At 36.4% G+C, this 60,948-nt stretch overlaps 1 protein-coding gene across 1 annotated transcript; it reads left to right on the top strand.

Annotated features, from left to right (window-relative positions):
• The first annotated feature begins 4,604 nt into the window (after positions 1-4,604).
• On the top strand, positions 4,605-56,912 carry myo7a (myosin VIIA). Its single transcript, XM_023350718.1, has 49 exons — positions 4,605-4,630; positions 13,688-13,801; positions 16,258-16,410; positions 19,066-19,250; positions 20,059-20,180; positions 20,936-21,078; positions 21,175-21,288; positions 22,284-22,352; positions 22,450-22,534; positions 22,703-22,779; positions 23,735-23,854; positions 24,804-24,946; positions 25,100-25,310; positions 26,027-26,162; positions 26,954-27,060; positions 28,422-28,559; positions 29,367-29,525; positions 31,786-31,878; positions 34,308-34,402; positions 34,683-34,767; positions 36,028-36,246; positions 37,143-37,250; positions 37,432-37,641; positions 38,223-38,429; positions 39,862-40,038; positions 40,546-40,635; positions 40,724-40,851; positions 42,680-42,806; positions 42,887-43,006; positions 43,089-43,262; positions 43,623-43,850; positions 44,896-45,063; positions 45,168-45,285; positions 46,182-46,308; positions 46,391-46,560; positions 47,196-47,383; positions 47,533-47,657; positions 48,371-48,528; positions 49,585-49,738; positions 50,674-50,829; positions 51,822-51,927; positions 52,007-52,120; positions 52,299-52,386; positions 53,131-53,237; positions 53,339-53,524; positions 54,107-54,223; positions 54,414-54,497; positions 54,608-54,727; positions 55,961-56,912. The coding sequence occupies exons 1-49, from the start codon at positions 4,613-4,615 to the stop codon at positions 56,051-56,053; spliced, it is 6,534 nt and encodes a 2,177-aa protein (XP_023206486.1). The 5' UTR covers positions 4,605-4,612; the 3' UTR covers positions 56,054-56,912.
• Positions 56,913-60,948: the final 4,036 nt, after the last annotated feature.

Below are 60,948 nucleotides of genomic sequence, written 5' to 3'. Positions count from 1 at the left end.
ACGTTTGAATTCAAGGAATGTTACAAAAACAATCTCTAAATAAAGGTCATCACTAAGGTTTTTACATTTAGGAAATAGAAATAATTTGCGTAATTCCAACCTAAAACAAGAGAAGCTTGTTCGGATTTATCTTCAGACAATGAGAAAAAAATGTGTGCGTCTTTCATTCGTTGTGTGTAAATATCTGCTTTTAGTTATAGATATACTGTATGCGCTAACATCAGTCTCATTGTGCACAGAGATTGTTGGCTCCGTGTCAGAGTACCGAATTCAAGGAAACTCACTACTCAGAATTTCCTTGAATTCAGGAAATTCAAGGATGTCAGATGGTTCAGACATTAGTTTTTGTTTTTTTCCTCGATTGGCTGAGTGCGCAGGTCTGACTTCAATAGTTTTTTTTAGGTGCAGTATTGAGAAATCAGGTCACATTTGCTACCAAATTGATTACATGCTAGACGGCTGATTACCAAGAGCAACTCCTTTAAAAAATACTAGTCACTAAGTCACTTAAACTGGCTTTAATAAACGTTATTAAATTTATTATTATTATTATTATTTTTCTCCCCTCCAGGGTTTTTTTGTGGGCTCTAGTGTCCCTTATATGAAAGTAGGCTGACAGGAAAGGGGGAAGGACAGGGGGGAAGACATGCGGCAAATGTCGCCGGGTCCGGGAATCGAATCGACGGCCGCGTCGAAGACTCAAGGCCTCCAAACGTGGGTTGCGCTATCCCCTACGCCACCATAACACGCCATAAATTAATAATTTTTGATTACTTAGCATAATGTTGACATAAGATATTGATTTGTTTCTTAGTTTTTAATTTTTTTTAACACATTATAGGGCAGCAATGATAATGGAGGGTCTTCTGAATGTATTTATTTCCCTTTTCCCCAATACGGCTTTTTGCCAGTACTTTCATTAGGGAGCCCTGAAGTCCCTACAACTGACAGCATTTGGATCAATGTTTCAAAGCCTCATTATAGGTTTTACTCAGTTAGTTTGCGTCGCTCAGCAGGAGGCTGGAGATGTTTTCCTCTGGATTATTATTAAGTAGGGAACCAGGCAGCAGCCGAGGTCAAAACGCCCAATAAAAGGCTTTTTATCAAGCTTAGTTTTAAGGGTTTGTAACAGAGGCGTCCACTTATTTGGAAAGTTTGAGGGACACAAAAATCTGAGTTTTTTTTTAAAACTAAGAATGCAAAAGTACATTTATTGCAACTTTTTTATGTTTCACCTAAAAAACAAAAACTAAAACATAATATTCTATTATTATAGTAAATAATAATAGAATAGTTAAGATTCTGTCTTGGGAAGGCAGAGATCACCATCTACAGTAAGACTTTGAATTAATGAGCTACAACCACATTTAATTTCCCATTGGGATCAATAAAGTATTTTTGAATTTGAATTTTAATGAAATGAACAAGTTCAGCCTAGCATAGTGTAGCTTAGCTTAGCTTAGCTTAGTTTAGTTTGGATCCATACATTGCTTCATTAAATCACTAAAACATTTTTTAGAAATTAAATAAAAACAAAACAAGCCAAAAACAATTGTATCATAGGATTGGGACCCTTCTGGGCCACCGTAGAAATGCTTTATTAAAAGAAAGGCAAACAGTTTCTGTAATTTGGATTAATGGTTTGGACCACAGCATGCTGGGTTGGGAGAACCATCCAAAAATTGGGTTGATTTGACCAATATTTAAAGATAAATTTACCAAAAATTGGCTTCAGATTTGTTATCCAAAAACATATAATTAATAATCTTTATAAGTAGAAACAAGTATAGCTTTATTCATTATAGGAGTAGCTGGTCTTATTTGTTAAACAATGGAATAACCCAATATTTTGGAATGATCAAAATTCAACAGAACGGATTTTGTACTTTTCATGTTTTATTCGTTATAGTCCAGATATGTCTGAGTTATATTTGATCTTGCTAACTCAATATATTATGAAAATAATCCATAATTTTTAAGTGTGTGATAAATTAAAGTAAAAGTAAAAAAGGGTGGTTACTGAATAAATAAAAACATACTTTGTGTTGTACTTAAAATGTATATACTGTATATATTAACCAGCTTTTTAATCCAGGTTTTTACAATTTTCCATGACAAACACCCAGAATAATCAGTCATGTCAATATAATTTGGAACTATGATAACATTTCAGGGTAATTACTTCAAGTTTCTGACAGTTTTGGCCTCACAACACAACCAAGAACAGTTTGAGAATAACTTTAGCTAAAAACGTAGCAACCAGGGCAGGAAATTCAAACACACATCAACCAAATTCACAGCTGGGCCAAAGTTTGACTCAGTCAGTTCACCTGAGTCTTAATACTTTATTATAAATTATTTTTTTTGAAGGTTTTGGTAGATTAATATTAATTGTATTGTAACATGTTAAATAATATTAAATAATTAGTTTGTGTTTTGAAGGAAGAGTGCAAAAAGCTAGCCAAAATAAATCAGTGTAAGAACTGAATTTGAAGCTATTACATTGCTTTTATGTAAATGTTTAGCACCCGGAAGTTAATGCATAAACTGAGACAAGACAAAAAATTAAAAAACTTCTGGAAATATTACATTTATTGGTTTGCATTTGAACTTTTCTAGTAACTGTTTATAATCTTCACATATCTTTCTGCTGCTGTGTTTTAATTTTAGAGTCTAACATCTGATATGTGTTGACAAACAGGGCATGACTGCACCCAACCTTTGTCCCAGACCTCTGCAGGGGTAATTAGCCGCTGAAATATTGATGGGAGGGTGTAAGTGGAACACAGAGGGGCATTTTGTTTAGATATGTGTGTGCTGGGCATGTGTCTCTAAGAATGAGATTTTACAATGTTTAGCTTTATAATAAAAAAACAACGCTCAGACGTCACAACACTTTTAAATGTAATAATTTTGCATGAAAACAACCACTAGTATTCTTTCTATGCTGCTTATTCAAGAAAAAAAACTGCAAAAGGCTGGAAAAAAAGACTAATTACAACATATGAAAAATTAGTTGGTTCAACTTTACGACACAGTTTCAATTACAAAGCTTTGGCAGAGTAATTTTGACCAGAAAATATTGCAAGGTTAATAAACTAAACAATTAAAACTCTTTACATTCAGTTAAATGTAATACTAAATGCTTTATGGGGTTAAAATATTAAACTATAGGAAAATAAAATGATTATTATTGTTAGATATAACAAAATTACATAAAATGTCCATCTGAGCAATAAAGTGATATAAAATGTTCAGGTGAAATACTACAAAATATGCAGTACATAACTATACAACTCTGTTACATTTAATTTACAATAAAGTCTAAATAATTGCTGAAATATTATTAACGGTACTTTAAAACAAATTGAAAATGCAAATTATACAATGAAAAATAAAAAGTAAGATTTGATAAATGGACATATATTAAATAAAATAACTTAAAATACGGATAAAAATAAGGCAGACGTGCAGGACTTTAAGTGAAAACCAGGCTAAGAGGATTGATTTCTGAATCACCATGCATGGTGGAGGAGGAGTGGTGCTCTGGGCTCGTTTTGCAGCCACCAGACCTGGGCTGGTGGTCATTATCATAAAGTCCATAAACTAGAGCAGAATCAGTCTGAAATTGGGTCGTACCAAAAGCAGAATGATCCAAATCCTTTCATGATTCATTCTTTGGTTTTTTATCTTCCAAAATAAAACAACAACAAAAATTAATAATCTGACTTTTCTTTTGTTTGAAACTAAATTAGGGAAATCATAATTACTGAAATAAGAAAAGTCTACCTTTTGTTATTTATTTAACGTTTAATAGATGCTTTATATTGCGTTAGAGGCCATTTTGGACCTTCCGGCGGAACCGGAAGTGTTGACATAGGCTTCTGGCGCATTATGTTTTCATTTAGCTTGTAGCGTTTTAAAACGACCCGCGTCTTGAATGCTTGTCTTAGTGATCTTATCTTGAACAAAATTGCTAATATACTTGAAAATGTTTGCGCTTTAAGGCAGCCATCATTGCAAACTCTTCTTCTTCGGTGACTTTCGTCATTTCCGGTATCGCGACAAAAACGAACAAACAAAAAAAAAACCCCGTTTATTTAACTTAGTTTTTAAATGAAGTCAGACGGATAGTTATTTCTGAGATTTTATTGTTATTTATGGATCCATGCTGTGTCATTTTAATGTTTCTTAAGCTCTCGGCATATAATTTTCCTTACGCCGTGAAAAGCAGCGACGCTCTTCGGAGCATCAGGGCTGAAATGTGATGCGGATGGATGTGTTGAAGTTTTGTCAGCTGTAACTGAAGCTGCTTTGCCTTCAAAAACAGCCGCTAAAACACAAAGGCTGACGAGGCTGAGACGTCACAGCTGCCACGCGTCGAAAAGTCAAACGTTCAAACCTCATGGATCATGAACAGAGGATGAATAATTTACACCAGCTACGGCTAATTCCTGCACACAAACACATGCATGATGTAAAAAAATCAGGCCAAGCTTTATTATTTTTTAAATCAATGTGTGGAAAACAGTAAATATATATAAACATATTTTCTGTTATTCTCCTCTTAAGGGTCGTCTGATGTCCAGTCCAAAGGACAGAAACCAGAACCATGGTTATTTTACAGCAGGTAAACACACCCCAACAACACCTGAATAAACCTGCAGAAACTTAAAACTGCAGAAACTTAAACGTTTACATCAAATCTATTATATTGCGAGAGTTGGAAGTATCCTTGTTGTCACATTATAATAAATACTTTTATTGCATTTTGTAGGAATTTTATGTGATAGAAAAATATAATGTTATATTTTAATTTTTTAAATAATTAAAAATCTGGAAAGTGTCTCTTGCTTTTATTTTTAACTCCTTTGTTTGAAAGCATTAAACTGCCAGAGACAGGAAGTGAATTCAGGCTCAGCATCTCGTTATAACGAGATACAAACTTCTGAAAATGACAAACTTTTTCCTTATAACAAAAAGAGTTTTATATCTTGTTAAAACAAGAAAGTTTCTCATTAGCTTGTCATTTTACCAACTCAAGTTTTATATCTGATTATGAAACGTTCATGTTATAGCAAAATATAAAAGCTGTTGAAATGAGAATCTTTCTTGTTATAACAGACGAGTAACAGATCTTTGTAGGTTTCCAAGTAGGTTTGAATTCAGATGGACTTTTCATAATTTAATTTTTGTGGAAATCCATAAATCATGCTCCTTTTGAGGGGGATGAATGCTTGCTTGTGTGCGTGTAAAGTCCTGTGCTGTCGGCGTCTCTGTGCTGCCTTGTTGAACTTGTCCGCTTTTCTGGTCCACTAATGAGGGCTGACAGCATTTCCCCCTGCAGCGGGGGAGCCCAGGGGGTGGCCTAATAAAACAAACAAAGTGACACAGTTAGCTCAGTTTGTTTCTTTACACACAAATTGATCCAAACTGCACAGCTGCAATGCAACTGTAGGAGGAAATGTGTGTTTTATAAAGTTTTATTTTTATCACTCTGACGGTGCTGAAGGTCTTGGATGCTGAAATATTTTCGGGAAAAACTTGGATATTTAAACTTGGGACCAACTTTTAAGTGAAAAGTAATCATCATGACTTTCCACTTCTGATGGTGGAAACAGTGAGGTGAGAATGAATCAGATTGGATCTGACTGGCCTCTGGAGGGCTGGGATCCAAACGTACGCCGCCTCAGCTACAGATACAACACGCTCATCCAGGTAAGGTCCACTCTTGATTTGGGATCTTTAAAAATCAGGCTCCACCTGCAAATATCTTTACGTTTAGCTGCTAAGTAAGATGTGGTCGCTCTCATAATGAACGATATTATTGACTTTTTTCTCGCGTTACATCATGTTATAAAGTTTTTCCCTCATCAAAAATACACCTGGAGTGTTGCTTTAATTCTTTCATGCTTGTTTGAGAAATCCTTTAGTCTCCATGGCAACCAATCAGCTGGACAAAATGCCTCGGTGGATCTTAGCCCCGCCTTCAAGACGCAGCTCCTCCTCCATTCAGCTCCTTCAGACTAGCCAGCAGCAATTAGCAACCACCTGGTGGAACTGTACATCAGCTGAACTCATTATACAAGTGACTTTTCAGTGAAATGCTGGTAAAAACGCGGTTAAAGGGTTTATATATAGAAGTCATGTTGTGAGGACTTCCTTTATTTATAAAGAAATTGCAAACTAAAATTTCTTATAAGTCATACTCAATATTTATTGATTTAAAAAAAAAACCTGCGGTTAACAGAGCTAACCTACGGAGCCCCTAAGGGGACATGGAGAAAAAAAAAAAGGAAAGAAATCCCGACTTATTATCTCGAGATCCCGACTTATTATCTCGAGATCCCGACATCAGTACATAACGACCTAATCACAGTGATGGAGGACACCCACCCATGTGGGTGTCCTCCATCACTGTGGGGGTAGATATATAGATTTTTATTTCGAGCTTGGGCTTGAGTATAAACACATTAAATCAGTGCTTGACAGCAGACATGGATTTAGTATTAGTGAGAGACATCTGAAGAGAGTTTTCAGAGCGCGGGGACTCATTCGGCGCAAGTCCTTTTCCGACTTGGCAGTTTTGGTAGAATTCATTAATAACCAGCTACAGTCCTCTGGACAGCTTCACGGTTACCGATGGATGTACGCTAAATTGCATGTGCATGATATCCTCCTCTGGGACATCTCTGGACCGCAGAAAATGATATAAGTCGTCCTCCATAATCAATGTAGACACACTCCCCCACGTTTACCGCATAAAAACATGCCTTTCCCCCCAAAAAACGTAACTCGCGATTTTTCAGAAATGTCGCGGGATCTCGAGATAATAAGTCGGGATCTCGAGATAATAAGTCGGGATCTCGAGATAATAAGTCGGGATCTCGAGATAATAAGTCGGGATTTCTTTCCTTTTTTTTTCTCTCCATGTCCCCTTAGGGGCTCCGTACTAACCTGATTGATTGTGCTATAAAATGACAGTATGTGGCTGGAAAACACATAATACTGCAATGACAGATTTTTATCATATTTTCTATTTGGCTAGCCGTCACACTACTCAAGAATCAGTATTAATTGTTCTTAAATACATCATTAATAACAAAGCAGCTGGTCATACCTTATTGAGAGCTTTATAAATAAAGAAAATACAGCTCTTAATGCTAGAATACAATCTTATATAAATTCATTGCTCTTAGCAAAAAAGGCAAATATTTATTTGGGATAACCAAAATGGGAGTATGTTTATTTCTCTGAAAGGACAGGCATGAATGCATAAGAGAAAAGAGTATAATAGCATTTAGGATAATAAATATATCCAATATTTACATTTTAATGTATACTTGTGTTTTTTAAATTTATTTTACTTGAATAACAAGTTTTTTTTATTAGATAATTACCACCAGAGGGCAGACTAGCCTGCAGAAAGCGTCTTCCTTGAGGCTTTATAGACTTGCTGCTGAACTACACAAGACTTTCTTTAGGCATTTGACACTTAGATAAAATTACAGGTGTTAACTTACAATATGACACCTCTATGCACTGTTAAATATGCTGATATTATCGAATTTAGACATGTTAACTTGCAAAATCCTTTAAAATTAGCATCAAGAAGCACAATTGGAAGAGGGATTAGGAAGCTGAACTGGTGAACAAATTTTACCATTTATCTCTCAAAAGGCAGAGATTGTTCTCAAAAAGATAGCTAAAAGCTAACTGTATGGTGTAAACAAGCTGCTCTGTTCCCTGTTGAGGTAAAAATAAAACACATTATTATTGCTTATTCACTGAAGCAGAAACAAAAGCCTCCCGTCTGTGTTTTCATCACTGAGTTCATTTCGGGAGAATAATCAGAGCAGTTATCTTGTCACTATAGCTCAGCCTGTGAACTTTGGTTTTATGTGATCCATCTAAATGCAAATAAGGTTTATACCCTCATCTGCATTTGCTATTTTGCTCATTAATGGTCTCACTGTACTTGTAGAGGAAGATGCATCACTTCATGGTGACACAATTGAAAAATTCAGTTGATAAAACGCTGGATGTATTCCTACTGAGGTGAAAATGACCATAAAAGCAAGCTAATGTAAGAGCAGGCTTTTCAGTGTGAGCAGATATGAGAAATTGAAAATTACCATGGTTATCAACCTACTTCAGTGACGTGCGGTGAGGTTCATAGCTGGTGAGGCACTGACGTCATCAGAATCAGATTTGCAAATAGATGCATAGATTGACAGCAGTTTACAGGTTATGTTTCACTTCTGCATCCTTACACATACAAACTGTAGCTCACAAAATCTATCGCTGCACTTGACTTGCTTCCCGAATCGTTTAGCCTAGCTCGCTGTCACTTACTCGGCAGTTGAGGAGTGAACAAGACGAACGTCTGGGATCTTGAGCGCCCCCTGCCATGAGGCAAGAGAACTGCCTGCCTCACCTCGAACCTGTTCTCTGCCGTTTATAATCGCTCATTACACGAAACACGTTACACAAACACAGTTGGTGACAAAAAGCACTGTACATTATATACATAAGCTAAATTATTGGAAATAAGTTCACATATTAAATTTGTTTAAACCATTTTATTGACGCCGTACAGCAACATGCTCTCTCCGCTTAGCAGCCAGCGCAGAGCCAGGGGTTGCGCAATCCAAGGTGAGGCAGAGCTCGCTGCTGCCTCACCGGCATCGCTTCCAAGCATTTGAATGGGAAAATAAGAAAATTCAGCGATTTTGAACAAATAAAAATCGAAATTGGTGAAGCTACATGAAAAATAAATATTTTTTAGTACAAACCACCGGATGAATATAACAATTTAAATTACTTTATGATTATATATTTTCTTTCTTTCCATGATGGCAGGTGAGGCACTGCCTCACCTGCCTCCCCTGACCGCACGTCACTGACCTACTTCTGTTTTTAGGAGGGAAAGAAATAATGTGGTTGGAGACTAGAAGTTTTAATCTTTCTCCATCGTCCAGATAGTTTATAATCATATCTAAAAAAAAAAAAAAAAAGTAAAAAAGTCTGCCACATTTACATTGTTTTCAACAACAAAAAAGAAAACCTATTTTAAAAATAAATTTGCATGTGGACCTTCGTTGCACTTTTGAAGCTAAATTAGGCTAATTTGTTGTTTTACTTTTCATTTAAAATACCATAAAATATATTTTTATAGACAAAACAATATATATGTCATTCAAAATGCTTTAAATATAGTTTAATGTTTTGATGTATTTTCATATTTTGCATACAGTTAGCTAAAAGCTAAATGAAGTTATGTACCGTCACAACGTCTGCGCATGCGCGTGATGAAAGGTAGCTTTACAGCTTCGTGAGCTAACGGACTCGCCAACGGTCCCAACAGCCGGACCGCTCGAGGAGAAAATGACACGTCAGTGAGTTTACCTTTATTTAATACGTGACGTATCATTTTTTTCTATTACAAATTGTCGTTGACTTTACAAAAGGTAACAACTGAAAAGTAACTGAAGCTTCTTTTGCTGCTAAAGTCATGACGTTCATGGACGGTTCGTTTCACGTTTTTTCTTAAACGCGCCCATTAGTTATGCTTAAATATTTATTGTTTTCAATGTGTTACTTTAATATGTGGTTTTGCGTTTTAATTAGTTTATTTGTAAGGTGTAGATTAACTGAAAGATCATGAAATGTTGCTAACTTGGAGTGTTAGCTGTTTGGCCACGTTCAGGCCTCTGCTAATGCACATTTGTGTGGGGTGCACCATCAAAGTCACCTAACATTTTAAAAATTACTTAATGTATTTATTTTAAGCCTAAAGTTTGAAAATCTAACAAAATATTTTGAATTTGTTTGGTGTGTTTTTATATTTTGTGTGTTAAATGTGCGTGGAGGCGCAGAGCTGCAGTTTAGCCTCTTGTCCACTAGAGGCTGCTGTAGCAGTTGTTATAAATCTACAAAGCTTTGTCTTTACGCCAAAGAAACTGAAATTTGGAGAACAATTTCAGATATTTACAAGAAAGAAAAAAAAACTTGCATAATCTGGGATGGATACTTTCGAATTTTTGATGATTTAAATCATAAAGTTATAGTATTAAAACTCATAGCCCTGAACATTACAAAGTCAGAAATTTGTAAAAGAAAAACTTATCAGAAAAATCTCAGAAGTTTACTAAGATTATATAGTCAGACATTGTGACAAAAAATGGCAGAAATCTTTTAATACTGAGTTGTAAAAGGTCCCTAATCTACCACTAACATGGTAATTTTACCACCTCAATATTAGAGGACTTCTGTGACTTTTAGTCACAAATATCTGAGTTTATTTTGTCAGAAAATAGAACAGATTTCACATTGTATATTTACGCTTTTAATAATGCCAATTTTTTATTTGCTTCTTGCAAATCAGGATTATATCTTTTTGACTATTTGATGTCTGTCGTTCTACAGAGACATTTATAAAACAGTGTAAACAGTGTCGTATTTATCAGACATGTTTGTGCTCTTATGAATTTTAATGGTTTATAAGAGTCTGTTTATGTTACCTTTAGCTTTAAAATGATGACAGCACACAGGTCTCTTAACCTAAGCTCTGGATTTCACAGTAATGTTTGCTCCTGCAGGGTCACCACATTGGTGCCTACTTTGCTACTTTAAAAATGTCCAGATCTGTAAGTATGAACAAAGGTATTTTTAGTCATTTTTGGTGACTAAAAACAAACAAATGCCTTATTTTTATTACATGAGTTCATGTAATAAAGGTAGGTTATTTGTTGTCATTCAGTTTAAAAACTGTTAGATGTCTAAAAGCTTTCAGTTGACACCTGAACCATTCCTACGTTCAGAGAAAGATAGTAGAAGTATAAAAGTATCGGTTGTGATGATAAATATTCAGACCTGTTAAATATGTGAATCATAAAAGAAAGTCGGACATAAACAGAAATATAAAGCAGCTCTCAGAGACGCCTGACAGCTCCTGAATGTTGAATAATTTAACATGTGGCTTCTGATAGTTTACCATTAGCCTTGCTACCAGGAGCTAACTCTGTCTCATGCTCTGTGTGTGTGTGTGTGTGTGTGTGTGTGTGTGTGTGTGTGTGTGTGTGTGTGTGTGTGTTTGCATGTATTATGGTGTAACAGGTGCATGCTGGTGTAATGTTCAGGCAGCTCAGTTTGCCAGACAGAGTTTTTACTTAATTAAAGCGACATGGATGCAACACAAACTCCAACACTTATACTCCAGCTCCACACCCCGACACAATAACACACTTATCCAGAGTCACAGCTCACATCAGAAACATCTTAATTTATCCCTTCAATCTGTTTCAGGCCGAAATCCCTCCTGTTGTTAAGAGATAAGTTACTTCCTCCAGCAGAAGACGAAGTTATACAAACATTAAATATTGGTGTTGATGTCCAGTTTTTAGAGAATTCAGCTGCAGAGTAATCAAACACCGGAGGAGGAAGTGACATCTTGTTGCCATGGGCAACAGGGGACTCGGTGTGGAGGCGAGGTCAGCAAAGAGTTGGTATGTTGAACGGGAGGAAGGATGTGAGCAGCATGACTAAACAAACTTAACTTCTAAAAACTTTTCTTACTTTAACCAGAATCTTTCTAAAAGAAACAAGAAGATCCAAAGATTTTTGTGACCTATTTACATTTTAAAACATCTACTGGAACAATTTTTAAAAATGTTTTGTTACTTAAATTGTCTTTATCGTTTTTAACGTGCGGCTTGGATCTTTTATTGCGTAAACATGTGATGATGAGCTGATGCGCCACAAATAATTTTATATTTTAGATGTTGTGAGGAAGAGTCAGAGTGAATTCAGCTTCTGTCTGGAGGAGAAGACAGTTTATTCTGGAAATTATTTTTTTTTTTTTGCACGTGAAGATGTACAAGCGTCGGGATTATGTGGAGCTTTATGAGAAGGATCAGGCAAAATGGGTGCTGCTGCGAAATGTCAACACTGTGACAAAACCCAGTACTCTGCTGCCGGTACGCTTCAAGCCTGTGTGTGTGTGTGTGTGTGTGTGTGTGTATGTGTGTGTGTGTTTAGGACATTAAGATAATTTCTCATCTTTTCAGGAATAGTACTACCTGTTTGGACCAAAGCCTGATCCTGAATAAATGTGTTAAGAAACGCCGAGTCCTTTGAGTTTAAGCTTTTGTATTTTATATGTTGAATTTGTTTCTCACAATCTGATTGTATTAATTTATTTTTCATCAAACTAGATGCTTTTGTTTTTATGTGTGTCGGGATATTTTCATGTGTAAACATGAGGTCAAAAAAGACGCTGATCTCGTGTTGCACAGCTGCTTGATTAAAATACTTACATCTGGTTTTCTTTCCCTTAACCATAATTATATATCTGGGAACTTTGTTTTAAGTTTTCAGCATCTCCTCATCTACTGGTTCTGTTATTTATAAACCTGATCAAGTTCCTAACAGTTTGGAGTTTGAGACTCTGCTTTAGGAGGAGAAACAGGAGGAGAAACAAAGTAAAGAGTTGACTTGTTGAGCTGTGGGAATGTTGCCCTTACAGTTTGCTTTGTATTCTTCCTGCACCAAAATGCAGATTTAGGAAGTTTATTAAGAACCAGTAACACACAGCAAGTAATAAATTATTTCAGGGAATGTTTTTGGAAAAAGAAAACAGAGTTTGATTGTAGACAAGGATTGTACTGAAAACTTTTGCTCCACATCCAGAGCTCATTATACTGAATCATCAATGGGTCTTTATTTTCCTTTAATAACATGATGGGTTCCCAAAACGTCTAGCTCCTACACGGCAAAAACACAAAATCTTACCAGATATCATTGGTTTAGTTTCTAGTGCAAATATTTAAGACAAAACTAACTTGAAAGTAACTATTCAGGAAGATTTGAGATTGTTTAAAGTCAATAATTCTTTATTTATAAAAAAAATAACTTGTTCCACTGGCAGTTTTTTTCATTCATGATATTTTTTCCACGTTATAAGTTAAATAATCTGCTAGTGGTACTAATAATATATATATATTTTAATCAATGTTAATAAATTATTGATTTAAAACAAGCTCATATATTTTGCTGAATAGTTACTTAGTTTTGTCTTATTTCAAGTGTACAACGTTTTTGTACAATAAAAAGAACCAAAATTACATGGTACTTTTGTGTGTTTTTTTTAACTGGTTGTCTGCAACTTTGCAGAGCAAACAGACATTTTTACCTCCGTTCAGAGCCGCACATGTTACACGCCTTTCGAAAATAACAACATCTTTTTTTTAATGAATTTGTTGTAATTTTTAAAAAGACACCATTTTTTTTCTATTCTAAGGTTGTACAATATAATGAAAACCAACAGAAAGACGTTTGCAAAAAGAAGATGGATACATTGTCTTCCATAGATTGTTGATATTTGTGGAAAATTATGCAAAACAACAAATCCAAACCCTGCATGTTGTTGGTGTTATACCCATATTTAAAAACATCAGTTGTTCTTTTTTATGATCTAGTCAGAGTCATAAGGAGCCAGACTCCTGACCCTTCTAATGAAATTATATTTGTTTATGCTGCTAATTGGTATTAGAACGTAGTGATGAAATACTGCATACCTTTAATGAAGTAAATAATTTTTTATTTTAAGAAACTTTTAGTTGGAGTCGACATACTGACTCTGGGTAGTTTGAAATAACTTTGACATTTTGTTTTGCTCCCTGTGCAGGGCGACTATGTCTGGTTGGACCTGAAGACCGGTCGAGAGTTTGAAGTTCCCATCGGCGCCGTGGTCAAACTGTGCGACTCTGGACAAATCCAGGTGTTGGATGATGAAGGAAACGTGAGTCTGGAAACGTGTGAAACTCACTGCAGCCAGAGACGAACTTTAACGTGTTGTTCAAGTTGTTCTCATTACTTTGAGACAGAACATTTTTACTTATGCAGTCGTAGTGAAGAGAAACATCACTCTTTCAACTTTGTATTTATTTACTACGAAAAGATGAAGACAGAACTCAAATTCAAAAACATTCTTGTGTGCTTTCTCAAAATAACATTTTATCTATTTTCCACCGAAGGCCTGTTTGTTTTTCCAACATATGTTTATGGATAATTGGTATTAGTTTTAACAATACAGAAAAACATCACAACGGTACACTATTTGGTGAGGAATAAATTGTAATAATCCAAATAATTAGCCATTCACAAATGTTTAACACTAGGATGATACAGTTTCCGAGTCCTTCCCATATCGGCTCAGCAGGGCCAATAGGCCGGAGTCCACCCTGACGACTCTGATGGCTCAAATTAGCATCCCTTCTTCAATTGTAAATGTGGTCGTTGACCGTCAGGCCAGAAGGTAGGAATGTGAATAGTCCATGTTGGGGGTGGGTATCTATGATACCTGCAGGAGATCAGGTCTCCTGTAGGTAGTGCTCTTCAGTTTAGTTTTGAAGCATACATGAAGTGTTTTTGGAGAGATGTGACCTTTTGCAGCTGATCCATGATGTTGTGCTGCATTATCCAGGTCATTTTGCCAAATGTACATAGAGTTTGCAAAACATAGAATCTGTTTCAAAAAATATGCAAAGGTTTTTCTAAAAGAAATTAGTAATGTTTCTCTTTGAAATAAAGCTAAGAGGGTATAACATGACAGTTTAGAAATAAACTAACCAAATTAATTGTGTTGATCCACCTCAAAAAAATCATGCAAAAAGTGTAAGCAAAAGAAATCTGGGAGACTTTGCACATGCAAATTTGCATGCAGCCTTTTGTGCTGTGGAGGATAAATAGGTGACTGCTTCACCTATTTAGTTCACAAGAACTAATGGCATTTATTTCAGTCATAATCTTGCGGGGGGTGACCAAGGTTCCATCACTATGTGACAGCTGGTCAGCAAACCTGGCAAACATGATTGACATGGCAGCACTGAATGCACATGTGCTTTATCAGGCATGCATTGGGGTGCAGGAGAGACGGGTGGACTTCCTGGTTGAGCTTGCAAAAGAGTTCGGTAACTCTCATGTGAGTGAGAAGAAGGCACACAAGGAGAAACTGCTTCGGCAACAACCTTCCACACCCAGCTCAGGCAAAAGGGCGAAGTGTCAGGTCAACCATCGATGCAGGATGCGTGTCCTGAGGCCGAAACATCATCAGTGACCCCTCACACCCCCACCATGGACTGTTCTCCCTGCTGCCCTCTGGAAAGAGGTTCTGCAGCATCCGGTGCAGGCCCACCTGGTTCCGAAACAGCTTTTTCCTACTTGCCATCAGACTTTTATTTTACTCACAACATTGGAACTTCAAACATTATCCTGAGCCGTATGCAACGAAATTTCGTTCTTTATACACCCTGTGCATTGAAAATGACAACAAAGTCAGTCTAAGTCGAAGTCGAAGTCTAAGTCTATTGTGCAACTGTGAGATGCGTTGAGGCCATTACCAGGGTACTGATAAGGTAATGGCCCTATTTACTGAACAAAAGCACCTGCTAGATAAAATCCTTCAGGCCAGTTGGACTATCGAAGCCGATATAGGTATACGTCAAAGTGGACTAACTCTAGCCATTCTAGTGTAAAATAGTCACAAAAAATTCACAAAAAGTATTGATGTAATACCTCTTGTATTATAGCAATTCACTATTTCAAAAACCTGCAGATTTTACCTCTAGAAGTTTTTGACCTTTTTTAATTTCTTATTTTTCAGGTTTTAATAAATTTGTCTGGCTAATTTCACTCATTTTCCCAACAGATCTGTTACAAATAAATGGTCAAAAACAAATGACGTAAAACTGAGGACATTCTCTGGTTATTATATGATTGTAAATTAAGTAGTGCTGCTGTAATTTTAATAGTTTTGATTTTGAACCCAAGCATTGTGGTCTTATGAATTAGTTGTATTTGTGCTCAAATTAATTTTATGGATCTTAAACAATTCCACATTTGGTTTTATTTCTGTTTTTTAACTAAAAGTGGCTTATTTTATAAAAGTAGATTTAGTGTGTACACTTTAAAAAGATAAAACCTGATAAAAAAATACTTAATTTTCTTGACACTAAATTAAGTGAAAAATGGAAAATTTTCTAGTGTCTTTTATTTCCTTTCTAAATTTTTACGTGATCCATATTATTATCATGTTTTTTTATTTTATTTATTTTTTTTTGGACGTTTTTTTCTCAGCACAATGCCAAGCTGGAAAGACATCAGCAATGACCAGAGAAAAGGAGCTAAGAGTCCCATGCCCCAGCTTGTTAAAATTATTAGTTTTGACCTGTAACTCAAATATTCCTTCACCTTCAGGAACACTGGATCTCGCCGCAGAACGCCACCAACATCAAGCCGATGCACCCCACCTCCATCCACGGAGTGGAGGACATGATCCGGCTGGGAGACCTGAACGAGGCCGGGATTCTCCGCAACTTGCTCATCAGATACAGAGAGAAGCTCATATATGTGAGTGCCACTGAGCGGTTCCGGCCTAGGGCGCGCAAAATATTCTAAATCCAACAGGTCAGTTAGTGAGCAGAAGGATATTTGTTTATTAGGAAACAATACAGGAAGTAGTTCAAGTTTCTTTCATTTTTAGAGGAACAAACATCTTTGTTGACAACAAAAAATGAGTTTTAACAAACTCATCTTTAGTTTCTGCTGTCTGAACTGTCATGTCGTATGTTATTTAACTTTTACGGTATTAACGCGAGACATCGTCCTGTCATGATAAATTTTCCCAGAAGTTATTGCGATAAACGATAGTTTTGCTGTTTTGAGGCTATTTTAAACTCATATAATGATAATAGCATAATAATGCAAGAACACATTATATAAATACATACCAATACATTTTAATGAAAATTTAACCCTGGAACTGGAAGACATTTTAAATATCCCAAATAGATAAACAAAACATCAGGAAAACAAATAAAACAAATGATAAAAAAGTGCTAGTTAAGACCAAAACGCCAAACTGTCATCCAGTTTTTGAGAGAAAAGGGGAAAATCATAAATCTTGCGAATGGAAAAATAATACACTGTGGGAAACCCTGCATATGAACATTAACCTTCTTACCTTGTAAAAAGTGTTTGCTGCAAATCCAGGATTACACCGACAGTTATTATGATTGGCTGCCATCCATCACTGCCGCATCTTTCCTCATTAAAAGTTACACAATAAAATACGGTTGTTTTGCATCCTTCTCTGTTTGTGCAGCCAACTGTGCAGCATCCTATGACCATTTTTAAAGTGAAATCAACTAAAGAGAAGCAATGTTAAGTTACAGGCGTCTGTGTTTAGACTAGCTTTAAACTGGTTGTTTTGATGTCCATCATGGCAGAGAAGGAGAACGTTCTGGAGAATGTGACGTCACTGCAAAGGATCGAAAAGTGTCTTTTAAACAGCTAAAACCAAAATGTCAAACATTTTTCTATCTCTAAACAAGATACATTTGGGATTGTATAAATCACAGTGCTGCCTGTTTTGCAAAAAGTGTGACGTATATTTTTTGGTACCAAATTGTATAATTCACTCGCGTTTTTAATTTTGCAACTAACTCATAAAACAAACCTCATGCTTCTGTTGCTCTCTGCTCTTTTCTCACACTGATTTCTCTGTTTTACCTGATTTCTTCCTTTCTCTGAAGACAAACTGTGGTGGGAGGGTAAGTCAGGCATGGCTAACAGAAGCACATTCTGCACAAAAACTACAACAATTAATGCACCACATGCATGGCAGTAGAACAGCCACATGCAGTAAACGTGCTGTATGTAACCTGCATGTATGTTGCATGTATGTTTGTGTCTCATAAGCGTGAAAGCAGAGACGTTTTGTGCGACTTTCCTTACACGTTAATCATTGATGGTGTCGCGTTCGAGCAGGATGAGTAAAAATACTCTGCCGGGCAGACTTCGTTTTTTCAGTTAGGTCTACCAGTAACCAAGCTCAGCACGGCAACCTGGATGCTCGTTGATTTGTCTTTCAATATGGCCGCTCGTTCTCATGTGGCGAACATCGATACGCTCTCATTGTCAGCCTTCAACATCTGAGACCAGCGTGAGCTCATCTTCCTTCAGCAGCAAGGAGCAAAGGCTGCTCTGCACAACATCCACTGGATTTTATGATAAAATACTGTAATTATATGATAACATGTTCTGGATTTGTAAAGATCAAAGCAATACAATTTATTTTATTTTTACTGTTTTCCAAGGAAGCAAATTTTACAAAACGTATATTCACAATATCATCCTGTCAATTTCAATACTTAAGAAGAAATGAAAAGTAGACCTTTGCATCAACTCTGTGTAATAGGCCTATTGAAGGTAGAAAAAAAGGGATAGTAAATTTAGACCCAAAAATTCTGACCTTTTGAGATTAGCTGGGAAATTTTCTAGAAAAAACAGAGATTTCTGAGCTCCAAAAATTTTAAATTTCTGAGAAAAAAGAAAATTTTGAGATTAATATAAGAAATTCTCTGACGATTAACGTCAAACATTTGCGAGAAAAATCTCCGAAATTTTGGAGAGAAATTCTTTACAAAAAAATGTGGAAATTTCTGAGCTTTGAAAGTCAATTTTTTATTTTTTAAGTTCTGAATTTTCCAATTTTTTTCCTAGAAAATTTCTGAAAATCTCAGTTTCAGATTTTTTTCTCGCAAATTTGTGACTTTTGAACTCAGAAAATGTCTGGGGTGTTTTTCTTGAAAACTTCTGAAATTAATTTCAAAATTCCTTGGTTTTTTTTTTTTTTGTTATTGAAAGGTTATTTTTTTATATATACACCAAATGTTATTTCCATCCAGTTGGTTTGTCCTGTGATACTATTTTCTTGTAATGCTGTTTTTAATTTATATTATTAAAATGGCCTTTAGATATTTGTTTCTTTTTTAAACTTAATGATATTTATTACCAAAATACAGACGTTAGCTCTCTAAATGAAAGTTCCACTTGAGCAATACATTTTTTCTTTCTTTCTTTTTTTGTGGCATCAACGTAAATTTCTTCAGGTAATCACGATCTGTTTGCAGCCATTTTCATAAACTTCTCTCTATAAACACCTTAAATTGCCCCTAAATGCTGATGTAAATAAGTGGAGTGTTTTCTGGTACCTGTGCTCAGACGTACACCGGCTCCATCCTGGTGGCCGTCAACCCGTACCAGCTGCTGCCCATCTACACCGCTGATCAGATCCGCCTCTACACCAACAAGAAGATCGGGGAAATGCCGCCTCACATCTTTGCCATCGCCGACAATTGTTACTTCAACATGCAGAGGAACAACCGAGACCAGTGCTGCATAATCAGGTAGTGGAGTTTGGGTCAAAGGTCATATAACCGCAAAGATGAGGGAAAAAGAAGCTGATTTTCACCCCAGTTCCACCATGTTTATGTCAATTTCACTGCTTTGTTTCTTTCAACTTATTTTCTCTTTGCTAATTTAATACATTAAATGTTGCATCAGGAAGCCTCAACATTTTAAATGTTGTAATTTGAAACAAAACACAGTAGTGTAGTTTTTTGTAACTATATATATGTATTTATATTTGTTTTCAAGGAATCAGTTTCCTGTAATCTTATAAAGTGGATTTAATACACTAAATCAGATTATTACTGAAAAGTCAATTTATTTCAGAAACTTTATCACAGAGTGAAATGCATTACACAAATTAATTATACACACATGTGTAACACATTTTGTGAAAAAGGACGTTCAGTGTCTTCTTCATAAGTCTTTCTGTCATTTCCTTCAGTAATTCTTGGTGTAGCGCCCCCACAGGCGAGGAGGGGAACATATTTTTCAAAGGGTTTGGATCGTTTGACACAGTGCAGCGTGAAACTCTGAATGACTTCCTGAATGTCTTCAAAGTAAATAAAAATGTCAAGAAAACGTTTATGAATATGAGTAAGAAAATACACTTATAAGTACAAAATTCAAATAAGATCATATATAAAGTAAATTCACCAAATAAATCACCGCTGGCTACAGACAGAAGATTTATAGCTGATGTAGGAAATATGATCAAATTCACTGCATGCACTAATGTAAAGAAAAATGTTCAGAAGTTTATGTTTTATAATATAAATCCTGTTTTGAACTCTGATCACTTTACAGCGGAGAGTCTGGAGCAGGAAAAACGGAAAGCACCAAACTGATCCTGCAGTTCCTGGCGGCCATCAGCGGTCAGCACTCCTGGATAGAGCAGCAGGTCCTGGAAGCTAACCCCATACTTGAAGGCAGGTTTATAATTCACATATCTACTGCAGCGCAGGACATTGTGGGCCAATGCAGCCAAAACAAATGTCTAACTGTAGCGCTAACGGGAGAAACAGCTCGTTGTCTTTTACCAAAGACGAAAGAGAAATCTTACAACCACTAAAATCTGATGCGATTCCATTTTTGTTTACATTTTGTGAAGGACTCGTCTTCTTCAGCGGTTTTTGTGTTGTTTCCTTCAGTGGTTTTTGGTGCAGCGCCCCCATTGTCGAGGAGGGGAACAGATTTTTCAAAGGATTTGGTTTGTTTGACTCAGGGCAGTGAGAAAGAGAACCGTATCAACTGAAAATGTTCAAATGTTGCAACTTTGTTCTCAAATGTAACACTGCATCAACTGAGTTTTGGCTCCTTTTCATGTCCTTCAAAGCAGATATTAAATGCCTGCATCTCTGCGACTTTCTGTGATTTTTTTCTCTAATCCAGAGCCACATTGCATGAGGAAATAACTACTTTGATTCACACCATCTGTCATCAGCATCATTATTCTCAGCATAATGACAGCTGTAGTAGTTTATCTTTACAAACACGTACAGACAAACTAATCGAGTAATCAAGAAAGTTTGGGGCTGTAAAGTTGCCACCCTGAACTGTGATAAAGGCAAAAATAAAAGTAGAAATTGCTTAAAAGTGTGTTGGAAAAGCACAACAGTCGACTCACTGATTCCACTAACAGATATCCATGCTTCTGGGTGACTCTGCGTTTCTCCTGCTTCAGCTTTTGGCAACGCTAAAACAATCCGTAACGACAACTCGTCTCGTTTTGGGAAATACATCGACATCCACTTCAACAAGAGGGGAGCCATAGAGGGAGCCAAGATAGAGCAGTACCTGCTGGAGAAATCCAGAGTGTGTCGACAGGTAAATGACGAGTCAAACTCTCGAGCTGCATTTGTCCAGCGTCAAGCTTTGAAGAGTAAACTGACATTTAGCCTGATCTTTATTTCTGTGCTGCAGGCTTATGATGAGAGGAACTATCACATCTTCTACTGCATGCTGAAGGGAATGACTGCAGACGAGAAGAAGAAACTGGGGCTCGGCAAAGCCACCGACTACACCTACCTGACCATAGTGAGCATTTAACTCATAATTTTATTTGCTTTAATGTATAACAGGAATTTTAATCTATTCATGTTATATGTTCTTCTAACTTCTTTGTACAAGCATTTTTATTGTCCCTGGAATGAAGGTGCTATATAAATAAAGTTGCCTTGCTTCACGTTGTCAAGTTCCAGCTCCAATCTCATTTAGGATTATTAGAATTAATTGTGATGAATCAATTATTAGAATAATTGTCAACTAATTTAGTAATCAATTAATTGTTAACTGAATTATACACACTCTAAAATAGGCAATTTACTTAAAAAACAACACAGTCAGCGTGGTAACTAAGTCAAAACTGTAAAATATAAATGTACATATTTTGCATTTAAGATAAAAAACCTTCTGTGTTTGTGAACATGATTTACCCAGAACTCCTCTAGTTGTAGTTTTAGCTTCACTTTTTAAAAATTTAGTAAAAAAACAACAACAATTATTTAGTAACTTTGACTGTCCAGTTATTAATCGGTTCATTGAAAACATTGTCAACAGATCAGTCCTACAATCTATTTTGCTAGCTGCAGATTCATCCCTTGTCCCAAATTTTATGTGATGATCCTGAACAAGAAGATTTTCTTATTAGGTCAACACACCTGCTTTATGCTAATCAGTGTGTAAAGATGTTATCCAACTAAATTAACTATATGACAACTCAAGTTGCTTACGAACCAAAACTTTAAAAATAATAATCACACAGTAAGTTACATGACAAATTATGGAAGTTAAACATTTGGCTTGAACTCCTGAAGAGGCAGAAAACATTCAGTTGATTTCTTCATTGTTTTTTCTCTACTGGTTCCAAACAAAGCCAGGGAACTATCTATATCTGGTCTTTTTTCATTTCAGGAAGGATAAAAGAAAGAATTTTTGCAATGAAGACAAAATCGTACTTTACAAATTCTGTAGAGAAAACTTTGTTTTTAACTGCAGTTTTTCTCTTTTAAGTCGTTATTGTTCCTCTGCAGGGAAAGTGTACGGTTTGTGACGGCCGAGACGATTTGAAAGAATACTCCAATATTCAGTCTGCAATGAAGGTACTCCTGTAAAGACTGAATAATTTTAATTATTTTGTAAAAATGCGCTCTCACTGACTTAAATGATTATAGCAAATATTTCTGTTTTTTATCTTAGGTGTTGATGTTCACAGAAAAGGAGAACTGGGAGATTTCAAAGCTTCTAGCTGCAATATTACACATGGGAAACCTACGATATGAAGGTAAAAATGACTCTTTGCAGTACATCTTATTATATAATGATAATCATTATTGCTTTTTTTATTTAAAGGCTATTTTTACAATTATTTTCTTTTTATTTCTTTTATATTTTGCCATTTGTATGCCTTTTCATTGGCTTTTATGCCTACTTACCCTGTTAAACTCGACAGCTCGTACTTACGACAACTTGGACGCCTGCGAGGTCGTCCGCTGCCCTCACCTCACCACTGCTGCCACTCTGCTGGAGGTACAAATAAAACTGTCTCACTTTTCTAAAGTAAAACTGAATTATTGTTTGTATTTTTGTCATGATGGACAAGTTAGTCTCGTTGGAAAAATATTTAAAATCTGATATCTGATACTTTGGTGGTGTTGGACTTGTGATTAATTGTTGGTTAATGGTTCATGAGATTAAAATAAGTTTCAATTGATCGATAACATCAACTAAGACCTTCTTTTAAGTATTGTAGTTTGAGCGCCATCCAGCAGGGAGCGCTGCTGGTCATCCTTAAACAGAGCCAGTTGATACAGAAACAAAGATGGCGGAAGGATGTTAGTACAGGAAAGAGAATCGGCTTAAACAAAGTCCATTGAAGAATGCAAAATAGACTTTATGCAGTTTTTGAAATATAAACACTAGACAATCTCCTTAAGTTTCACCTTTAATAGCGCTTCATTCAGCAGAGCTACATGACGGAGCAACGTCAACTTTATCAACCAAAAATTATTGATATTCTCTGAAGGCTAGGATGTTTGTGGAGATTAAGAGTTTCACATATTTTATTATTTTCATATTTTATTTTTCTATTTGTGAAACTAGGAGGTTCCCACTTTGTTATAATTCATAAATATGTCTAAGTTTATTAATGTGAGAAAACCACAATTTTCTGTTTATTCAGTCAACATTTAAAACAGCTGACACTATATAGTAAAAAAAAATTAATTCAACATTTTGTAAAAAATGTATCCCTTTATGTTACAGGCAGACGGTCGGCTCTCTTGATACAGACAACTCAAGTTTTTAAGAAAATGGCCACTTATTAACTAATTGTTAGTCGATTGATAAGATTAACCAACTTTAAATTAACGCATTAATTAATAACTTCCATCCCTAGTTGGATATTGTATCATTTCTCAACAACACAGATTTGATTGATTTATTTTTAATTTTTTCACTATTTGTTTTGTATGTGTGTGTTTAGGTGGACTGCAAAGACCTGATGAACTGCCTGACCAGCAGGACGCTGATCACCAGGGGAGAGACGGTGTCCACCCCGCTCAGCATGGAGCAAGCGCTCGATGTCCGAGACGCTTTCGTCAAGGTAAAACACTCAGCCAACTTATAAATGACCAGGGTTTTTTATTATTTTATAAAATAAGAACTTGTATCTTACATCCTTCTGTAGCTTTTCTGTTAATTAGTTGAATGAACAGGATGAATCCATGTTTTGTGAATTACACAAGAATGGATTTTCACTCAATTTCACTCAATTTAACAAATCCAATAATAAACTTGCAAATACACTGTTTTAGAACAATTAACGCAGATCATAACTGCAAGATATAAGAAATGTTTCTAGTTATCAAAATTTCCTTATTGCATCTATGCCTAATCAATAAATCAATTAATCGCATGTTAAATTAAAAGAAGCTCAATAATTTCCACTGGCATGACTTATCGTTTTTTTCTTTCTACCAAAAACTGGATGATAAAAGTCTCCATTCTGGTGTTTTGGTTTGAAGGACAATTTTGATTACAGAGACTTCATAATTCATTTTATTTTTGTTTCTGCTGTTTAGTATATTAATTTTGAATATTTAAAATGTCTTCTAGGTCTAGTATTAAATGTTCATTAAAATTTAAAGTTTATGGGCGTGCCGTGGTGGCGGAGAGGTTAGCACGACCCACATTCAGGCAAGACGTGGCCTCGACGCGGCTGTCGTGGGTTCGACTCCCGGACCCGACGATGTTTACCGCATGTCTTCCCCCCCCCCATTCCTCCTTTCCTGTCAGCCTACTTTGAAAAAAAAGCGACACTAGAGCCCACAAAAAGACCGCTTGCAGGGCGATAAAAATTTTATTAAGTTTATTTATTTTTGAGAATGTACTTTTGCATTCTTTTGCCATTACCATTATATTAGTTGAAAATGGTTTCAAAACAACAATATTATCATTTATCACAATAATTCTGGGACAATTTATTAGTTATCGTCACAGGCCAGTTGCATTTCCAGTTAGCTTAGTGGTGCTTGTGTTTTTTGTGCTTTCAGGGCATTTATGGACGCTTGTTTGTTTGGATTGTGGAGAAGATAAATGCAGCCATTTACAAACCAACATCCTCACAGCCGAAAGCGCTCAGACGCTCAATTGGACTGCTGGATATCTTCGGCTTTGAGAACTTTACCATTAACAGGTAAAAACCCAGAGACTTTCATATAGGAAGCGCTCGGTGCAGCCCACAGGTTGTTTTATCTTTAACTTTTAAGATGGAGTGAAAATAAAAAAAATTATCCTCCCTAAAGAGTCAAAAAATTCTCTGTTTTGCTCATCATCGTCCTTCCTGCAGCTTCGAGCAGCTGTGCATCAACTTCGCCAACGAGAACCTGCAGCAGTTCTTCGTCCGTCACGTCTTCAAGCTGGAGCAGGAGGAGTACAACCTGGAAAACATCAACTGGCAGCACATCGAGTTCACCGACAACCAGGACGCTCTGGACATGATCGCCATCAAACCGATGAACATCATCTCCCTCATTGACGAGGAGAGCAAGTTTCCTAAGGCAAACAGCTCAGTTTAACGTCTCACTAGCTGCGTTCCCATCACAAATGTGGGCAAAACTTGATCAATATTCTGCTAACAGAAAAACATACTCTTGTTTTTTCTGTGTTTCCATGAAATAAGTTTGTCCATGCAGTCAAGTCATTAGAAAACACTTGCTGCGCCATCTTCATCAACCTTACTACTTCCTGTCTTCTTTGCGGTTTGTGCCATTAGCAACGGTGCGACAAAAGTGTTTCCATTGCAGTTTTGCTAAATAAATAAAAAACCACCTCTCCTCAGCACCAAAACTGTTTACTGAAAAACAAGAGTTGTTTTTGATATTGGCATTTTTTCATTAAGCAAATTTATTTTTCAAAATGTCAAATTGCGCAATCATATGGTCTATGGAAACGCAGCTGCTGATGGTGAATTAGGTTGATTTGATGAGTTCCCAGTAGCAGATCCTGTTTCAACAGGACCAAAAAAAGAGTTTATTGCATGTTACTCTAATTAACATAAACCCAGATAAGTTTTTAACATTTTGTGTTATTTTCAGCTCTGTTAATGTCACCAGTTTATAAATTATCTTTTTAATTGTCATGTTCTCTGTAGGAACAGGCAGCAGATTTTAGAGACGTGATAAAAAATTCTTCAGACTTCTCATAGATCATACAGTCAGATTATAAATCCAGCCATCAGCTCACCTTCCCTCCTGCCTCTCTGTTTGTCCCACAGGGGACAGACGCCACGATGCTGAACAAGCTCAACTTTCAGCACAAACTCAACACAAACTACATCCCACCGAAGAACAACTACGAGACTCAGTTTGGTATTCAGCACTTTGCCGGAGTGGTTTACTATGAAACAAGAGGTGAGAGTTACTTCACACTGCAGAGATGAGACACTGAACTTTTTTTTTTTTACTCTGTGTTTGGATCTCAGTTTTGTATTTTTTGATGTCTTCACCTTTCATCTTTCAGGTAATTTTACTTTCTTATCTATCACAGCTTTTTTTCTTGTCTACTTTATTCCCCCCCAACACACTTTTTGTTGCCTTTCTTCCTTTTTGGTGTCCCTATGTCTTGCATATCTGTCTCTGCTGAGTTTTTATTGCCTGTATCAAGCATTTGGCTCTGCTTCTTCTCTAATTTATTCTTGTATATGTGTTTTTTGCAATATAAAAGCAGAGAGAACTGTGTTCAAGAATGGGCTGGTAAAATAAGAATGATACGGAACAAAATTTACTGATATATTTAAAATTATGTTTTTGTTTTTAAGAGAATACAAAAGTAAAAACCTAAAATGGAAAGAAAGACCGCTCTGTATAAATGGTGGCATGTGTGACTGAAACAGTAGGAAAAAACAAACTTTAAACCTTCAGAAAGCCTTGAAAACTACAGATCAAAATCACTTGCAGGTGTTGATCTGTCTGGTAGCTTGGTAGCAAAATACTGAACAAGCAAAGACGCATGCTCAGTATAAACACAGCAAAACATGTTTAACACGTCCCCGTCGGTTCTGTCAGCTGTCTGGAATCCTGTTGGCTGAGGAACTGCAGAGCGGTTCCTAACTGCAGCGCTCATGTTGAGATCGGTCCAAGGAATCTGCGGATGTTCTCACATGTCTGAGTGTTTAAACTACATGTTTGTGTCATTCCTGCAGGTTTCCTGGAGAAAAACAGAGACACTCTGTATGGAGACATCATCCAGCTGGTTCATTCCTCCAAAAACAAGTTCATCAAGCAAATCTTCCAGGCAGATGTTGCTATGGTAACTGACACATCATTAACCTCTCTAGAAGTTATAGAAATTTATGAAATCATCCTTGGTTTTCCAAAATGTGTGTTTATTAAATAACCTCATTTGACAGAGCTAATTGTTCTCTATTGGTTAAAACCTTCAAAACTCTTCATGTAGTTAATTTATGGCAACAAAAAAACAGATAAAAGTTCATTTTCTGTTTCCATATTATTGTGGTTTCTTTCTTCTTCTGCATGCCAGAGTTTGCTCTCATGTTTCAGAATCGTGTTTCTCAGTAACTTTGCTGTTTTTTCTGTCTTTAATCTTTCTGTACGGTGGGGTCTTTGTGTGCAAACGTGCCTGTGTGCTGCTTGTTGCCAGTTTCTGTGTGGTTATCCTCCTGGTGCCACAGCGCTCACTAAGGTAACCATCTTTGAAAGGAACGCAACCAGTCACCAAACTGAAAATGTAATTTCTTTACCTCTTGACCTATCACATCTCTTCTATTTCTGTTTTATTACCTCTTATCATAATGTTCTTCCTGAATTTTTTTTTTTTACATAATTACGCTCATTCATTATTTCTTTATTTCTCCAAAGCAAAATTTGCATCTTTAAATGACTATCTATTTTTATACTAATTCTTTTTCAATATCAAACTCATAAATACAAACTAAATACATAGTTTACTGACCTCTACTGGCCACAAAAGGCAACTACAAACATTTTTATCCTTGATTATAACAGGCAGGTAACACAGGTTTTTATTTATTATTGATTATTAGCATTTACTTACAGCCAATTGTTATTTTATGACTTTATAATGGTCATAAAATATTTATGCTATAAATAAATAAAATTCAACAAACGGATATTTTTTCTACTGTTAATCTTTATTTGAAGTATTTCAATTTCCATTTTCTCAGAATAAACCCTTAGCTAAAGATGCTAAGCTAATAGTATTAAGATAATAATGTATTCCATTTGCTGTATAACACAATAAACCATTACTTCAATATATTTCCTCTCTAATTTATTATCATTGCTGTATGTAGCCGGGGCATCTTGTCCCTGAAGTATGGTGCTGTAACCAAGGTCACATGCATTTTTAATTTTTTTGCATCTAATTTTTCTACAGAAATGTTGCAGATCAACAGTGTTTTATTTTAAATCAGCATGAAGCTGCAGTATCCGCTAGCAAAATAATTATATTTAAAGACAAAAGAATTGGTTTGTGTCACAGCTCAGGAAATTTCAACTTGGCTGACCCTGACAGTTTTTCTGCTGTCCTGTGTGTGTGTGTGTGTGTGTGTGTGTGTGTGTGTGTGTGTGTGTGTGTGTGTGTGTGTGTGTGTGTGTGTGTGTGTGACACTGTGTGTTTGTTGTGTTTAGGGGGCAGAAACCAGGAAGCGCTCTCCCACCCTCAGCAGTCAGTTTAAAAGATCTCTGGAGCTGCTGATGAGGACTCTGAGCGTCTGCCAGCCTTTCTTCGTTCGCTGCATCAAACCCAATGAGTACAAGAAACCTATGGTGTGTATCTGCTCTTTTTCCGTTTATTAAGCTGCTTACGTACCATTAGCAAGAAATTAACTGTAAACGGTAAAGTCATCACTTTGCTAATATGGGGAGGTGTGTTTATATTTTAAGCGTAATCTGTAGGATGGTACGGTTTAGGTTAAGAAGGTGACCAACTTTTTTACTAATGTACATTTCAACTTCAGCATGTGTATGTTCTTTTATTGTTTTGACAATGTACTGTTAGAAAAATACTCAAATAAAAACAATTTTATCAAAATAATCAAAGATTTTAAGGTTTTCTGTGATTGTTTGTAGAGGAAAATGAGGCATAACTTTACATAAAGTTCCTGTAAATTCTATATGTTTTAATAATAGTAAAAAAAAGACAACCTTTACATTTGGGCTGCACCGATTGTAGTTTTCTTTAAACAAAATATTACTTGCGGGTACTGATTTTTGTTTTTATTTTTATTTTTTTCTGTAAAATGTTGCTATGTTGTAACAGTGGGTTATTTTTGTTAAGCATCCTTTACAGTCATCCTGTGGTGGGCAACGGTTGATTTTCTGACCCTTACGGCAGATACAATCAGTTTCACTTCTGCATCTGTCGGCTAATCGCTTTTCCCCAAAATTATAGGAATTAGAGCCGATTTCTTGGTGGACTCCTGCTTTCATAAACTTTTCACTTACAACTTACCTTTAAGACTTGCTTCGATTGATTGGACAAAATGAAAATACGATCTAGCACCTTCCTTTCTGAAAGTCGTCATTGTTGCCTGAACATGCAGCTAACGTGTTAGCGTTGGGTGTGTTTTCCAGCTGTTTGACCGGGAGCTGTGTGTGCGTCAGCTGAGGTACTCTGGTATGATGGAGACGATTCGTATTCGGCGCGCTGGATATCCCATCCGCTACACCTTTGTGGAGTTTGTAGACCGCTACCGGGTGCTGATGCCTGGAGTTAAACCAGCATATAAACAGGTAGGGCTGACATCTGTGACTGTCTGAAATAAAGCTGTACGTTTAAGCTTTTCACACACAGATTTTCTATTTGTCTTCTTCTTTCTTTAATAAATGAAGTGTGAAAATACATCTGGACAACAAATCAATAACAATATATCACAATAGACACGTGATCAATATCAAAAGACAGAGAATATTCAATATCTAACATATTCACTGAACTCTGATCCAGAATCGCACAGCATTCTGGGAGATGTAGGCAGAGAAAAGGCTTTAAGCTCTCAGCCTCTCACAGCTAACTAAGCTAGGTTGGTGGAATCAACTAACTCTCTCATTCTTTGGTTACCTGGCAACTAACTCAATCTTTGGTTACCTAGCAACAACCTGTTGAGTAACTTCCACAGCAGCAGTTTCAGGTTTCGCCTCCTAACTGCTTCACAATAAAAACCAACATTGTGGAATGAAAACTATGGATCAAACAGGAAAAGTCAGGCCACCAGTTTGGCAGTATTTCAGATATTTAAAACAAAACAAAAAAATCAATTATTATAGATATTAACTGATACGAAATGCTTATATCGTGATAATTTTTTCAGCCTTATCGTCAGGCTCCATGTGGAATCTGTATTTCTATGCACGAGGAAGAGCTCAGCGATACGGCTTAAAAATAAAATCTCCAATTTTTTAAACCAGATTAGATTGTTATTTTAACAAATTTGATTGTTACTGATGCATGTTATTTTATTTATTATTTATATTCAGTCATGTTGAATCTCTTACATCACTCTTAGGTATATATATATGTATACAGTATATATATATTTATATATAATTTTATTTTCTCCCCTCCAGGGGGTCTTTTGTGGGCTCTAGTGTCCCTTATATGACAGTAGGCTGACAGGAAAGGGGATTAGACATGTGGCAAATATCATCGGGTCCGGGAATCGAACCCGTGACGGCCGTGTCGAGGACTCTAGGCCTCCAAATGTGGGTCGCACTAACCACTACGCCCCATGTATATATATTTTATAAATTTGATCTCTTATGGTACTATTTGTATTATTAATATTTAACTGGATTAATATTTATTAGCTTGTGAACTAATAATAGATTTCCCCTCCGGATCAATAAAGTTAAGTATATTGTATTCTGTTGTATTTCCAATTCTTAATCAACTTTTTCTCTTAAATTTTTTTTAAAATGTAAGAAAATATTTTTAAAAACAAGTTTTTTCTTTCAATCTTTTCTGAGTTGACCTGAATTAAATGACAAATGAATAAACAGAAGCTGTTAAACAAGATGATAGTTCTTTGGGTTAATATCTCTGGAAACCCAAATGAATATATTTTTTCACGACGATCTCTTTCACATAAGTGTGAGAGGCTTTATTTAATTTTCCTTTGGGAATAATAAATTATTTTAAAATTTGAATTTGACTTGCCTGTTTATAGCCTCTGTTTTAGAAATAAAAGTAGTTTTTTGATAAGAGTGTAACAAACTACAGAAAAATAAACCTTTGCTTTCATGTTGCGTTAGAGACGAACTTTGTTCTCCTTGTTCTAACTGTCCTAACAGGAGACATGTTAGTGTTCTCCAGCTGCAACAGATCCACACCAGGTTTTGGAAGTTAGGCGTGGGCCATCGAGTGTTTCCTGGTGTCGGGATCCGATCCGTGTTTATCCAATGGGTTTTTCCCACAGATTCCTTTCCTGCGACTCCCTTTGTGTCCCTGTTTCTCCAAACTCCCTCTCAGGCTCTGTTTAGTCAGATGCCTCCATTTGAGCTCTGATTCTGGGATGTTTGTGTCAGTTTTGTCCTGATACCTGTGATGATTGTGATATTTTGAGTTCTGAATCAGTTTTTTTTTAAAGTGACATAATATCCTGAACAGGTTAGATCTACGGTCTATACAAAACATGTTCATTATATTTTTTGCACAAAATCATTCTTGGATAATAAGATTTTTATCTGATCAGTTCTGCCTATTTTTAGGGCATCTTGCCACTTTAAATGCAAATAAGTTTCAGACGCACAATTATACAACCATACCTCTTTGAAAAGCAGAAGTGGAGCCTCCTGCATAACCAACAAGAATGCAGCAAGTGATTTCTTGCTGCATTCTTGTCTGAAAATTTGTCTTTTGACAAGTTTGGTCATAAAACCAGCTGACCAAACTTGCTTGAGCTCATCTTGGGTTATGCTTTTGTTGAGTTCCTTCTCAGCAGAAATAGGAAGGGAGCATTTTAGAAACTAATTCCCTGTTGCTCTCCCTGGGCAGGAGGACCTGAGAGGAACCTGCCAGCGGATCGCTGAAGCCGTTCTCGGCAAAGACGACGACTGGCAGATGGGAAAAACCAAGATCTTCCTCAAGGTAACTTTCCATTAAAGGAGAAACCTGCCGCAGGATCATGTTACAGCGGTCCAATGAAATGCAGAACCATTTATGTTCGGGTTTAGGATCCTTGAAAATGCCTTATTAATGTGTGATGTTTTAGAAATTGCAAATTTTTGTGATAAACTGGAATCTTAACGTTTGATTAAAAGCCTCAATTTGGAAAATTATATGAAATCAGATATTTTCATACACCTAATAAGAAGACAAACTTCTTTCTCGCTGAATGAAGTTAAATCAAATTAAACCTTTCTTGTTTTAGGTTAGTTGGAATTACCAAAATTATTTCTGTTTCCTAAATGCCAGAAAAACTTCTGAGAACATTTTTTTAGAGATTTTGTTTCCCTTTATACATGATTCGTTTGGATTGCTTTAATATGAAGAATATTTAGTATTCCTAATGGCTCAATGGCTTATTGATCAGTGTAATTGTAACATATTTTATACATTAAAATTGGGGCTTTTTCTTGTTAATTTAATGTTTTGTTTTCAGACCAGTCAGGTGTGCAAGGTGTGTGTGAGACATTACGAAACATAAAATTTTGCTGTTTTTATTTACCTTGTCAGGATAATATCAAAGGACATTATTAACAACAATAATGAACTATATAATTGTGAATTGAAGCTGTCTTTTTTAGTTTATTTGTATTGTTTTTTTATGCTGGAAAAGTTTGAAAACTTAACTTTAAAATAATTGAAAAGTGCTTGAATTTCACTGTGCCTGTCCCAGTTCAATTCCAATTCCAGCTCTAATTATCATAATATAAATGTATAACATTAAAACAGATAATTATTGACACTAAATAAACCCTTTTTATAGTGGTTTTAATGCACCTAACTGGAAATGAACCAGTTCATCCCAGTGGTAAAGCTCTGCTGTGATTGTTTCCAGTTTCACATCCAGTGACAGGAAGAACAGCTTGTTTTGATTCCTGTTCTTTGTGTTTTTTTAATTTTCAATCAGTTTTCAAGAGGTCACTGGTGAGGCCCGTCAGTTAATAGGCTAAATGAAAATATCAGCTGGTGCTGATTCAGGCGGGAACAATAGGTTGCTCTCCTCTGTGCTCTCTGCAAAGGTTTCCACCATGTTTGTTTTCTGTTTTATTTCATGGTGAAGAAGGATTTAAATCCAGTGTATTAGATGATTCTTTCTCAAATATTTTTATTATTTTCTCTTGAGGGTATCAAACTATTGTTTTGTGCTCATGCTGCAAGTCAGTAAAACTTTATTTATGCATGTTTTGAGGCATAGAGTGTTGTCACACCTGGTAGTCCGGTAGATTCGGTTTAACTTTTAAACAACATTGCAACGTTTGTTTTCTTTCACACTGCACCGAGTCAAATGAACCAAACCTTTGAAAAACCTGTTCTCCTCTCACCTGTGGGGGCGCTGCAACAAAAGCCACCTAATAAACAAGAAAACCTCTGAAGAAGACATGAGTGAACTTCCTTCTTCAAGAAATGTAAACAAAAAAAGGATTGATGTCAGATTTTAGTGGTTGTACGATTTCTCTTGTTTCTTTAATAAAAGACCAATTTATCATGCTGGTGTTGGACTAGCGCGTTTGTTTTGATTCTATTTACCCAGAATGCCCTGCGCTGTAGTCAGGCAATCCAAGTTTGCATTTTTGGCCCATATCAGAGTTTGTTTGTGCATTCACACCTCACCAATGTATCAGATGTTTTAGGCGACCTAGAGTTCGATTAAAGAAAATATTAGATTTTTATAGATGTGTTTTATCACCTTCAGTTATGTTTTCTAAACTACTTCTTGTTTCCTTTGAAGTTTAATTTCTGTCATGGCAAAATGTGCTGCTCATTTAGTCAAAAATGAGCAGCACTAATTAAGAACATTTGCTTCAGACTTCAAATTATTTTATTTGGATAAAAGTAGTAATTTTCGCAGTAATAGTTCTGTTACTGCAGACTTAATTCATTGTTAAGCTACCAAACAATGACTTTTATGGGGAGAAAAAACAACACACTCCTTTTTGATGTGTGTGTTTTAGGTCTACATGACCCCAGTGTGCTGATAAACATGTGGAAAGTTGGGGATTTTAGTTTGAGAGTTAAATGACATACTCAAGTGTCAGACGTTGGTGTTCAGCAGGACAGGAAGTTCAACAGGAAGGAAAAAGTGCAGGGAAGTAACACCACTTCCTCCTCAGGACTGGCTCAGGTCACTGGAGGAAACAGCTTCAGTGTGTTAAACCTCTTTTGTCTGTTTAGTCAGTTAAAATCTGCAACATCAAAGCTTTGTATTAAAGATGTTTCCTGGCATTTTTATGTTGTGATGTGCTGAATTTGTGCAAACTTTGCTTTTTTTTCTGCAGCAAGTTCACACATGGTGTCAGAAGTGAGAAACAGAGGTGAAAACATTAGTTTGTATTTTTTTAATGTTGGTTTAGGATCATCATGACATGCTGCTGGAGATCGAGAGAGATAAAGCCATCACAGACAAGGTCATACTCATCCAGAAGGTGGTGCGAGGCTTTAAGGACAGGTACTCGACATCCTTTTAAACAAATTAATTAAAGATTCTGCAAATTTATCACCTGAATACCATAAATATGTATATTTGAGAAAATGTTATATTTATTGCTTGTTTCACATTTGTCTTTATGGCGTAAAGCATTTTGAACTGCCCTGTTTCTCAAATATTCTATGTAAAACTTGACTTGGAAGATTTTGAGCTATTTTATAAAGGAGAGGTTATTAACTCTTAAAGGCAAACAAAAATCTTAACATTTTTTTTTATAATTTTCTTAATTTTTTTAAATCAGATCTAACTTCCTGAGGATGAGAAAGTCGGCGGTGTTGATCCAGAAGACATGGAGAGGCTACCTGTGCAGGAAGAGCTATGGAGCTGTGAGGATGGATTTCACAGATTAGGGCTGTGCAATAAACCAATTTAATTGATTAATTAATTTTTTGGTGCAAAATGCGCCTGACACAGCTTTCCTACTTTGAGTAACAGATAATCAAGGACTACATTGGTGAAAAAATTTATATTTTCCTAAAATTTGATCTTCAAAAACATATAAAGCGGGTGAGCAATGACTTAAATAATAGTTGCTTGTGAAAATCTGCCTTCAGGAAAATACTTAAAAATAAATATTAGCATAAAAATGTGCTTAGATGTAAATACTGCAGTTACTGCAGCACATGGTTTCATGCTGCCATAGATCTACAGTTGGAATCTACCTACATAAAATCAAGTGTAACTTCACTTACTGATCTTTGATTTGACATCCAGTAAGTGTCGTGACAAAAAATTGAATGTTCAAAAAATTCCTTCATGCAGACGAACATGTTAGTTGCTGTCGATCACAGTTTCATTCAACTGGACATTAGGTCGGCCGCAGGCCTAGATCCATTTCTTTCCAGCATCATGTCAATTAATCGCAATTAATCGTTAACTAATTTTGCAATCAATTAATTGTTAACAGGAGTATAGCGACTAAAAATAAACCATTTGCTGACAAAACATCATATTTAAAGCAATAATTCAACCAAAACTGTTCACTTAAAATAATAATAATAAAAAACTTTGTAAGTATGTTCTAGCCAGATCTCCTCAAGTGGCATAGTTTTACCTTCACCTTGGTTCAGATTCTATTAAGCAAATTAATTGATTAATCAAAAAATAAATTTCATCAGATCAGTCCTGAGCTTTTTCACACATTGATGTTAGAAGATGAATCTACAAACTATCAGATGTTCACTAAGGTAATTCTATGTCATTGCATTTTAGGTAATAAAATATTTATTTTCTTATTTAAAAAAGGGATTGAATTATTTGTTTATTTACATCTTTTAATGTGTGCAAAAAATTATTTTAGTGGCTAAATGTAAAATCTGCACAATGTGGCAAATTTAAAAAAAAATCAGATTAATCGTCAGAATAATCTCTAGTTGCAGCCCCAGTTCAGAGAGACGTCAGCCCGTGTTTTACAGCCTCAAATCTTTTGGACAGAAGTTAAAACCGGGAATTGAATTTGGTATAAAATAAAGAGATTTTATTTTTAAGATTTTATTTCGCCCAGCCCGAACACACAGAAGCATAAATAAAAATACCAAAGATCATGAAGCTAAAAGCCTTTTCCTCTCTTTCCTTCGTCCCGACAGATGCGAGCGGGCTTTTCTCGCCTCCAGGCTCTGGTTCGTTCCAGGAAGTTGTGTGCGTCTTACCATGTGGCCCGCCAGCGAATCACGGGCTTCCAGGGCCGCTGCCGAGGTTTCCTGGTGCGTCGGGCGTTCAGGCACCGGCTGTGGGCTGTCATCACCATCCAGGCATACACCAGAGGCATGATCGCTCGCCGGCTGTACAAGAGACTAAAGGGCGAGGTAAACACAAAATCAGTTTAATCTGATTATCTATAATTACATTCTATGTTTCTAAAAATGAGCTTCCACCAGACCTGACTACATTTTTACTGTCCTGCATGGTAATTTAAGATATCTGGATTCACATTCTGACTAGTAAGAATAATTCAAGATATCTTCGATTACATTTTGACGAGTCAAAATTCCTTTCAAGATATGATGATATCAACGGATTTGTTATTTGAAAGGTCACACATCTGTAATTACAATATGTCAAACTGAATTAGTCAAAATTTGTTTTTTAAAGGAATTTTGAATTGCCATTCCAGATATCTATAATTTAGTTTTGACTAGTCTATATATATATATATATCTCCTAATTAAAATATTTTTAAAATTAGAATTATGACTAGTCAGAACAAAAAGAAAAAACTTAAATTTACTGTATGACTGGTCATAATAACATTTTTGTTATCTGAAATACGTGATTCAGATAGACAGTAATTAATTTTAGATATCTTGAATTTAAACGCCTGTACAAATTAGTAGTAAATCTGACGTCATTTATGCCAGCCAGGATGTAATCAGAAAGATCTCAAATAGGTATTTTGTATACTCAAAATATAAGCACTAATTTAGTAATACATCTGCGATAAACTAATTTTAGATATCTGGAATCTAAGTGGTGAAACAGATTTTATGTTAAAATGGCTTGCCATACAGCTACAGCTCTTTCACAACTGAAAAACTAATTATGAGGTCAGACATGAGTCCCTACTGAGAATCATGATCAATCAACCAGATCTGGGTTTATTTCTGTTGACTTAAAAAAAGTGAAAACATGCACTCATCTGGTCCGTCATGTTTTCATTTTCTACAACACTCTTCATTTCTTTTCCTCACTTTCCACTAATCAGTACCGCAGGAGGCTGGAGGCCGAGAAGATGCGTCTGGCTGAAGAAACAAAACTAAGGAACCAAATGTCTGCAAAAAGAGCGAAAGCTGAGGCTGAACGCAAACATCAGGTGACATTTATGACACTAAAGATACATCTGGACATATGTTGGAGAATGTTCAATATTATTTACTTTATCTTTCTGATGTTCACAGAATAAATAAAACTGATGTTGGTGCCTGCAGCTGTGTTTTAAGCATTGAGCCTTTGGTATCATTTCTGTTCATGCATTCGTTTATTTCCCCTTCCAGGAGCGGCTGGCCCAGCTGGCTAAAGAGGACGCTGAGCGGGAGAAGAAGGAGAAGGAGGAAGCTCGTAAGAAAAAGGAGCTGGTGGAGCAGATGGAGAAGGCTCGGCTGGAGCCCGTCAACGACTCCGACATGGTGGACAAGATGTTCGGCTTCCTGGGGACGACAAACTCGTTACCGGGCCAGGAAGGTCAGGCGCCGGCTGGATTTGAGGTAAACTGACCTCAATAAAGCCCCTTTTACTGTCAGAGTGTCAATCGGCCAAAATCTGAATCGGAAGGTCAGGCTTTGGAAAGATTGGTAATCGGCCAGAAAACTGCAATCGGTGCACCTCTGATACCAATTCATTATTTGTTCATGATGCGGTCATAAGTCCTATAATCCACAAAGCCATCTTGAACAAAACATGTCTTTTTACATCCACAATAAATGTCATCTAATAAAATAGTTTACAAAAGGTTCAAAATTCATTACAAGTTACCCCTGAAAAACTTAGAAATTTCCTTTAAATGCTTGTATTTCTCACAAAGTCTTCATTGTATTTTCTGTTATTTTGCTCTTTCTGGGTTTTTTTTCAAGTGTTTCAGGTAAAAATTGCAGGATATTAAAGTGGCTAAAGCTTTTTCAAACCTGCAGTCTGACTTATGTATGGGATTTTCTTTACTTTTTACATAGAAAAAGGGAAAAGATTAAGTGAACTTTATTTTGCACATAAAACCTCTTAAAGATTAATCTAGCAGTTTTATCAGTCAGGCTTTCCTGCGTCAGGGACTGATTCTCCGTCTCCTCTCTAGGACTTGGAGCACGCCCATCATGAGCTGGTGGAGGAGGATCTGGATGAGGCTCTTCCTCTCCCTGAAGATGACGAAGAGGAGGATTTATCGGAGTACAAGTTTGCCAAATACGCAGCGACCTACTTCCAGGGCACCACCACACACACTTACGTTCGACGGCCTCTCAAGCAGCCGCTGCTGTTCCACGAGGACGAGGGAGATCAGCTGGTGAGTTTTCAACCAGCTGATCTGACTCCTAACAGGAATTTGGCCGGTCAGAAGGTTTAGAGGTGACTTAAACCTAAACTTTTACCAGATGATGCAAAATATTTCACTAACCGGGTTGCACTGATTTTGCTCAGTGCAATCCGGTGCAATGTGGTGTTCAAATGACCTAAAACATTTAAACACCACACAAAAAGGAGAAAGACAAGAGAGTTTAGATTTTCTTGCAGAAAATAGAATAGAATAGAATAGAATTCAACTTTATTGTCATTGCACTGTCACAAGTACAAGCAATGAGATGTAGTTTGAATCTATCCAGAAGTGCTCTATGAGACATAAATATTTATTCACAGATGTACAAGACTATGTATGTATGGACTATAAGGGGTTATAGCAAAGAGATATAGATATTGTTTATAAATATAAATATGGGAGCTATATGCACAGATTATACAGAATATACAAGAATGTTAGGGAATGGATTATAGATAAATAATGGCAGATAGAATTTACAGGTTGTATGTGTGTGTGAAGAAAACAGTCCATGAAAATGTTCTTTTGTTACAGTTTCTTGCTGCTCTGAAGCTCATCCTGCCATACTCTCCCTTTTTATTTCCTTAGGGGCGATCCCTAGTTACACAGCTTATTTTGTTATCTAAAGTCGGTTACATAGCATTGTCATTTCTACAGTTATTTCTTCTGTTCTCTTGAGTCAGACACACCGCGCCTATTGAGTTCAATTCCTGTTAATTCCTCCTGCTGCAGGGCAGGAGCTGAAAACTCACAGAACAATGGGGAGAAACAGCACAACAACTTCACACATCAAACACAGCAAACAAAAGATTATATACTAAATATTTCTAACAGCTGGTTCAGTTTGTAAACGTTTAACTTTGAGCAGAACTTCTTTTAAAACACAATCTGCCTCTAGAGCTGAAACGATCAATGTAATTAATCAAGACTAATCAATTATTGAGATAATCGTTGACTAATTTAGTAATCACTTAATCATTAACTAGAGTATACACACTCAAAAAAAGGCCATTTGCATTTTAATGTGCAAAAATATTCCAAGCAATATTTTTTGCCTGAAAATGTTTCATTTTTGGCAAAAATAAATGTTTTTCTAATTTAAAAAAAAAGTTTAACTATTTCTGGTATTGTATAAAAAAGCCTTTATTGGTTAAAGGAAAAATCTGCAGAATATGGAAATTTTCTCATTCGATTAATCAGTTTATCATCAAAAAATCAATAGAATAATCGATTACTAAAATAATCGTTTGTTGCATTCGCTTCTGTCTCCACGTAAATGTTAAACACGATCAGCTCAGCTCGTTCTGATCAAAAGTAGGTAAATCCGAATTAAGACTTTCCTTTGAGTAACGTTTTTCCATTGGAGCCTGATGAAATGTGTTTGACCTTTGCACCCTGTGAGGCTGCGCTGGCCGTCTGGATCACAGTGCTGAGGTTCATGGGAGATCTACCGGAGCCAAAGTACCACACGGCGATCAGCGACGGAAGCGAGAAGATCCCCGTCATGACCAAGATCTACGAGACGCTGGGGAAGAAAACCCACAAGAGGGAGCTGCAGGCGCTGCAGGGGGAGGCGGAGGTGAGGACGAGAGGTCAAGAGGTCAAAATCTAAACTGCTTACTCATTCTGGAATTGTTATTATTATTTAAAAATTAGGAATAAAAGACGATAGTCTCGGTTTATTGTGAAAATTCAAGCATGCTATTACTTTCGTAGACAGCGCTGCTGTGTGACGTCAACGTTCTTCCTCTGCTCTTTGGGATGTAAACATTCACACAGAAATCTAATTACGCTTGCATTATTCAGCAGTATGAACGATTTTTAGCAAAAAGTCAGAATTGACCTGCTGTCTGAACGTAGCTTTACATGTTACAGGCAATTTTTACAGTCAGCAGTGAAGATAAAAACTGTTCTGCTAACATAAGAATGTAAGCAGAAAATATTCTGCCAGAAATGAGGAAAACCTATACAAGTGTGAAAAATTTTAATTCTATTGCTTATTTATCAACACTTTATTTACTTTTGCCAAACATCTTCATCATTTATAGTGTTTTGTTTAAGAGTTGTTTGGTTTTTTTTCCTTGAGACAACTCCTTCTGAAAGCTTGAAGAAAAACAGCGTCCGACACAAACTGGTTTCCCTGACCTTGAAGAAGAAATCCAAGATCACAGAGGAGGTAAGACGTCTGGAGGCAGAGAGGGAGGTCCGCCTTTGGAGAGTAGAAAAAAAACAACACATAGAAAACACGCCGTTATGCGTTTCAGGTCACCAAGCGCCTCAATGATGGCGAGTACGGTCTCCACGGCAACAGCATGTTGGAAGACCGGCCGACTTCCAACCTGGAGAAACTTCACTTCATCATTGGAAACGGGATCCTGAGGCCGACGCTGAGGTAAGCGGTGAGAAAACGAGTCAATCATGCAGGGAAGGAACCAAATTAAAGCTTGGTTCAGTTTTTGTTTCGTCAAGAAGAACACAGGTTTTTCAATTCAACCAGATTTCCTTGTTTTTATCGCCTTCACTGTATCTAGATGTAGTTTTTTTTTGTTTCAACTTATTCTAATATTTTCTTTGTGTTGAAATTTGATAATCAATGTTTTGTTTAAGTAAAGTGATTTGAACATAATTTTACATTTTAATTCGATACAATTGAAATATCTAATATGGATGGGTGATACAGACTCAAGATTTTACCACATTATTTAGAGATCTTTATTGTGTCGTTGCTGTTTTTTGTTTGGTTTCTTAACAAACTCAAACTCTGCTCTTGTAAAGGTTATCTGTTGGGATTTAGGTTTCTTCAGTACATCAGTTACATAAGGCAGTGATTCACACAGTTATTGGTTTTCTTCACTTTACTGATATTTATCGTTGTTACATTGAAAGCAGAAAATAATAAAAGCAGCAATCAGAAAATAATTTTTTGAGGTTACCAGATGTCATCAGTTAAAATTTGTCGTTGTCACAATAAATCAAAATTTTAATCAGAATTATAATATAATAATGGAGTATTGCCTCTTTTTACAGAGATGTGAAAAATGTTTGCCTCATTCCTGATTTTCTGATTTTGTGTCACATTTCAGAGTTTCAGAAAATCAAACCAATTTAAATTTAAATATAATAAAACAGTTTTTAACTTAAGGTGTTTATTATTAAACGAGAAAATGTAGTGAGACAAATGAAAAAATGGAAAACCAGGAAGGGGGCAAACGCTTCACACCACTGCATACTGGTAATAGTTACGGTAGGATGTTCAAACGTTTGGAATGGCTGCCAAAAATATTTAAATTCTAACGACAAGAACTGTCTTATTATTACCAGTCCAACTAAAAACTGGACTCAACATTTTAATAAAATAATCAAAGGTGTAAGATTTCTGTAGCCAATGAAAATCATTGTAGATTAAAAAGGACCTCAAAGATTTTCTAGATAAAAAAATCAACAAACTATTACCTATTTTATTTTATTTTATTTCATTTTATTGTCTTTTCAGTAACAAGGTGCACTCCTGATTTATTTTGCCAGATGTACTAAGCGGCCATGATCAGGTCTGCATTTTAGTAAAAGTTGTTGGATGTTTGTTGTCCTTCTTACTATTAAAATAAATTAAATTCAAAGCAAAAACCTGGATGAATGCTTGTGTTGGACCTTATGTTTTCCTTTGAAAAATGTTAAATTGTTTATTTTTTAAAATGAAATTTGCACACTAAAACTGTTTTTAAGTGGGTATCTGTATTAAACTTTCTTCCTGAACTGGCAAACCACATTTAAGTCATTATTAACTAGTGATGAAGGACCGCCCAAAATCATTTTGATGGCCGCAAATGGCCCCGGGCCGCACTTTGGACAACCCCGGGTTAGGGTAATGTTTGGGTTTGGCATAAATCCAGTTACCGAAATGAATGGAAGTCAGTAATACAAAGTGGGTAGAAATATGAACTTGTGTGTGTGTGTGTGTGTGTGTGTGTGTGTGTGTACACCAGGTTTTCATATCCTTATGGGAACCTATTAATGTCTACAATGTGGGTTATGGGGACCATTGCTCCTTGTGGGGACATTTTCTTGGTCCCCATGAGGGAAATTGTTTTTGGGTTAGTGGTTAGGTCTGTGATGGTCAGGGTTAGGATAAGGGTAAGGTTTAGGCTGTAGAAATGAATGGAAGTCAATGGAAAGGCCCTGCAAAGATAGCTAGCAAACATGTGTGTATGTGTGTGTGTCAGGGATGAGATCTACTGTCAGATCTGTAAGCAGCTGAGTCAGAACCCGTCCAAGAGTTCCCACGCGCGCGGCTGGATCCTCGTCTCGCTCTGTGTCGGCTGCTTCGCCCCATCAGACAAATTTGTAAAGGTCAGAATCAAAACAGTGACCTAAAATAAACTTTAGTTTATTGAATTAAACACGGCTTCATGAAGGTTGTCTGTCCGTAGTACCTGAGGAACTTCATCAGAAGCGGGCCGCCGGGTTACGCTCCGTACTGTGAAGAAAGGCTGAGGCGAACGTTTGTGAACGGAACGCGAACACAGCCTCCATCTTGGCTGGAGCTGCAGGTACGAACGCACCGACCTGCTTCAAGCTGCAGCATTATTCAGGTCAAATCAGTTTGACCTGAGTTCTGAAATCAACACTCAGGCCACCAAGTCCAAGAAGCCCATCATGCTGCCCGTGACGTTCATGGACGGCACGACTAAAACGCTGCTGACCGACTCGGCGACGACAGCCAAGGAGCTCTGCAACGCTCTGTCCGACAAGATCAACCTGAAGGACCGCTTCGGCTTCTCTCTGTACATCGCTCTGTTCGACAAGGTCGGACCACAAACCGCTGATCCTCGTTTCCAGCTGCAATATCTGCTGCTCTTAATGGCTTAATCAACGATCAGTTACTCTAATGGTTGATTCTTAAATGAAACGAGGTGAAACATTTAATGTAGGCATGATGTTTTTGTTTCATCATTCCATCCATCCATCCATCCATCCATCCATCACTTATCTCTACTCTCCTCTATTTATTTTTTCTCTCTCTTATTTCCCTTTCTTCTTTTCCCTTCTCTTCTCTTTTTTCTCTTTCTCTTTTTCTCTCCATCTCTCTCTCTATTAGCATGTAGCTACGTTTGCCAATCTCTTTTGTAACGCTGTTGCCGTGACAACCCTTCCCCCCTCCTGCAGGTCTCGTCTTTAGGCAGCGGCAACGATCACGTGATGGACGCCGTGTCGCAGTGTGAGCAGTACGCCAAGGAGCAGGGCGCTCAGGAGAGGAACGCCCCCTGGAGGCTGTTCTTCAGGAAGGAGATCTTCACGCCGTGGCACAGCCCAACCGAAGACCAAGTCGCTACAAACCTCATCTACCAGCAGATTGTCCGAGGCGTCAAGTTTGGGGAATACCGCTGCGACAGGGTGAGTAGCTTTATTTTAAGCTTTACAGGAATGTAAAAAGTAATCTAAAATTAAGGCCGCACATTGCAAAACCACAAAATCTTACTAAGTATTTATAGCTAGTTTCTAGTGCAAACATTAAGACAAAACTAACTTATAAGCAACTTTTCAGCAAGAAATAGGAGTCATAATTCTTGAATATAAATTAAAAAGCTGATTTTTTCACTAACAAGATGGTTTTCCTTGTTATAAGTGAAATAATCTGCCAATAGAACTAGAACTTTTTAATTAATATTCAATAATTATTTACTTAAAACAAGCTCCTATTATTCTATAAAACATTTTCTTTTGTACATTTTTTGTCATTATAGAGGCTTTACATTTAATTTATAAAGATCGTACAAAGTCTTAAATTTGAGTTAAACCTGCAGAAGCCCATCCAATCACATACATACAAAACAACATCTCAAAGATTTCCAGGTTTCTTTTTAACTTTATTTTATCTGTAGACACTTTATTAATATGCTTTCAATTCAATTCAGGTTTATTTGTGTAGCACATTTCGGCAGCAAAGCATTTCAAAGTGTTTGACATCATAAAAACACAAAGTCAAGGAACACAGAGTCAGCTATTGAAGCATCACATTTTGTCAAGTGCCATCATTACACATCAAAATGTTGATTAATGTTTCATTCATAATGTTTCAAAAGTATCTCTACACAGGTGGTTTTAGTCTAGATTAAAGGGAACTCTTAAATCTAAATCTGTTTTGGCTGTTTTACAATTTTTCTGTAAGTTTGTTCCAGATTTGTGGAGTAATTAATATACAGCTGTTTATTGTGTTTTTAGATATTTATATTCAATGAAGTATATATTGTTACTGTACTGCTGTAACAAGTGAATTTTCCCACTCTGATTAATAAAGATCTATTCTATTCTGTGATCTTATAATTTATTAACGGGTTTCGTTAATAGATCAGAACTGAATAGGTAAATAACTGATGAGGACAAATCAAAGTTTCGTTCCCTCAAATCCACCCTGACCTCTGTGTTTCTGCGTCTCCAGGACGACCTGGCGGAGCTGGCCTCGCAGCAGTATTATGTTGATTACGGTTCGGAGATTCTTCTGGACCGCCTGCTGAGCCTCATCCCGTCCTACGTCCCGGACAGAGAGATCGGCACGTCCAAGACGGTGGAAAAGTGGGCTCATTTCATCATGGCTGCACACAAAAAGGTACAAGAAAATGCATTTAGAGGTTATAGAGGCTGAACTGCCTGCAGTTCCTGAAGTTTAAAGGATTTATTTTCTGTTGTAACGTCTCTGTTTTGCTGACTCAGGGTATTTACGCCCAGAAGAGGTTCGACTCTCAGAAGGTGAAGGAGGAAGTGGTGGACTTTGCTCGCCATAAGTGGCCGTTGCTGTTCTCCCGTTTTTATGAAGCGTTCAAGTTCTCAGGTCAGAACCTTCTACATCATCAGAGATTAAATAAATTCATGTTTTATTAAAACCTGTCATGATAACAAATTTTGTTAGTGTGGATAATAAATTGTGTCAGAAGTTATTGCAATAAATGATAATATTGTTTTGAGATGATTTTCAACTAATATAATGGTATAATAATGCAATAATAGGTTCTCAAAGATCAACAAACCTTAAAATTTAATGAACATGTATCACTGAAACTAGAAGATGTTTTAAATGTCCAAAATAAACAAACAAAACAACAAATTATAAAGCCTCAATAAACAAAATTGTCCTTTTAAAAACAGGGCTGGTTGAGACCAAAATACAGACTGAAAACTTTCATCCAATTTTTGGTAGAAAGAGAAAAACAATAAATCAAGTAATTGGAAATTATTGCGCTTGTTTTAATTTATAATGCGATTAATTGTTTTATTGCAAATTGCGACAAGCCTAGTGAGGATCTTCTACATCATGAGATAAATATAGATAATATAGATATGATACATATTTTATTAAAGCAGTTATTACTGGGACAAACAATAATTGTTTTGAAACCATTTTCAACTAACATGATAATAATATTACAAGTTTTGCCTCTCAAAGATGAATAAACTTTAATTTTGTACAGAATGCTGGAACTGGAAGACTTTTTAAATGTCCAAAATAAAACACTAAACAATACAATTAAATAGGAAAGAAATAAAAACTTGACACACAACCAACACATAAATAAAATTGACAATGAAAATGTTCATCACCAGAATTGAAATTTTGGTTTATCATGCGACTAGCGGCTTAATTTGATCCTCTTCCACATAAAAAAACCCATCTTGTTCTTTGGTGGAAACCAGTAAGTTTCCTCTGTTCCTGTTGTTTTTGGCTCTCAGGTCCCAGTCTGCCTAAAAACGACCTGATCGTTGCCGTCAACTGGACCGGCGTTTACTTTGTTGACGAGCAGGAGCAGGTCCTGCTGGAACTCTCTTTCCCAGAAATCATGGCGGTTTCCAGCAGCAGGTCATCGCTCTTCCTCCTCGACCCAAACCGACCCAGACCCGAGCGTTCACGTCCAGAATCTGACCTGCTTTTGTTTTTACAGGGGAGGAAAGCTGCAGGGTCAGAGTTTCACTTTGGCAACCATCAAGGGAGAAGAGTTCACCTTCACCTCCAACAACGCAGAAGACATTCGGGACTTAGTGGTGACCTTTCTGGAAGGTTTGAGGCAGAGGTCAAAGTTCGTGGTTGCGCTGCAGGACAGCTCCAACGCTGGTAAGTCCTGAGCTGCGTTCCCACAGCTTTGACCCAAATCCGATGTTTTTACGGCACGCCTTATTGCAGGCTGAACTGAAAACCTTGAGACTTTGTGTTTTTACTACACATAATATTGGCTGTTTTTCCGGATTTTGAAATATATTTTTACCTTATTTTCTTACATTGCAGTAAGAAAATACTATAATGTAACACAAGAAATGACATAATGGATACGTAGATACTGGCTAAAACTAAACATGAAGATGTAAGGTGAAAAAATAAGCCCAAGTAGTTTTTAATGAAAATTGTCATATTAGTTTTGGTAGTTTTATAGTTCCTTAGATCACCAAGGCATTCATGCTTCTGTGTCCCAAATATCTGTAATTCTCTTTTGCAGTGACCATTTACATTGATAATTGGAAAATTTCATTACAAGCTCCAGAGACAGAAGTTTCTAACTTCTTTTTTTTTAGAAATTCATGCTTATTCATTAGAAATCATTTAAATTAGTTTCTGCTCAGTAAATTTTACTTCAATTCCTTGAAGGGTTTTATACAGCTTGTTAATTGTGTTGATTTAAAGATGGCCGATGTGACGCATGTATTCATCTCCTCATCCTCACATTAAGGTGTGTTTATGTCTTCCTGCCGCAGGTGAGGAGTCGACCTTCCTGAGCTTTCTCAAGGGCGACCTGATCATTTTGGACCAGGATACCGGCGAGCAGGTCCTCAACTCCGGTTGGGCGCATGGCATTAACGAACGAACCAATCAGAGAGGAGATTTCCCAGCTGACTCTGTTTACGTTCTGCCATCCATGACTCGTCCCCAACCAGAAGTAGTGGTAGGTGAAAAAATAAATCGCACACGAAACCTTCTGATGATGTTTTTTTTTAAGTGTTTACAGTAAATTAGGTTTGCTTGTTTCATATTTTCCTAGAAGTTTTCTTTAAATCATAGAAAATATTTTTCCCCTTTACTCCACCCTATTAGGCGCTGGTTACCATGACACCAGACCAGCGGCAGGAGTCGGTTCGTGTTTCTCAGATCATCCTGCCAGAGACGGATGACAGACAGAAACCTTACACTCTGGAGGAGTTTTCTTATGACTATTTCAGGTACAAATGTGTACAACCTGAATATTTATGTGCAAAATGTTAAACACAAAAGAGTGAGACGTCTACTTGGAGGCACCAACTTAATGTTTACACTCTCACATGAAAATTGCCGCAAACAGATATGCGATGATACAGCTGAACATATTTAAAAAGCACTAGTAAAGCATTAGTAGAGCCTCCTGCACAGCCAACAAGAATGCAGTAACTGGTTCCTGGATGGTAAAGTCAATGACAAAACACTTGTCAGCAGTGATGTACAGCGCATACAGCGGTAAAACCAGCTGACCAAACCTGCTGGAATTCAGCTTGGGTTCCTAGGTAACGGGCAGAACTCTGCTGGGGTTGCGTGGTAACGGGCAGAACTCAGCTTGGGTTGCGTGGTAACGGGCAGAACTCAGCTTGGGTTGCGTGGTAACGGGCAGAACTCAGCTTGGGTTGCGTGGTAACGGGCAGAACTCAGCTTGGGTTGCGTGGTAACGGGCAGTGCCTGCTGATTTGTGACGTTACTTTCAGGAGGTTTTTGGAGCAGCTCACTTTTCATACACCAAAAAACATTAACTTACTTCCAGAAAATGCCTGCTTGGTTTTTTGAGGTGCTTGTGTTGTTTTTAGAAGCAGTTGAGATCCAAGTGGAAGTACAAAAATGTGCAAAATGTGTATTTTTCATAATATGTCCCCGTTAATCTATTGTGGACATGACCTGCCATTTCCAGACCTCCTCCCAAACACACCCTGAGCAGAGTGATGGTGACCAAAAATCGAGGGAAAGACAAGATGTGGAGCTGCACCAGAGAGCCGCTCAAGCTGCCGCTGCTGAAGAAGGTCGTCGGCCATGAGGAGCTGGCGCAGGAGGCCTGCATGGCTTTCATAGATATCCTTTAAACACAACAAATATTACGAATATACACAGGCTCATTCGTTACATTGAATAGAACCACTTCATTAACTAATAGAGTTAATCTGAAATGTAAAAGAAATGTTTTTGTCAGGTTGACAATTTGTGTTGGTCAGAAGTTGCAGACGCTGATTGTGGCTAAAGTTGAATCACTTTACAACAAACAAATGCATTAAAACAAATTTTAATCCATTTTTGATTTTCTCTAATTCACAAAGAGTCAAAATTATACATATAGGCACAAATATATTCATATTGTATACTACAGGGTGTAGAGGGGTCTTCAGTGTCTTAATATCTGGTTAGTGAGTTCCTTTATCACCATAGAAAGGGTTAATTTTCTTTGGGCTGAAATAATTAATTGCATTAATCGTGATTTATCGATTATTGAAATAGTCGTCCACTAATTTAGGAAGTGATTAATTGAAATATGGAGCATAGAGACTCAAAAAAATCTGTTGGCTTAAAAAACAACACACTCAGAGCAGTAATAAGACAGAACTGTGCAAAAAATATAAATACATTTCACATTTAAGATTTTTAAAGATCTTTGTCTGTAAATACGTTCTACCCAAAAGTCCTAAAGTGGCAGTTTTACCTTCACCTTGTTCAAATTTTGTAAAGAAAATCTCCTATTGAGAACCTTTTCTATTCAATTATTAATAGGATAATTAAAAAATGTTTTTTTTAACTGCATTCTTTGCTACAAGTAATCAACCCCTAACTAAAGGAATGCTCTGATTTAACAAAAAAAATTATTTGAATTATTTGTTTGTAGTTTTTAATGTATTTCCAATATTGTATGAAATAAGCTAAAGTGGTTAAATGGGAAATCCACAGAATGTGCCTTTTAAAAAAAATCTGACTAATCATCAGAATAGATTAATATTCTTAATCACTTATCGAATGATCCAGTATTCAGAACAATAACAGCTGTTTATGCCTGATGGATGTTTGTAAGCTTCTGTCCAAAATTACAGATTAACAACAGGAAGTTTATCAGGTCTTTGACTCCTTGACCTTTGATCCCACCGATGATGAAGTACATGGGCGACTACCCGTCCAAACGGACGCGCTCCGTCAACGAGCTGACAGACCAGATCTTTGAAGGAGCTCTGAAGGCCGAACCGCTGAAAGACGAGATCTACTGTCAGATCATCAAACAGCTCACTGACAATCACGTCAAGTGTGTAAACTGACATAAACCATAAAAACAGAAAGTTTAGTCCTAGAGCTGAGGACCATTTAACAAACACTCACCGACCACCGGGCTTGAAATTTCCCCACAATTACACAACATCTTCATTTATACAACCGAAAATGAAAACATTCGTCTCTTAACTCACTTATTGTTGTTTTCTTTGTTCATCCTAGTGAATAGGGAGGTGCTGCTTTGTAAATGTGAAACATGGAAATCAAAAACTAAGTTTCTTTACTACAAAGTCTTCTGTGCATTAATAATATTTTAGTGCTAATTGTAACTTAGAAGCACAATAAAAGAAAAATAGACTTGAGTTACTTTGACAGAAAAAAAATCCTCTTTTGCACCATTAAATATAAAAATTATCCATCATTTTCTATCTATTGTATTTATCTATTGTGTTTATTCGCCGATTAAATCATTTGTTACGTAAATAAGAATAACAATAGCTGTTGATGTGTGACAGGAGCATTGTAAGTAAGCAAAGTCATAAAAAACAAAGAACAGTTCTCACCAACTGAGACTTGTTCAAAGGAATCAAATTGCTGGTGAATGACGATCATATAAATAATCCTGACCTTGTTTTCTTACCACCGGTATCTTCAGGTTTTACTTTTAGTGACCAGGTCACTAAAAAGAAAGCAACTTATCCATTATTATTTTTAAACACAATCCGTTGCTAAGCTAACTGTAGCGTCGCACTTTGAGTTGACGTCATGACAAATTAACGGTCGTTTACATGCAGTACCTTACGGACCACTAGAGGGCGACCACTGACCACCATGGAGAGTTTCAGACTGACTTAGAGGTTTGAGTTGTAGTTTGTGATGAATTTGACCTTGTTTGAAAAGGAACTAGAATAAAAGAATCGAAGTTTTCTTTCTGAACAGGAGCTGAGCATGAGTTTCTCTCTGCTGCAGGTATAGCGAGGAGAAAGGCTGGGAGCTGCTCTGGTTGTGCACTGGTCTGTTTCCTCCCAGTAACGTTCTGCTGCCACACATCCAGCGGTTCCTCCAGTCCAAGAAACACCACCCGCTCTCTGGAGACTGCATGCAGAGGCTGCACAAAGCGCTCCGGTAAAACTAACAGCATCTCTGCTCTTATTTTACACAAAACAACATTTAATTTCTAAATTCTGTTTGAGGGACTAAATCTCTAAAGATATGAGGAGGTTTTATGCTCTTAAAAAACTAAAAAAATCTTTATTTTACAAAGATTTTTTTTTTTTTTGATGAACATTGTTTTACTAAAACTGAAACTGAAATGATTAATCATGATTAATAACTTCATTGAAATAATTGTCAACTAACTTAGTAACCAGCTAATTGCTAAAGAACAGGCCCTGGGCTGAGAGAGTAACATATTCAGAGCAATAATTAAGACAAAACTGTGTAAAAAATTACAGATTTTGCATTTAAGATAAAAAAAACCCAGTTCTAGCTTCATCTGGTTCAAATTCAGTAAAAAAAAAAATTTTATTAAGCACCTTTACTAGTCAGTTCATCAAAAAAATAATCAACATATCAGCGTTCACTAAAGTAATGCTGTGTTTCAATCTGAGAGGTCAAATGTTTATATTCTTTATTTAGAAATGTATTTGTTTGTTTGCATATTTATGTATTTATAATGTGGTAAAAAGACTTAAGTGGTAAAATGAAAAGTCTTATTTGTTTTGTCTTTTAATCATCAGAATAATCCATAACTGGAATAATTGTTAGCTGCAGCCCCAATAAGGAAAACTGATTTATTTCTGAGGTGCCTTCTGGTGTTTAACTAATTTGGACTTTTAAGAAAATAATAAAATATAATATTCTATCAAGGTAAAATGAAGTATATTGATTTATTCTTGTGTTTATATATAAATATTTCCTGTTTTGTGTTTAAAAATGTATATATGTGGTTGATGTTTTGATATAGTGAATTAACTTTTGAGAGAAATGGAATGCTGTATAAGATTTTTGCTTCAAACTTTTTTTCCTTTAAAATTTGTGACATGTTCATTTTGAACTGTAAATGAATAAAATCAGCAAATAAATAAATAATGTGATTTTTTTGTCCTTTTTCACAGGAACGGGTCCAGAAAGTACCCCCCTCATCTGGTGGAAGTGGAAGCCATTCAACATAAAACGACCCAAATCTTTCACAAAGTTTATTTTCCAGACGACACAGATGAGGTAGGAAGCGAAACCCCGACGCTTGAACCTTCCTCATCGACTGCGACGCTTTCTAACCGTCCTGGACTCAAACCTGCAGGCGTTCGAGGTGGAGTCCAGCACCAAGGCGAAGGATTTCTGCCAGAACATCTCCACCAGGCTGCTGCTCAAATCCTCCGAAGGGTTCAGCCTCTTTGTCAAGATCTCAGAAAAGGTCAGAGGTCATGAACTCCACTACCAGGTTTTCAGGAGCAAAGCTGAACAAAAATGATGAAAACAGTTCGACAACCTAAAGTGATGAGAATTGCTGACGTCTGAAAGTTACAGCAAAATGTTTGTAATATCACGATAAAAGAATAAATTGTAATAAATGAATTTCTTTCATGTTGCAGGTCATTAGCGTTCCAGAGGGAGATTTCTTCTTCGACTTTGTTCGCCATTTAACAGACTGGATCAAGAAATCCCGACCAGCTAAAGACGGTTTGTTCCTGGATCTGCTGAAAGCTTGAAAATACATGATTATGTTTAAAACAGCTACAAAAGCAGCACTTTAACATATTTTTACTCCAGTAAAAGTAAAAAGTAGTTATCAAAGAATTACTCAGCACTGAGTAACTGATCAAAACATGAATCATTTAGTATTTTACAAACCAACCAATCAAAATATAAAGTTATGTGGTAATTCTGGTATTGCAGAGACCAAATTGAAAATAATTCAGTTACAAAAAAATAAATAAAATTCAAGTTCTTTCAATATGAACAAAAACTACAGGTGTGTGTCTGTCTGGTGAATTTTTGTTTTTCATTCAGTGAAATGACTGAGTGAGTTATATTCAGTCATTTTACTCAAGAGTAGCAATATTTTATAATTAAAATAGTAAAGTAAAAAGTAGAAAATAGTAAAAATACTCCGAAAAGAAACGCTTTCAAAAAAGTTACTTGAGTAAATGTAACTAGTTACTGCCAAACTGAGACGTTTTTGCATCCATGTTCTAATATGTTTAAATAATGCAGATTTTTTCTAAATGTCTGAAGTTAAATCAGAACTAAACTTTTCTTCTTTTTGATTAATTAGAATCATCAGAATTATTTCTATTTTCTAAATGCCTGAAAACAGATAGAGACATATTTGGAGAGCTTTTCTTTGTGAACTTGATGCAAATTTAAGGTTTTTAGATGAACAGAAAAGCCTTTGACGACTCGCCTCTTCTTGAACTCCTGCAGGAATCATCCCGTCTCTGACCTACCAGGTGTTCTTCATGAAGAAGCTGTGGACCAGCACAGTTCCTGGGAAGGATTCGTTCGCTGATTCTATTTTCCATTATTACCAGGTCGGCCTCATTAGACGATGATCTTTCCACTGAGACTCTACTTTCTGGTAATAATCAGCGTAATGCTGCGTTTCATCTCCTCTGTGTCGCCTTCCTCTCAGGAGCTGCCTAAGTATTTGCGTGGCTACCACAAGTGTTCTCGGGAGGAGGTTTTCCACCTCGCAGCGCTGATCTTTCGGGTGAAGTTTGACGACAATAAATCCCACTTTCCTTCGATTCCCAAGATGCTCCGTGAGCTGGTTCCCCAGGACCTCATCCGCCAGATGTCTCCAGACGACTGGAGGAGGGTAAAAACATTCAGAAAACCTTTAAATCTGGACTATGTAACTTTCAAAATAAATTTTTTTACATATTGGTTAAAACTGTCACCATGTTGTGACAGTTTAATAAAAAGATTGATCTCCCACACCTACTCTTTGAGCTACGATTTCCATCTGAAGAAATGCACCAAAAACAACCAATCAGAGCCTGGAGGAGGGGCTTAGTGCTGTCAATCAATCTTATGTACTCGCTGCTAAAAGTGCTAATGACGGAGAAACAACTTACGGTTACAGAAAAACTGTTGTTCTGTCATCATTGCTAACTAGCCTTAGCATTCACAGCATTCTGTGCTAACTGCAGTGTAGCACAGAGCAGCGCCACACGAGACTGTGATTGACAGCGCTGAGACCCGCCTACTTACTCTGATTGGTTGTTTCTAGTTAGCCCTGGTAGAAGGTAGAGGAGCATTTTTTCACAGATGATCTGTTTTGACATGACAGTTTCATCAAATATGTAAAAAAATATATTTTATAAAAGTTACATATTGCAGCTTTAAGTGTAATAATGTTAAATAAAATGTTAACTTTTAATCTGAATTGTGATTGCAGTCTATAATCGCGTACTTCAACAAGCAGCCTGGGAAATCGAGGGAAGAAGCTAAGCTGATGTTCCTGAAGATCATCTATAAATGGCCGACCTTTGGCTCCGCCTTCTTTGAGGTCAAGGTAAACACGGCGAAGCCTGTCGAGTTCTCAGATCGGACCTGATCAGCTCATCAAATTTTCACTAGTGGTGCTTTTGCTTTGAAGATACTAATAAATATTTCCATAGGTGGTAAAATTTTTACCAAATCTATACAGAAAAAGTTTATAGATTTTCACACCTTGTATTTACATGATGGCGTTTCCTCTGCAGCAAACCACGGAGCCGAACTTCCCAGAGATTCTGCTGATCGCCATCAACAAGCATGGAGTCAGTCTGATCGACCCAAAGACCAAGGTTGGTCTGCAGATCATTTACCGTTCAGATGTGGAGCTTCATGATTCCACAGGGTTGAATTTTTACATTATTGAAGCAGGAAAACCGAAAAGGCTGTCTTTGTACTGCAGGACATCTTGACCACCCATCCCTTCACCAAGATCTCCAACTGGAGCAGCGGGAATACCTACTTCCACATCACCATAGGAAACCTGGTCAAAGGAAGCAAGCTGCTCTGTGAGACTTCACTGGTAGGCGACTGAAAATTAGCTTCATTTTTTACTGAGCTTTACCCATCACTGTTTCTCTCTGCTTTCGAAAATAGTTTGAAATCAACAACACTGAAGGTTTTTATAGCATGAATGGACAGTTTAATGTCTGAACTTAGAAAATTACTTAAAGGTGACCTATAATCCTTCCTTGAAGAGGTTAGAATATGTCTATGGTCTATACAAAACATGTGCATTCAATTTTTTCCTGAAAATCATTTGTATGTGAGATTTCAGTCTGCTCAGTTCTTCCTATTTTGAGGTGTCAAGGGCGTTTTGTCACTTTAAGTCCAAATGAGCTGCTGCTGGAAAACGCCCCAAACTCAACATTTACACTCACTCATGAAAATTGCTGCAAACAGATGTGCAATTATTCAACTGTACATATTTGAAAATCACTAGTAGAGCCTCCTGCACAACCAACATGAATGCAACAAGTGGTTCCTGTATGGTAGGTCAACAACAGAACACTTATATTTTCCAGCAGCCATTGTGCAGCACATACAGGGGTAAAAAAACCAAAAAAACAGCTGATCAAACATGCTGGAGTTCAGCTTGGGTTGCTAGGTAACTGGTTGAGCTTTGATGTGGTTGCTAGGTAACAGGCAGTGCCTGCTGATTTGTTAGATTCCAGAAGGTTTTTGAAACGACTCATTTTCACCAAAAACAACAGCTGCTGTTTGTTTTAAGCACTTTGGTTGTTTTTAGAAGCAGAAAAACCAAAATGGAAGCTTAAAAATGTACAACAACTGGATTTTGCATAATAGGCCCCCTTTAAAAATCTACCAATGTGGGCGTGGCCAAGATACGTTGAGGGCGTGGCCAAGATACGTTGAAGGGCGTGGCCAAGTGTGGGGGTGATGGCAGGTGGTAAACTTCCGGAGAATTTGACTGCAGTAGCCACATTCAACCCAAAGAGGGCAGCATTGGGACGGGTTTAGGCAAAATATTGTAGAATTAAATAAGTTTACAGAAAAATATCACAATTTGCACACAAACATGAAGAAAGAGTCTTTAAGCACAAACTTACACAATTTATCTGTAATAAAAAACTTTGATTTGGGGTTTAGTTGCTCTTTAGTCGTTCCTGGGCCACTGAGGGCGCTTCAGTTTTCCTATTCTATTGATCGCCAATCAGGCGTAATCAGCTGATCGATGGATCCTCTCTGGTCATTCAGGCGTAAATCAATTGAAATCGATGCTTTGCGTTTCCAGGGTTACAAGATGGACGACCTGTTGACCTCCTACATCAGTCAGATGCTCACCAACATGAACAAGCAGCGCTCTGGGCGGGGCCACAGTAAGTGAACGTCTTATTGGCAGGAGGCCACCGAGCTCATCCGCCTGCTGCGCCCCATTGGTCAGCACTGCAGCTGGGGGCGGAGCTTCGGCCACCAGCTGTGGTGGATGAGCCGCAGTCCTTCTGCGTATTCTACGGGATCCGACTGGACCGAGGACAGCTCGACGGCAACCGGCGACGACCCCGGAGACGACCCCGGCGAAGGCCCCAGTCACTGGTACCATTACAGCTGTGATGACGAAGACGAGCCGTCCAGCGAGGATGACTACCTCTGAGAGCCGAACGCCTTCAACGCGCCGCTGCCGCTTCCTTTAGATGATCAATTACCTGCTGTCAGAAATCACCTCAAATACTGATAATACAATAAAACACACAGCTGAGATTTTATCTACGATGGAGTATTAAGGCCATACCAAGAAAACTACAGTCATCAAGAGAATCAAGTTGTAATTTTACGAGAATAGTCGTACGAAGATAAAGTTTTAATATTACATGAATAAAGTCATGATGTCAAGGGGATAAATGTGTAATTTATGAGTTTATTTTCTTTGCGTGACTGTGATACTTCGTTATAATTATCTCCTGTAAAGGTTTTAATTTTATGTTTTAACTCTATCGCCACCAGGGGGCGACATATTAAACCATAATCATTCGTTTCATTATACGAGTAGAATTAAAAGCAAAAAATGAAACAAAATACTTATATATGAGCAATTTATTTTATATTAAATGACTTAACTCTGTTTTAGATTGTTTATGCATAACTGTAAATTAATAAAGTCTTAGCTGGTTGTATTACTGCATGCAGAGTAAAGAAATAATGTTCATAATGTCACGTTTTTATGCTCCAGCTGAGATAAAACTTGAAAAGAAAAGTCTGAGTTTCTCGTCTTTTTTCACTTTTCATAAATAATATTTAGGAAATGTTTTGTTTTTGATCAACAGGATGATTAAAGTGTGGCTGTCTGAAGGTCATTTAGAGGTCGAAACTGATTGAATATTTCAGCTCTGCTTTATATTCGTATTGATCAACTCCTCCTCCGTACGCTCCTTTATGCTCCAACTACAGTCTAAATCCTCTTTCGCTCAGGAATTCAGCTAATATTTGGTTTAGATTTATCATTTTTCTGGGGCCGCCATCAAACTATAACTGAATGTTTATCGTCTTCTGACCCAAAAAATGTTTGAATTCCCTCTGAGAGGATCAGTGGATAGAAAATACAAGCAGATTAACCACATTTCACTGTAACACACATTGCAGTGTAATTATACTAAATTTAATTAATAAAATGTTATTTTCAGAAAGAGTTTTAGTTGGAAAATAATCATTAATACAGAACAAACGTGTCAAACTGATGAAATTGAACATAATGTATTTTGGCTCATAAAACGACTATAAAATAACCAGATCTATATCCAGGGAATTTGTTTTTTTTTTTGCTAATTCTTTTTTTTTGTGAACTTGCAGAAACATCTGAGAAATTAAGAGTCAAATCTTTTAAAGTTGATGGACATTGTTTTTTTTAACATAAATTTTGTTTTAAAACATTTATTTTTAATCTTTATAGAATAGTTTTTGTTCAGACGTTGTCTGATATTAGCTGCAGCTTTGTAACATTTTGATTATTTTGAAATCACTTTAAATCTCTAAGGAGTTGTTTTATTTTATAAAAGTTTCTCTGCGTTTGTGGGATTTTAAATAAAAACCGGCTGCATCAAACTCCAGGAACTCGACATGAAGATCAAACCACACAGAGAAGTAAGTGAACCTTAACTCACAGGCACAGTAAAAAGAAAGTACACCCTTTTTCAGTGAATATTCCCAGTTTCAAATAACAGATTCTAAATTATTTGGGAATTTTTGTGTAACTTAAGTGATTATTAGTAATTGATTTAAAATGAAATAAATCTGTGTTTACAGGATCTGGTTCGGATGGATCTGCATTCCTGCATCATTTTGACGGGTAAAAAGTTTTTATTCCTTTTCTGTTGTTTACCAACTAAAGTATTTACACCCCAGATTCCTCCTGCTTTTGTCCCAAACATGAAATAATATGAGTGAATACAAGAAGCTGTTTGTAAATGATTTTATTCATTGAAGGGAAAATGGTTTCCCAAACAAACTTGATCCAACGTGGAAAAGTAATCACACCTCAAACCCAGTAAATGGTTTTCCTCCATGTTCATTGGTAACCAGTTTGTTACATCACCGTTTCTCTCTGCAGTTTTAAATCAGCAACACTGAAGGTTTTTACAGCATGAATGGACAGTTTAATGTTTGAACACAGAACTTTGATTAGGCCACTCCCAAATCTTTATTTTATTCTTTTGAACCATTCAGATGTAAACGTGGCAAAAACATGAAATCTTACCAAGTATTTTTGTTTAGTTTCAAGTGCAAATATGTCAGTAAACTTGAAATAAGACAAAACTTATTCAAGAGTAACTTTTCAGCAAAATATATGAACTTATTGTAAGTAAATAATTCTCTAATATTGATAAAAACGTTTTAGTTCCACTGGTAGATTATTTAACTTATAACAAGACATTTTTCCCATAAGTGAAATAATTACCAGTGCAGCTAGAACTTTTTAATAAATGTTAAAGAATTAACTTAAAACAAGCTCCTATATTTTGCTGAAAAGTTACTCTTGAATAAATTTAGTCTTATTTCAGGTTTACTGATATACTTGCACTTGAAACTAAACAAAAATAGTTGGTAAGAATTTCTTGTTTTTGCAGTGAAATTTACCAGATGGTTGAATTTTCTTCTTCATGATTTTTTTCTTCCGTCTTTCTTATCAAAAACTTGTGAATCTGATCAGTGAATTTTTATATTTTTACAAAATTTATGTCGTCAGTCAAGTTCTATTTTAGTAATATCTATTCCTTCTTCACATAAGAAAATCATTTGAAAACTGAATTTTGGTTATTTTTGTGTCAAATTAACACTAGTTTGATGATCTGAAACATTAAAGGAGGGGTGTAAATACTTTTTCACAGCTCTGTGTATGTACTTACATTCAGTGAAACTTTGAAGCAGAAAAAACAATAACTGTTAAACAGAAGAAGTTTCTTAAATCTACTTATTTTTATCACAAACAGATTACAGCAGCTTTTTATAACAAGAGAAATAAATATCTGGAAAAGAAAAAAGGCATTTTTATGCAGTACAGGGTGTATAATAATACTTTAATGATTTCAATATTTACTTCATTACATGATAAATAATTTTTCACCAATATCTATTGAACATCGTTGATCAATTACAGCTCAGAAAAGTCTTTAAGCTTCAAGATGAGAAAGTTTTCCTGCTTCCTAACCGGAAATAAACAAAATGTCGGCAGTTTTAATATTAATTATAATTAACATTTGAATGCTTATTTCCCCCAAATGAAAACAATTTCTAATATTTTTCTTCTTTTGTGGCTATAAACTTCAAATGTACTCTTGTAAATAATCGCAGTGAGTGTAGCTGTTAACTTTTAATTATAAGAAATAAAGTCTCTGTAATAAAATTACATTTTGCTTATAGTTTCAGGAGTTAATCTCATAAATTCTGGGAAATTTTCACTTTAATTTCTCTTAACTTCTGTCCCTCCACCCCACAAAAAACGGCAATAAAAACATGTTTTTGAGTTTAATTGTTGAAAAATATAAATCCACAAGCAGCTTTGTTTCCTCTAATGAGGCTTTTAAGTTTGGAAATGTGCAACAAAAAGAAACGATCAACTTTAGTTTCTCTCTAGTAATTATACATGCAGGTCAGCAGCATGTAGAGACTCTGAATACTAAAACTCTGAATACTAAAACTCTGAATACTAAAACTGCCTCGTTTACACGTCACAGCTGCTAAACTGGTTTTAGCTCTTTAACCCCTTCAGACCTGAATTTTACCAACAGAGGAAAAAAATCTAAATTTTATTCCACCTCAGCATTAAAATAAAGAAAAACAAACAAACATTTATGTTACAAGCAGTTTAAGAAAGTCATTGTTTTTATTTATAAAAAACATAAAAATAAATAAAATAATTGTGAAACTAAATAGCTAAACTTTGGCTGATAACTCCTGATTTTCATCAGGATGGATATTCAACGTTGGAAAAAATGATGGGAAATATTTTCAAAAATAACTTAAAATAGTATCACAGGAAATATTTTAAATTACAAGAGTAAAATGTAAAAAAAAAAAAGAAATAAAATTTCATCAGGTTACCATGAACTTACATTTATATTTTTGATGTAAAAAATAGAAATTTTTCCCATCTCTAGTTTCAGATTGTTTGTTTTTTCTGATGCCAATGACTGATATTATTGGTCAATAAGAAACCAATCAGTAACAAATAATCATTCAAATGATAAATCCCTGATTTTCTATTGGCTTCAACTCAGAAATAACTCATGTCCATTTCTGTGGACGTCAGGTCTGAAGGGGTTAAAGTTTTTCAACCAAATTGTTGTGTCCAAATATTCCCAAAATGTCCGTCTCATTTTTCATTATTAAGATTAATCTTAAAACCCAGAGAGGATGGGTTCAAAACTCGTCTGAAACTAAAAAAGAATCACACATGAACATCTGGATTCCCCTCCAACACACAACGAACAAATTATCAGCGTGAGCTTCAACCGATATAAAAGTAGCGTCTGGATCTATAAAACAAGAAGAGCTGGATAAATCCAACACATGCAAAGCTCAAAATGCAAAGCATCTCCAGAGGAAAACCAATGCGGCGGCGCTGCATTGCCACCAGACTCGCTCGCTAAAAATGAACGGTCGTACGGTGGAAACGTCATATTCCATAGAATAAATAGAGCTGTGATGTCATAACTGTAGCTGAAACGCCTGGCCTAAAGATCAGCTACGATGTTTAACACAAATAATCATAAGATAAAAACTGGATGA

This window comes from Xiphophorus maculatus, chromosome 18, assembly GCF_002775205.1.
Source record: "Xiphophorus maculatus strain JP 163 A chromosome 18, X_maculatus-5.0-male, whole genome shotgun sequence".
NCBI lineage: Eukaryota > Metazoa > Chordata > Actinopteri > Cyprinodontiformes > Poeciliidae > Xiphophorus > Xiphophorus maculatus.
The sequence above is the reverse complement of the archived record's forward strand: the minus strand, read 5'-3'. Positions and strand labels throughout refer to the sequence as shown.

Bases quoted from the DNA above. Each gene is read 5' to 3' on its own strand.
- myo7a (XM_023350718.1), top strand. The intron at 24,947-25,099 runs GTAAAAACCCAG...TCCTTCCTGCAG, and splicing joins GAGAACTTTACCATTAACAG to CTTCGAGCAGCTGTGCATCA. The intron at 25,311-26,026 runs GCAAACAGCTCA...TTTGTCCCACAG, and splicing joins AGGAGAGCAAGTTTCCTAAG to GGGACAGACGCCACGATGCT.